Below are 72089 nucleotides of genomic sequence, written 5' to 3' on the forward strand. Positions count from 1 at the left end.
CAGAAAGGTAACGGCAATGTTTGATTCCGGGAGTAACATTTCGATTGTTGCTACCCGATACGATACGCAACAGTGGACTCAAGGGAAAACCAGTCTAAAATGTATACATGGGGATATTAAATATTATAATACAGCCAGGTGTGTAATATCAGTAGCTCATAAATTAACCAGTATGGCTATGGCTGTATTACCCGATCCCCCTTTTCCAGTCATATTAGGAAGAGATTGGAATAAAATTAACAGCGGTAATAACGTAACTGCATCTAATAAGAATTTGGGCTTAGTGATGGAGAATAATGCTCCGACTGCCTCCACGCCGTGTCCCTCAGTAGCACGGATCCATACGGGTACCCAGTGCGAAAGTTTTGATGTCCCATTGTCCTCTGCGGGAGCTGATACAGTCGACGCAGAAGACGAGAGACAGTAGCCCCTCCCATTGAACTCGAAAGAGATCCTATACAAAACTTAACGCCCCAGTTCCTATTAACTCCATCGCCATTTAAAAGAGAACAATGGAATGACGATTCATTAAAAAATGCTAGAAATGCAGTAGTATCTACTGACGGTTATACAAACCTAGATCCCATGCCACCGATGCCGTTCTTTGTAATTAAAAATGATTTATTATATAGAGTGGCAGAACACGAGGGTGAAGTGCGGGCTTTGTTGTTAATTCCACGCACTTTTCGCTAAAGGTATGTGAATTAGCACATGCCCACCTTCTAGGAGCCCATTTAGGCTCCGAAAAAACTTTGGAGAGGATAAAACTCAGATTTTATTGGCCGGGAGTTAATGAGGAGGTCAGGCGATTTTGCACTTCATGCCCGGAGTGTCAACTTCGCCAGATACCCAGAAGGTCTAAAGCTCCTCTTATTCCCCTTCCCCGATTGACATCCCGCTTGAACGAGTTGGTATTGATCTCGTTGGTCCATTAGAACCCTCGTTAAAAGGTTTTAAATATATTCTAGTTCTAGTAGATTATGCCACTCGCTTTCCAGAAGCTGTTCCGTTGCTCAGCTAATTCAAAAAATATCGCACGGGAATTAGTAGGGATATTCGCGTGTTGGGATCCCCAAGGAGGTCTTAACAGATCAAGGGACTCCTTTCACTTCAGAAACGTTCAGGGAAGTGGCCAAATTACTCAGGATAAAACATCTGAAAACATCGGTTTATCATCCCCAAACTGATGGATTGGTTGAATGTTTTAATCAGACGTTAAAACAGATGTTACGCAAGGTAGTTAACGAGGACGGAAGAAACTGGGATCAGTTGCTTCCTCTCGTTTTGTTTGCCTATCGGAAGTCCCTCAAACCTCAACAGGATTTTCTCCTTTTGAATTATTGTATGGAAGGCAACCCAGGGGCTTTTGGACATGTTAAAAGAAGGATGGGAGGAGGAGGTACTCCATACTTCAAATATTCTTGAATATATCGCGCAATTACGCGATAGACTAGAGAAGATCAGACCTATCCTAAAAGAGAATTTAGAAAAAGCGCAAGCAGCACAGTCACGTTATTATAATAGAAACACCACCATTCGAATTTGTCCCGGGTGATCGTGTTATGGTATTAGTCCCAACCTCTCATTATAAATTATTAGCTCATTGGCAAGGACCGTATGAAATTAAAGAAAGAAAGGTCTCGCCGACTATTTAGTTAAACAACCTAATCGTCGACCGACCGAAAGAGTATACCATATCAATTTGCTGAAACCGTGGAAGGAAAGGGAACCCGATCCCTCCTCCGGACAGCCTAGTTCACTTTTTATGTCCTGTGCCAAACTTAATTTTGGTTCCAATTTGACTCCAGAACAGCGACAAGATCTCGAAAAGGCTATCTTGTCTGTACCCGAGGTGGTGGATGAATTACCTGGACGTACTGCGTTGATTGCGCACGATATTATTACGGACCCTGGAGTGATTGTCAGGGAGAGACCTTACAGACTCCCGGAGGCAAAGAAAGCGGAAGTGGAATTGGAAATTAGGCGAATGCTGGATTTAGGGGTTATCAAGAAAGCTATAGCCCTTGGTCTAGTCCAATTGTTCTAGTTTCTAAGCCCGATGGGTCTTGGAGGTTCTGTAATGACTTTCGACGACTCAATCGGGTCTCCAAGTTTGATGCGTATCCGATGCCGCGAGTGGATGATCTGCTCGATCGGCTAGGAAGCGCTCAATTCCTAACTACCCTTGACATGACAAAAGGGTATTGGCAAATTCCTTTAACGGATTCTGCAAAAGAAAAAAACGCATTTAGCACTCCCAGCGGACATTGGCAATACCGGGTCCTTCCTTTTGGTTTGCACGGGGCGCCAGCTACTTTCAACGCCTGGTAGACACACTGCTACGGCCCCACAATTCCTATTGTGCCGCCTACCTAGATGACGTTGTCATCTATTCCAGCACGTGGAAGGATCATGTATGGCAGGTGAAAACGGTACTTTCCACACTGGCAGCTGCAGGACTTCGTAGAAATGTTTCTTTGGATTAAGAGAAGCCAAATATTTGGGCTACCTAGTGGGGGGGTGTCGTGAAACCACAATGTCTTAAAATTGATGCCATCATAAATTGGCCCCGTCCGATAAATAAGCGGCAAGTACAGGCATTTTTGGGATTAGCTGGTTACTATCGTCGCTTTGTGCCGCATTTCTCAGAAATTGCTGCGCCCTTATCTAATTTGACAAAGAAACGGGCACCTATAAAAGTGGTATGGGATGATACAGTAGATAATGCATTTTGTGACTTGAAATTGGCCCTTACATCAGCACCTTTATTAAAATCCCTGATTTTTCTCTTCCTTTTATTCTCCAGACCGATGCATCGGCCACAGGATTGGGTGCCGTGTTGAGCCAATGTGTCGAGGGTGCTGAACACCCCGTTATGTATCTGAGCCGGAAACTGCTGGACCGTGAGATGAAGTATGCTGCGGTGGAGCGAGAGGCCCTGGTGATTAAGTGGGCTATTACATCGCTGAGGTACTACCTATTGGGGCGGGAATTCACTCTGGTGACAGACCATGCCGCTTTACAGTGGATGTCCCTTCATCGGGAGTCGAATCCTCGTGTCACTAGGTGGTTTTTGGATCTCCAACCATATCGTTTTAGCGTTACTTATCGTAGGGGTTCCTTGCAGGCCAACGCAGATGCTCTCTCCCGGATTCACGACCTCTCGGTGCAGGTCGCCCGACCGGATGGGTCTGGGCTGAGGGGGTCATGTCACACACGTGCGAGTTGGAGGCAGTCAAAGAGCCCAAAGGTGAGTGAAATCTCGCGAGACAAGAATTTATCACGTGGTACTTACCTGAATCTCTTTCTACCTACAGAAAACTGGAAGAAAAATAAACCCATCCATTTTCAGTTCCAAAATGGCCGCGATGACATCACTTCCGGTTCCCATCCAATGACATCACTTCCGGTTCCACACTCAACTACTCCTGTCTGCTCACGATGACGTTGGTTCCGTGGTCCCGCCTCCAATCATCACTTCCTGCCAACCATTTCCTCTCCCATCATCCCATCTGTTATTTAAACGCCATTTTTTTTTACCATGTTTTCATTCATTCTGTACTGAAAAGTCATTCTGAATCAACCATTTTTTCACTTTGTCTGGACGACAATATATGGGGACGATCCCCAAATCTTTTTCTATTTTTGAAAGACTCTTTATTTATTACACAGTGCTCTAAGGGGAATGTAGAAAATTTACAAATGCGATGTCCAACACAAGCCTTGTCACAGAGTAAGTAGGAATGGCCACGTCTGCTGTTTCCTAGGGGAGATTAGTGCAGAGGTCATGATTTCCAATTTCAGGGTGGAGGGCTTCAGAGAGACTGGGGTATACTCAACCCTGAGTGATTCCTCACAAGTGACAATACTGCTTAATTTAAGAATTTAAACCTTCATTATCTTGTTAGTATGCTAAAAAATAAATTATTAAGAATGTAACATCATTAAATTAAGTAAATTAGCATGGTGATTAAGACCCTGATTAACTATAAGTTGTTAAATTGAGTTTGTTAATCTTGTAATGTTAATTAAGTAGATAGATTGTTATCAGAGCTTACATGTAACGCTTACAAACCGCAGGAATGAGTAATACTGTCTATAATTTTAAATTCAATGTACTCACATATTAGCATGTGGTGAAGTCATTGACTATACAGGGCAGATTTCTGCTTTGTTCCCATTGGTGCCAGGACTGATTTAGCACTTCACATCCCTGAAACAATACGGCAAGTGAACACAGTAATGTACAGTAAGTGAACTCCAGTGCCTCATTAATTGTACTGATTGACTGATTCACATCCGATGCATTAATTATTACAACACCTGCATTGCAAAAACATGTTTGTAACTCTACACGAACTGCATACGGTTAGTGGTTAGTTATGTAAGATTTTGCCTGTTTTCTTGTAAATAATTAGAACATTAATTATGACTGGGAAATGGTGGCAAGAATAGTTCTCAGGTATTATGATTACAGTACGGTAGAAATCTTAACTTATCACAAAAGCATACTTTAAATTAACATAAAAATTCAAAACCTTAAATGGGTCCATTTTCACGTTATAAATGATGTTTCTTTCAGTACTTTGATAATTTTCCAAGTTACTATGGTAGATTAGAATGCTTCACCCCACAGGCACACTAAAAGACACTGTACTTTAACTATTTTTTATTTTTTTAATGTAATTTTGATTGATTATTATATCAGCAAATACCTCATTAATGAGTTGAACTCTTTTTTCCCCATTGTAAGCTGTATAATTTGGAAGTGTCAGCAAGGCAGCAGTTTGTGTGTGTTTATAACTTTCTAAAGAGACAAACACAGAAACACACTCTCTGTGGAGCTACATAAAAAACCCCTTTGCATGTCTGGTACATCATCCATCTCTGTGTTATAAAAAAAAAATCTTGGGGAGGCAGACCAGGGAGACAAGATGTGATCTTCTCAGAAGACAATTTGAAGTCCCACAAGAGACCCTTTAACTTGCTCCCAGCTCTTAAAACAATGACAAGCGACAAGCAAAACACACAGCTCGCAGCAGATGATCCAACCACTTCTCCTTGCGTGCGTTCAACCACCTAACCCCCTTCACAACGCGAGCAGCAGAGACACGAAGAGGCACAAAGGACAGCGGCTGTACAGGCTTTAAAATGGTCGACGGGCAGCACAACAGCAGCTGCTCCCCCTTCACAACGCGAGCAGCATTATATGTCCTGCGGGAAAGAGACTTAACCTCGTCTGGGGCCAGAAATAAAGGACAAGTATTGTTTTTACAACGTCACGCAAGACAAGGCAGTGAGCCATCATTTAAAACAAGTCCATGGACATCTAACCTAGCAGTTGTTGGATTGCTTTTGGCAGACACGCAGAACAGGCAGGAAATAAAGGACAAGTATTGTTTTTACAAAAGTTTTTAAAGTAAAAGTGAAAATAATGCATATGTAACAATTCCCATGAAAATAATATCTTTAAATTGTATATGCGGTAAACCAAACACGGGGGTGGGCGAGCGAAGCGAGCAGGGGGCAGAGCCCCCTAGTATTTCTGAAAACAAAACCCTTTCTTTACTTAGCTTTGGACTTGAATTTTTTGGTTTATGGCCTTGAGCTCCTTTGACTTACAGTTCCCAGTTCTTGTTTTGGCTTTGGTGTTCCTCTCTGGATTTCTGACTTGCTGGTTTCAGACTTGTGCCTGTTTTCCTGACCACATAGTTATTTTTTTCTTTTTTCCTGGTCCTTTCCTATTCTGACACTAACTGCCTTGCTGTCAGCACAATAGTACAACAGACTTTAAATATTCCTAAACACTCCATATCATCTAAATCTGTTATAAAGATGTTAGTCAAAAACTGAGGAATAGTTACTGTATACTGAGAATGGGTGGCTGCTGGTTACACAATGAATGCCCGAGTTCTTAGCTGTAGGGTGTCCTGCGCCTTGAGTGAACTGTTGACTTTGCTTGTGCTTGCACTCCTAATGGACTGTAATTAAGGTTACAAGGAAAATAGGTTGGGTGTTTATTTACGAAAAAAGTATGTGTCACCATTGTGTCATTGAAAAATTAATGAGGATAATCACTGCAGTGCTTGGTCAGGAAGTAAACTGGTGTGTTTACACAAACAAAAGATAAAAAAACTCACAAGGAATCTGCACACCCCTTTCCTGTGTGTCTGCATCCTGTTATCTGGAGATTTTGTTGGGCATTGATGAACTGAGGCCAATTTTACTGAATCCTCATTGTTTTTAGTGTTTATTTACTCAGGTTTTAAATAGAAAGTGCTGGACTTTGATGACCCCATCGTGATCCTTTGTGGCCCTTTATCCATACCCGTGCTCTTTTCTAAAGCTCAAGGCAGGCGAGTAGTATGGAAAAGGCAAACATGCATCTCAGCTAATCTTATTTTCCTTAAAAAAAGATGTACCAATTTTTCCTTTTGGGCAGTTCCATGACCCATTCTAATACATTTATTTTAATAATGTGATAAATATTGCTTAAAAATATGCAGTGTTGCTTCTCATAAGCTGTCCTACCTTCCTCTCACATGCTATGGACCTGCAGTTACCTGAGTGGCCTGACTGGACTGACATGGACACTCTTTGATCCCATCCAGGGTGCTGCCTTTCTTCCCATCCCTTAAATACACAGAAAGTTCTTTATATGGAAAATAAGAAATGATGGAGATATTGTAGGCTTCAACTCTTATCTGTAAGTGTCCAAAAATGTCTTCCAGTAGAGCATTATGAAAGGATGCTCAGCTTATTAAAGGAACCACATAATCTAATTTAGAATTATTATGGCTCAAGTATACACAAGCAGGTGAATTTTATATCTTATACTGGAGTTTCTTGTGCTGTTTCTTTTAGAAGTTCAGCTTAAGAGAGGTTAGAGGCATTTGAATCAACGATGGCAGACCTGGTGTCAGACCACCATACAATTGAAAGACCCTGCACTGTAGTAAAGTGCAGAATACCTGGGTAAGAATGTTTGGTTAGACTATATTACGGGTTAATTTTTCCAGCTGCTGTATGAACTAATGGTTTGATTTTCTCACCTCCATTGTTTAATTTTTTAATTGATCTGACTTCACCAGCTTGCCACAGTCCACTCCATCTGCTCACAAAGCACAACACGGGTTCACTGGGAGAACATGGGAGAAACATAAGAGGTGCTCCAGATGCTTCAGGGCTTCCTCGGCTTTCTTTCACGGGAAGACCTGAAGTCCAGAGACCCAGGAGCCACCCATGAAGGCAGCAGAAAGTGTACATCAAAAGGCAACACCCAATGAGGTCTAAAAGGCTGCTGATGTTGGATGTGGTCAGATAATAAATATTCAGGCTGAAGTTAAGGAGGGAAGAAATCTCAAAAAGTCTGTTTACTTCCATCCTCAGAATGAGAATGAAGTCTGCCATCCTAGGCACTGTTGTCACAAAGGAAAAAAGGTCCCAAACGAGAGTCCTGCCCAAACATGACATGGGTACAAAGAAATTAATCTTTGTAAATTATTTGACACATTTATTGATTCCTTGTAACCTAGAGGGGGTAGTGTGGACTAAGGACTTTGAAACAAATTCCTGACTACATTTTTTTATTTCTTATTTTTTGTAGTAAAATCACATACCGTTTTTCCCCGAAAATAAGACAGGGTCTTATATTAATTTTTCCTCCAAAAGATGAGCTAGGGCTTATTTTCAGGGGATGTCTTGTTTTTCCATGAACAAAAATCTACATTTCTCTCTATTATAAAATAAATCTTGGAAGGTTTGGAAGGAGACAATAGGTGATTTTCTCGGAGGCACTTTAACGACCCACAAGACAAGGCAGTGAGACAAAAGGACAGCTGCTGCACAGGCTTTTAAATGATCGATACGCAGCACGACACCAGTAAGACAGCGGCTGATTCGACCGCGTCTCCTTAGCTTGCGTTCAGCCCCCCCTTCACAACGCAAGTGGCTGGTGCGCAGTGTCTTCCAGAGGGTGGGCGAGTGAAGCGAGTATTCTGGAACAAAAATCTACATTTATTCAAATACAGTCATGTCATCATCTTCTGGAACATAATCATAACTCTCCAAACCCCGAATTACTTTATGAATATCTTGTGACTCCATTTTCTTTAGAACAATTGGCCCCAATCTCTCATGTCTAGCAATAGAGCTTTCCATTAATGAGCACCTTTTGTTCATGTATCCTGCTCGTAGTGCATTCAGATATCCAACTTCTCTTTATAGAAAGCAGTAAGATTTTTGACCTGGGACTCCTCCACAAATTTCTTTCTTGTACTCAACAGAATAGCTTTCTTTTTGCACTCATTTTGTCAGGGGGTCAAAATACCAGTATTATTTCCTGTTCATCTGTGTACATACGATAGCGGTAGGCGTTTATCGCTTATCCAAAGTGGCCTGAACGGGATCGTAACTAGGGCTTATATTAGGAGCATCCTGAAAAATCAAGCTAGGGCTCATTTTCGGGGTAGGTCTTATTTTCAGGGAAACACGGTATTACAGTGGTGTGAAAAACTATTTGCCCCCTTCCTGATTTCTTATTCTTTTGCATGTTTGTCACACAAAATGTTTCTGATCATCAAACACATTTAACCATTAGTCAAATATAACACAAGTAAACACAAAATGCAGTTTTTAAATGATGGTTTTATTATTTAGGGAGAAAAAATCCAAACCTACATGGCCTTGTGTGAAAAAGTAATTGCCCCTTGTTAAAAATAACCTAACTGTGGTGTATGACACCTGAGTTCAATTTCCGTAGCCACCCCAGGCCTGATTACTGCCACACCTGTTTCAATCAAGAAATCACTTCAATAGGAGCTGCCTGACACAGAGAAGTAGACCAAAAGCACCTCAAAAGCTAGACATCATGCCAAGATCCAAAGAAATTCAGGAACAAATGAGAACAGAAGTAATTGAGATCTATCAGTCTGGTAAAGATTATAAAGCCATTTCTAAAGCTTTGTGACTCCAGCGAACCACAGTGAGAGCCATTATCCACAAATGGCAAAAACATAGAACAGTGGTGAACCTTCCCAGGAGTGGCCGGCCAACCAAAATTACCCCAAGAGCGCAGAGACGACTCATCCGAGAGGTCACAAAGACCCCAGGACAACGTCTAAAGAACTGCAGGCCTCACTTGCCTCAATTAAGGTCAGTGTTCACGACTCCACCATAAGAAAGAGACTGGGCAAAAACGGACTGCATGGCAGATATTCAAGACGCAAACCACTGTTAAGCAAAAAGAACATTAGGGCTCGTCTCAATTTTGCTAAGAAACATCTCAATGATTGCCAAGACTTTTGGGAAAATACCTTGTGGACTGATGAGACAAAAGTTGAACTTTTTGGAAGGCAAATGTCCGTTACATCTGGCGTAAAAGGAACACAGCATTTCAGAAAAAGAACATCATACCAACAGTAAAATATGGTGGTGGTAGTGTGATGGTCTGGGGTTGTTTTGCTGCTTCAGGACCTGGAAGGCTTGCTGTGATAGATGGAACCATGAATTCTACTGTCTACCAAAAAATCCTGAAGGAGAATGTCCGGCCATCTGTTCGTCAACTCAAGCTGAAGCGATCTTGGGTGCTGCAACAGGACAATGACCCAAAACACACCAGCAAATCCACGTCTGAATGGCTGAAGAAAAACAAAATGAAGACTTTGGAGTGGCCTAGTCAAAGTCCTGACCTGAATCCAATTGAGATGGTATGGCATGACCTTAAAAAGGCGGTTCATGCTAGAAAACCCTCAAATAAAGCTGAATTACAACAATTCTGCAAAGATGAGTGGGCCAAAATTCCTCCAGAGCGCTGTAAAAGACTCATTGCAAGTTATCGCAAACGCTTGATTGCAGTTATTGCTGCTAAGGGTGGCCCAACCAGTTATTAGGTTCAGGGGCAATTACTTTTTCACACAGGGCCATGTAGGTTTGGATTTTTTTTCTCCCTAAATAATAAAAACATCATTTAAAAACTGCATTTTGTGTTTACTTGTGTTATATTTGACTAATGGTTAAATGTGTTTGATGATCAGAAACATTTTGTGTGACAAACATGCAAAAGAATAAGAAATCAGGAAGGGGGCAAATAGTTTTTCACATCACTGTATGTCTGAAGGGAAAATGAAGAAAAGGTGTCCCCAAAAAAAATTAGAGAGCCAACCAGGCCACACCATTTATTGCTATTGTCCAAAAAAAAATGGAACAACAATGAGCATATGGTGGCACAACAGAAAGAATGCGCATCAGGTGGCTTCATAGCCTCTGTGACTTTTCTAAAGTTTCGTCTCTCTCTTGAGTCAGGGAGGTCCATCATGAGGGACTGTGATCCTTTGACTGAGATGGCTCTCAGATTTATATGGTCCTCTCAGGATGAGGCGGGGCTTCGATGGCAGTAGGCGGGCTCTTTTTTGATACTCTTTTAAAATAAATTCCATCCATAACCAGCATGGTGAGTTTAAAAGAGGCTTCATTTTTAGCAAATTGAAATACAAAAGTAAAAAGTAAATTCCTGCAAGTTATGCTTATAGTTTTCTGAGATGAGCGTTGTATAATCATCACTGTTAGTGTAAGAGCCATTTCGTAGTTATAAGTGCATAGTTTATGGGAGGTTCTTACAACCCCCATAAGTTAAATTGAATTGGTATATTCTAACTATTTCTAGCCTCTCTGACTATACGTTATACTCAGTTAATGTCCTGCCTTGCCATGTGTATGGCATTGAGGGCACATGGTTTTAAACCGTGCTGAAGTGGAGGTTCTGAGGCTAGGGATCTCTGCTGGCAATTGGAAGGATGCCAGTTCGAGTCCCGTAAATGCCAAAAAGGACCCTGCTCTGTTGGGCCCTTGAGCAAGACCCTTAACCTGCAATTGCTGAGTGATTTGAATAGTGAGAAAAACGCTATATAAATGCAAAGAATTATTATTATTATTATTATTATTTCCATATCAGCATCTACTACTCAGGTTTCAGGGTTACAAATTGTTTTATTTTTAGCATCAACATGATAATTGATGACCTTAGTATCGAGGGCCTAATTTTTCATATCTTTGTCTCCCATCTGACCATAATCTAAAAAAATCAGTATCATTGGTCTACTTATTAAGGCAATTTAAATATTGCTAAAACATCTGAGAGAAAAAAAAATGTAATTTCCCTAAAGGTTATTGGGTTACTAATGTGGTCCTCCAATGAACTGCTGTTTACCATCTGTTGTGACAGATTGTGAATAACTTTTAATTTGATCTGAATTTCATTTCATCATGCTGCTGCCATTTTGGTGAGGTCAAATTTCATTTTGGCGACCATCTTTGTTGTGGCTTTATTAACCATTTTTTGCCATGTGACTCTAACCATGTGATGTGTGACATCATCACTTTCAGCATATATAAAGACAGTGGTGAAGCCTCTATGTAATTTAGTTGAGATTTTTAAAACAAGCTTTTGCTGTAGTTTTTGCATTCTTGTGTTTACTTTTTAAAGGGTTTATTCTTTGGTGACTTTTGCTTAGGTTTTGATTTAGATTCTTTCTATAACTATTTAGTTTGCTGATCTTGTTAGCTTTACTGTTTTTGCGCTCTGCCTGTCCTTGACTTGTTTCTCTTTCTGCTGAACTCTTTTAATCTACTGATCACATTATTCACAATCATCCTAGCACAGATTCTTTCTGTTTCTAAACCCCAGCACCATTAATTTAATTAATATTAGCAGAAGTAGCAACCTATGAGTCTTATAAAATTTACAATCACAAATAAACCTTCAAAAATGCATAATGAATATTGAACATTGCATTTAAGAATGAGTACATTAATAAGCTGAGGTAAGCCTGGTTGGAAGTGTTTTTCAATTTTAAGTCCCTTGTTCTGTAGTATTTTAATGTGTGGGCTGGAGACAACCAAGATGTTGAAGTGGAAGCACCAAAATACTTTGGTTCCAGGGAGGAGAAAGGAGTGATGTTGTAATTTGAAGGCCTGCACTTCTATACAGTATGTACACTGCTGGCAGCGACTGAAGCTCTTGACTTGAAGCTGCTCAAAACAGCAGATTTCTTCAGTCCATCCAGTTCTGGCTTCTGGATCGCTTGTTTTGGTCCTTCTCTGGCACTCAGTTACCCTGCAGAGGAGAGTGTAGGTTTGTGCATAATATGGCCCTGCACCAAATGTTTCTGGGATATGCTTCAGCTCCCTAAGACTCTGTAGTAAATACAGTGGCATTAGATAATGAATCGATTAACTGATATTTGTACATGGTAAGTTCTACAGATCCACAAATGCATAAATCATTGCGAAATGAACCTGAAAATTACAAGTACATGAAAGAATTAAAAACAATGAATATAAATATATTCCCATTTTCTGCTAAGCTACATGTTTTTCATGGCTGCAGAATAACTTCCTCCTTTATTTAATTATACTTATCATCTCTTAGTCTGTGTCTACACTAAAAGCTGGCTCAGGTCTTCAGCTCTGAATATCCTTTGCGTATGCCAATGGTGGCTGTGGTGGTAAAGACAACAACCATCTGAAAATCTCTGGTTTAGTTGGGAGCCAAATGGGACAGTAAGCACATTTTACACTTCTTAACCAGGAACGCAGGGACCATCTTTAATTTTGGATCTCCTCTATTATAGGCAAAGCATTTCAAGAAGAAAAAAAATGAACTACGATCACCATAAATGGTGTGGTTTTTGAAAGAGGTTTAGAAAATAAAGAAAGATTGATTGACTGAAAAATATACTTACTTAAAAGGATAGATTGCAAAGATAATACAGATACATAACAGATTTTCACTGGAATTTTAAAAAAATGGAACAGGAATTTTAACATTAAAAGATAATTTATTAACAGTAAATGTTTAACAAACATATAAATATGCATTAAAAAGTCATTTATTTACAAAAGACAGTTTTTCTTAAAAATAGTGTTTTGTGCATATTTCCTTCAGTTCAAAATAAAAATTAAAATGCATAAGACACAAGGACTAATATTTAAGTCATGACTGATATAAAAAGAAGTCTACTTCTATATCACACATGAATTGCACTTAATAAAAAGTAACCAGTCCCACTACATCAGAACTGCATGGCAGCTTTCATCACAGCAAATATTTTAGTGCCATTATTTCATAAAACCCTTTTATTATTCTAGCTAAATAAAACCGCTCAAAGTCTAGCTCGAGGCATTTAACATATACATTTGACCTGTAACCATTTAAAAGAATACTTTTTGCAAATTACGAGGTGGAGAAAAGGTATTTTCAGTTCATGCCTATGTAAGGTTGTGGAAGCCGACCTTTTCCTATTTATACCAATAAGAAGCTCGCTGGCACTTTTAACCTCGGACAGTTTCAGGCCAACAGCTAACTCCAGTGGAGTGATTATATATTTTGCAGGAATATTTAGAAAAATATCTAAACCTGTAAAACACAAATTTCATCTGATGACAAAAAGTCCTATTATGCCCACGATAATCTGTTATTCTATGTGTGCTATATTTTTAAAGGTTCAATGCAAATATATATTAAGGCAGCTAGTGTTGTAAGCCCTCTCTTTATTGTTTTAAATTCTATCCTATGAAAGTCGCACACTTCAAAACAACATCCACCGTGACGTTACCTAAAAGCTCTTAACAACACTCATGTCTTGTAACTTTTTCGTGGAATGCTGATATTCTCAATGTACAATCTGTCGAGTATAATTGTAGACAATCGCTACTGGCCTATCCATTATAGTATAAGCACACTATCCTTGTACGTCTTATTCTGGTTAACCGAATCCGTTTATCAGTGCAATTCACCTTGAGGATGTTTGGCCAGCACAAGACTGTCACTGCCCTTAGCGTCAATTAATTATTTTTAGTATCCCAAAAGGTTAAGCATAATGCTTCCCTTTATATAGTATATACATATAAAAATAGCAAAAAAATAAAAGTAGAGTAAAATAGCAAAAAAATAATGCATGCATACATGCACAATAAATGCACAATAAAAAAAATAGTGTTTGATTTCATACAAAATATTATACAACATCTCAAAGTGCATTAATATTGTATACTATCCAATTTAGCAACACACATTCTTAGTTTTTTCTGTTTGTGTAGCAAGCAATATTTATATTTTTTATTTGTTATTACACTTAGGTATAGCATACTGTTGATAATTAGCTCATTCTGATGACAACCATATCTAAAAGTAAAAGAATTGTTGGTTTCACAGAGCAAAGCTGAATTACAATACAGATGCTCCCTAAATGAGACCAACTGTAGATATCAGGTCAGGTTTGTCAAAGTGAAGACTCGCACAAAGGGTCTCACCTTCTCACATGGAGAGGCTAGCCATGCACCCAGGACCTCAGAGTCAGAAGTCAGTTCTTCGCTAAAGTGAGCCTCCCTTGGTCTTCAATTAACCTAATATGCATGTGTTCCACAATGTGGAAGACAAACATTAATAGCCGAGAGAAAAACCCACACAGACATGGGGAGGACTTGGAAACACCTCTTGCACAGCAGCCTGTGATGTCCGATCCCTGCAGTAGGAGAGTTCTACAGTGATGCCAACCAACTGTTTTCAATATGTACAGAAAAGTGCCGAGAGTACTCAAACACTTATGTTGCAAAATTGCATACTTTATGGTTTTTGTTCTGATTTCAGGGCTGGGAATGTTACTGTTTTCTTGATACGGTTGCTTTTATGTGATGCTGTTTGAAACATGTTTTTCCCTTCCTTGTAATATGGATAATGCTCAGGTATATATTTATCAATGGCATTTCCTCACTTGGTTTAAAGAGTTAAAACATTGAATGATTGGTAACTGTCTTTAAAAAGTGTGATTATTTTAGTAAGTGACAGATACCGATGGAATTTAAACTCGTAAGGCCTGAATTTTAATTTGGCAAAATTAAAATAAAACAAATGTGTTATTTCAAAATGCTGCCTCAAGGGTCATTCTTAGGAGTAGAAAGGACAGCCTTTGGTAACCGTTACTTAGCAGAATTTATGGGCACAATCATGTCAAGATGGAATTTCAACTGCAAAACTAACGGCTTACTAACAAATTCCAAGGGCAGACAAACCTGCCATATTCAGTAAAACAGTTATTCACTCTAATAAAGTAGAAGCCATTGAAGGTGATGTCCCACTTGGGTCAGTTTTTCAAACCAGACATGAAAGTTGTTATAAACCTTAGGCAATAACAGTTACTGATCCTGCAGCCGCCCTCGTATCAGAGCTATGGACTCTACAGTAGTGTACGATGTTTTACGATAATCAGATGGAAGAGAGCAGCCAAATGTCTGTGGACTGATCAAAGGTTTACATAAATCAGGAATGATGTTAACTGGTAATTTTGTCTTCTAGTTGTTCATTATCTTTTGCTTTCTTTTGTTTACAACGTCTGTATTAATAAACATTAAGTGCCTGTATTAATTATTAATGTGTGTGCTTGTGTATGTAGTTTTATGGTTAAGTACATTTAAATCATTTGAGACATATAAGAATGGATTAATAGATGGATTTATATAGAGTGAGCCAACAAAGTATAACTGTTTAATTTCAGTCTGTCCTTAAAAATTAATCTGACGTATTACCCTCAACTTCAACAGAAATAAAAATGCATTTAAAGCTTATGGGTAGATATATTAAAGTTGTGCACAGATTGTATCATGGTTTAGGACAGAGTGTCCAATTGTTCTATCTACTCTAATTTTATTCACACCTTCAAATTTCATTTTTTGCATTCAGTATTCATCTATGAAAAGGCAACTAGTTTCAATGTCGCTGACACTTAACAAAAAATCACCTAAATGTTGTGCTCTCTTCACATGGAATACTTCCTAAATGTAAGGTGGGTGTTTTTAAGAAAACATAATTTTTTTAACATAACTGTCAAGGTAAATAACAGTTAATTTCATCAACAAGCATTTTTGGAAATTTGGAGGATGGGGCATATAAGAAACAAGCCTGTGTTTTCAAAAAGATATTATACCTATACTAAGTATAGGACAAGAATAAAAATGAATACTGCTAAATTGTGACAAGTAACTTTTTTCACATATCCAGTGAAAGGTACCCTTCTTTAACTGCCACTGGAATTATGATAAATAACAATGATAAAAAGTATGATAGTAACATTGATTGTCAAGGCCAACTGCTACCAGAATTCTCCCAAATAAAATCTACCAAAAGCAACAGATAAAACAGATCTAACCATCCATTTTCTAAACCCACTTATCCAAAGCAGGGTCATGAGGAAGCTGGAGCCTATCCCAGCAAGCACCATGTGCAACGCAGGAACAATTCCTGGACAGGGTGCCGTCCCATCGAAGAGATAAAACAGATCTGATCAGAAAACATAGGAAAAGTCAGAAAAAAATGAAATGTCACTATATAAATCTACAGCTTAAATGCCCTCTGGTCGTGCCTTGTAGCTGCCTCGTGACTTCAGCCTACGCTCTCGGTAGCATCTGGAAATTAAGCCAATAAACACAGACACAAATAATGCCATTATGATTATAATTACAATCGTAATAATCTTGGCATCTTGCTTATCGCAGTCCTCCTGGGAAACATTCAGGAAAGGTAATTCGTTAAGTTCAGGGTTATTTGAAAAATGACATTTGAGCACATTTATTTCAGGAATTTCAACTGTGGACTTCAGAACCATATGTATAAATTGGGAATTACTACAGCAGTCAAGTGGGTTACCACTAATATACAGCCTTTTTAGGCTTTTTTTCAAAATTGTTACTGTATGGTGTTGAATAAACGGGAGTTTATTATTCCTCAAGTCTAGAACTTCAATGGAGGATTCCTTATTCCAAGGAGACAGCTCTGTCAGCTGATTGTCTGATAAAATGACATGCTTAATGCCAGTAAGAAGAGAGATATCGACAGTCAAACTTTGAAGAGAGTTCTTATGAAGATATAAATATTTCAAAGATGAATCCAGTCCAAAAAATGATTTCTCATGTAACTGTAAATCTTTGTTGTTAGATACATCCAAGACCAGTAGAGGGGTCCCATAAAAAGCATATTGTGGTATATACTTTATGGTGTTACTTGATAAGTACAAGTAAAGCAGTGATGGAATCCCAGCTAAGAAAATGCAGTCAGTTTTATTACTAGAGCAAGATAAACCTGGAGATGTAGGGTTGTACTCGCAGATACTGACATGATTTTCCTGAAGATCAATCAATTGAATCTGAGGCAAATGGATGAACACTTGGGCTTCTAAAGTCTGCAAATTGTTGCTCTTTAAGTACAGTTTCTTCAGGAATCTAAGAGCACTTGATGCAAATGAAAGATTCTGTAGGGCATTGAAGTTCAAATCAAGGGTGTCCAGTGAATTGAGTGTGTCACTGCCAACAGTAAATGATACCAGGCAGTTATTGCTAAGATTTAGCAGCTCAAGGGATCTCATTGTGCTAAAGAATTTGTCTGAGATTGATTTAATCTCGTTATAACTCAGATCTAAATAAAGGAGTTTTGTGAGGTTGGTTTCTGTTCCAGAACCTGAAATAGTCTTATTCCAAGAACTGGTGGTTTCTGCAAACCAAGAGTAGCTAATATAGCTAGGATCATCAGTGAGTGGCCCAGCAGAAACAGTCTGTAGCAGATTCCGTGACAAATCCAGATAGATCAGCTTGTTACGTTTCGGCAACACAGGGAAGTATAATATTTTGTTTTCACTTAAGTCAAGGTAAAGTAAATTGTGTTCATTTTCAGAATCAGTTGTGTGAAAGGATTCAATGCTGTTTTTACTGAGGTTTAGTAGCTTGAGCTGAATAAGGTTAAAATCAACAATGCAGGTGATAGAATTTGTTGAAAGGTTCAGTTCAGTGAGATCAGGTAGAGAGTCAAAGGCTCCATCTTCAATTTCCAAAATAACATTATTGCTAAGATCAATGCTCTTCAGAGCAGATGCCCCACTAAAGGTGTCTTTGTCTATTTTGGTGATACTGTTTCTGCTGAGGGAAACATTCAAAAGTGCAGATGCATTGTGCAAAAAAACAGGTGGCATGCTAGAATAGAGTCCATTGCTGGAGAGGTCTAATGTTTTAACCTTTGGCAGTGGTCCAATTCCATATGTCAGCTGAGCAAACTGATCTAAATGATTCTTGGACAAATCCAGATTTTCAAGATTGGCAAAATCTTTGAAAAGACCAGGCTGTACAAAACTTACTTCGTTGTTGTATAGATTCAGTTCATGAATGGAGGTATAATAGCTTAAGAACTCGTCAGTCAAGTTCTGAAGGAAGTTGTATGACATGTCCAGTACTTGAATATCAGGTGGCAGGTCAGATGGAATGTGTTTTAAGTTCAAACTGTTGCAATACACGTAAGTTTTTTCCTGGAAAACAGAAAAAAAATATTAAGTGACAAAGTATATACCGTGTTCTGCTGCTTAGTTAAAAAAGATTAAAGATAACAACCTACCCAGATTCTATTTCTTTGACATGCAATGAACATTAAATAATTTTCATATTTAATTCATTTATTGTAAAATGATTAGTAGATAAGTACAAACTTTGTAGCTGCCCTTTTGCAGGGAAATATATTACTCATGCTTACTCATGAGACTGTCAGTTTTTATATAAAATGGAATCTTTTTTTTATTATTGCCCAATGACACCACAGGAAGGATTGGTCTAAAAAGAGGACCAAAAGCAGATATTAGAAACCAACCAAAATGAAAGAATAAATGGCATTCTTCCTGTCTCTTTGTGTGTTTTCCTCAACCTCTTAAAGTTGTGCGTGTTAGGTTAACTTGCCAAAAGGACACACCACACATCAGAGGCCCTGGTTCTTCTACATCCCTGTTGTGTAATGACTTGAATTTAAAAGCCTCTTTCAAAAAAACTTTGGAGAGCTTGGGGTTTTAAGTTAGTCACTGACGAGGGCTCAGTTGGCTGAAGGAAAAATGATAGGCCAAAGGTGTAGAGAGAAAGGTGGACAGAGAAAAGGATGTAGAGAGCTAATGGACCAACCACTGCACAGGTAGTAGATGTCCTGCACGTGTATAGGGAGGCCAGAACGCTAAGACTTTTGTCATTTTCCCCCACTTAAGTATTCTTCTCTTAATATCTGTTTTTGATAGATACCTTTGCCTTGTTTTTGTGCCTGCCTTCTTGGGGTTTGACTTCTTTATGTGTTGACTCGCCTCTTTGATTTATGGATATACAGAAAATACACCTTCTCCTTTTTCTCATACCTGTTTTAATATTAGCTTGTCCAGTGGTGCACTCCAGCTTGGGCTCACGTGCCAGTTATGTGTTTAAGGTCAATGTGCCACGTTGCAGTCCTGCATAACAACATTTCCTTCATGAAAGCCAATGGGCACCTCTGGTTGGCATTCACCTAACAAATGCTTAGCGACTGAGCAAGCTAACTATTTTTTAGGTCTTTTCTTAATTAGGCTAGATTTGAAAAAATAAACAAATCTTGCATTTTAGTGAAAATGCACCACTGCTTCTTACTCCCACTTTAATTTTAGTTTATGTCTGTAAAGCAATCTGTTTGATTATATTTTGTAGCCTGGTCACCATGATGACAATTTTTGACCCAAAATCCAATCCATCAATAGAGAGAGGGACCCTGGTCCAAAGCTCCTATACATTTCATTTGCTCAATATTAAAGAAAACAGATAAAAATGTTGGAAGGTTTGCTCAGCTCAGCACAGAAAATAAAATAATGCTGCTGGTTAAAGGCCTTCTGCGTGTTTCCTCTTGCAAAATTATCTCCGATTTGTGGTACACGCCAAAGGGCGCGCATACTGTTTTAATTATAAATGACAAAACACAATAGGCAGGTGATAATCTGAACAAGAAAGTAATTGTTGTGAATGTAATTGTTCACACAATACTTAGAGCCATACTACATGAGTGTAGTAATTACACCATGATTCAGTAAAAATAATTCTCTAATGGTTTCTTTTAAACAAAAAAACATTTGAAGACAGGAATGTAAAGAAAATACATTTTTTATTGTACTGCAATTTTTTAAAGGTCCAAGCTTTTGATGGCATGCTCAGTCAGGCATAACTGCTATATGAGGGTATTATAATTTTTTGTGTTATTAGTTTTTTTAATCAGCTCTCAAGTATAATGATTTCATGAGATTTAAACATTAATATTGTTGTCATTATTAAAGAATGATTATTCTTCAAATAATAACTAAATATAATTTACTGCATGTGTAATTGGTTTAAAACATGAATATTTAAATTACAAACACATAAAGCTTCTCAGTTGCATTTCTTTGATGGCACATAATTTTGTGCAAATGTGTGATATTAAATGCCAAGTTTTGATAAATTATTTATGTAAAATTAAAAACCACAACATTTTTATTTGAACAAGAGTAAATACTGAGGCGCACTGTAAGAATCACTCTTGATTATTCAGAGCTTTTAATAACAAAGTGCTCTATGTCTTGGAAAATTAAAGCCATAGTTAGCTAGTTCATCTGGTTAGGAATGAGAGAAGCAGAAGTAGTGAAGAGTTTTTAGGTACTGATAAATGATCACAAAAGCTTTGCCTCTCCATAATTTGCTCAGTCAAATCAAATGTTTTGTCCATCTCTTGATTCATCTACTATTGATCCTGTTTGTATGGAAAGCAGTTTACAACATATGCTTAAATGGATAGAAACACTTTTTTATTTAGATTTTAAAGTTTTTCTTTCTTGAGCAAAAATCGGTCAATTGGAAAATTGTTACGGAATTTACAGTTTATTCTTTATGTTAACATTTTCTTCACCTGCTTATCCAATTTAATGTAGCAGGGTTGAGTTAGGCGTAAGGGAAAATGTATTTAAATTGCTGGTGTTGTTTACAATCAGTAGATGTGCTCCATTTTCAATACAATACAATACAACTTATTTTTTGTATAGCACTCTTTACTGAACTTCAGTTTAACCCTCAATGGGTCCTTGTTAGAAAGTTACGTTCCAGGTCCTTGGGGTTCAAATTGCACCCCTATTCGTTGGTAAATATAATTCAATGGTACCAAGCTCAAATTCAATTAACTAAAGTTAAGATGCGTTTATTAGGTAAGTGCATGATGCATACACAGCTTATGCAGTGAAATAGTGCAGTTAATGGGGTTGCGGCAGTGGAGGGGACTGGTCATATAATGCACATTCTGTCTAGCCGACCCCTTCACTGCCGCGATGTAAGTGCCATTTTAATTCCAATGTTCTAATAAGATTGTAAAATATATATTATCACACCTTTTAGATGCAAACGTTTAAGATTTCTGCAAATGACATGTCTAAAGTTATATGCATTTGTCACAAATTACATTTGATTTATTGACAGAATGTGCTGGACAAGCAGGCCTAGAGCACTTATCACAGAATTTACGTGTCTTACTGTCAAACTCACGCGGGCACAGGTGACAACGTCCCTGTGTCTTCTTCATTTTAGCTGGTCTCTCAGTTCCTGCTTCTAGTTCTCCAGAGTCCAGCTCTAGAAGTTGGATTGCATCCATGATCGGTCTTCTGAGCTGGGCTGCATTGTCCAAACGTCTTTTAATCAGTGGCTTGACAAGAGACTATCCGAGACTCACGATGAACTGGCGACGACGTATCGCTTTGGATGACTTGTTCCAATCAGGGTTATTGCACATCCAGATCACGAAACTGGCAATGGCAGCTGTGTCAAGCATGTTAAAGAACAGGACCATTGGCCACCTGTTGATTTTTCGTTTGCAAGAGTAGATGCAGGCCAAATGATCCATGTTATCTACGCCGCTCTTAGTAGCATTATAATGAAGGATGATCTCTGGTTTTTGTTTCATACCATCAACAGCCTTGTCGTGATGCATTGTCGACAAAAGGATGACCGACTTTCCTTTTTTGGGGACATATGATACCAAAGTTTTGTTGCCATCAAATGCAAAGATCGAAGAAAATTTGTCTGTTTTTTGCTATCATGCTCAGAGGAATGTCTCGTTATTCTTGCGCATCGTTCCTACATAGGTCATACCCTGTGTAAGCAATTCTTCTGTCAGTGCAACGCTTGTAAACAGGTTATCTCCCACTACATTATGACCACTTTTGTACCAAGGTGATACCATTGCTTTCACAACACGTGCACCCTGATCATGATCTCTGACTTCATTCGGTTGCCGCCCAAGATAGACCTCTGCATTCAGTGGATAAGATGTGGCACTGTCACAGCACCACCACACCTTTATCCCATATTTGGCAGGCTTACTGGGAATGTACTGCCTAAATGGACATCGTCCTCTGAATGGGACTAGTTGTTCAACTCTGTTCAACGACGGTCGTTTATTTGAACCAGTCATCCTCCCAGTGTGAACGACTGTGGAACCGTCTGGGTAAAGTTGAAAGAACTGCATTGTAGGTCAGTGATAGATTATGTATAAGGCCACCGCCTCTGTTCAACAACAGTCGTTCATTTGAATCAGTTGTCCTCCCAATCCACCTACAATACAGTTCTTTTAACTTTGCCAACCAATCAGTTAGAATTGAGAAAGCACTCTGGATGGAAACAAAGTCCAGCATAACTCTTTTTTAGGATAACCATGACCTGGATAGCTGAGAATCTCCACAGACTTCTGTAAAAAATTAAGTTTTTTTGGGGGTGCATATTGCACCCCCGATGAAAATATGCCAGCGATAATTGACATTAACACTTTTTCTATCATTTTATGCATGACCGTATGAAAAACTAGTGCACTTACAATGTCCTAGAGGATAACTGCTGAAATTTTAATAATAACATGGTAGTAGCCATAGAAATGGGCATGGGGTGCAGAACGCACCCCAAGGAACCATTGAGTGTTAAAATACAAGTATAAAAAATACAAATTATTAAATACAGAACTGGTACATATATTCAAATTTGTTACAACACACAAAGAACAAGGTAGAAGTTGATTAAACATAAAGCAAAACCAACATTATCTGTTTATTAACTCATTGATGAACTATGGCCAATTGACCACGGTGGAGATTAAGATCCACATGGCTTTGTTTAAAAGGTGTCCACTTATGATTAATGTATGCACATTTTCCCCATATTCACAACATACAGGAAATTATGCTATATGATGAATATCAATAAGTTATATACATACATACTTGGCTGATATGAATATACATTTAAAGAGTTTATTTAAACAAATGTGTTAATGTATGACATGGAGAAATACACCAGTAAGAGAATTAATCACCATCTTGTGTAACTGTATACATTCCACAGTACATCATTAATCTACTTTATACTGTAAATAATTGTACATGTCTCTGTTGCTAGATATTCTACTGTATATACAGTCTGCAATTTATATTTCTTATTAGAAAGTTCAAGACTAAAGACTTTTCAAAAGCATAAGAATGTAAAATGTACATGCGTCACCCAGTAATCAGATTTTGTTTGTAAGCTGCACAGGAAGTCAGAGGGCGCTAGGGTTAACACATGCTTTTTATGCCTTGACTGTCATCCTGTCAAGCTTCTGCAGCTGCTATGCTGTTCTGTATTGAGAAAGTGCTTTAACAGTCAAGAAAAGGAAAGATGCAATATTCTTCACCACCTCATTCTACTTCCCATCTGGTTTTTCTCAAACACATCCCTGTCAGCTCTTGTGTCTCAGGTCAGGGTTACGCTGCACATTTACTCTTCCTCGATTAGCAAATGTGGATCAGCGTGTGTTCCAAGAAAGATCTGTTTTGGGCAGATACATTTTTATTCAGCTAATAGGTGATTTGAAAATGTTCCATTTGAGTAAATGTGTATGTGAATAAGTCCTGCAATGAACTGCAACTTTGTGGATCAGTGGATGGACTTAATGTGATCAAATCAGAGTTGTCCCAATAAGGTTTGTTTTTCCTTTTTTCCTGACAGAATATTCTGCCTGATGTAATGCACATAGGAAACATGTAAAGTCTTACACTATCCAAGAAGAAGCAAAATCGTGAAATAAAATCACCCTTTTTAATGATACAACAAAGTTTACCATATGTGTTAAGGTTAGGGTTAGAAGGCTGCTTTTAATCTTAAGAAAATATGACATAAAAAATTACTAAGCTGTAAGCAATTTTAATGTTGTCTTGCAGTTTGAGAAAACATGAATGCACAGAACTACTCACATAGACAAGAAGAATAGCATGGACTAAAAACATGATTTTTTTTTAGTAGGGCCATATGTATACTGCTCAAAAAAATTAAAGGAACACTTTTTAATCAGAGTATAGCTTCAAGTGAATGAAGCTTCTGGGATATTGATCTTGTCAGTTAAGTAGCAGAGGGAGTTGTTGATCAGTTTCAGCTGCTTTGGTGTTAATGAAATTAACAGATGCACTAGAGGGGCAACAATAACAGGACCCCCAAAACAGGAATGTTTTAACAGGTGTTTTAACATTTTTCCCTCCTCATCTTTTCTGACTGTTTTTGCACTAGTTTTGCATTTGGCTATGGTCAGTGTCACTACTGTTTAATATGTGCCATTGCCAGAAGGTTTGATGTGTCTCCCAGCACAGTCTCAAGGGCATGAAGGAGATTCCAGGAGACAGGCAGTTACTCTAGGAGAGCTGAACAGGGCCGTAGAAGGTCCTTAACCCATCAGCAGGACTGGTATTTGCTCCTTTGGGCAAGGAGGGACAGCATCAGCACTGCCAGAGCCTTACAAAATGACTTTCAGCAGGCTACTGGTGTGAATGTCTCTGACTAAACAATCCGAAACAGAATTCATGAGGATGGCCTGAGGACCCGACGTCCTCTAGTGGGCCCTTTGCTTACTGCCCGGCACCATAGAGTTCGATTGGCATTTGCCATAGAATACCAGAATTGGCAGGTTCACCACTGGCGCCCTGTACTTTTCACAGATAAGAGCAGGTTCACCCTGAGCACATGTAACAGACGTGAAAGGGTGAACCATGGAGAAGCCATGGAGAACGTTATGCTACCTGTAACATCGTTCAGCATGACCAGTTTGGTGGTGGGTTAGTGATAGTGAGGCAAATCCATGGAGGGACGCCCAGACCTCTACAGGCTAGACAACAGCACCTTGACTGCCATTAGGTATCGGGATGAAATCCTTGGACCCATTGTCAGACCCTATGCTGGTGCAGTGGGTCCTGAGTTCCGCCTGGTGCATGATAATGCCCGGCTTCATGTGGTGAGAGTATGCAGGCAGTTCCTGGAGAATGAAGGAATTGACACCATTGACTGGCACCCATGCTCACCTGACCTAAATCCAACAGAACAACTCTGGGACATTATGTTTCGATCCATCCGACGCTGCCAGGTTGCATCTCAGACTGTCGAGGAGCTCAGTGATGCCCTGGTGCAGATCTGTGAAGAGATCCCCCAGGACACCATCCGTCATCTCATTAGGAGCATGCCGCAATGTTGTCAGGCATGCATACAAGCATGTGGGGGCCCTACAAACTTCTGAGTACAATTCTGAGTTGCTGCAATGATATTTCGGCAAAATGGACTAGCCTGACGCATCTTTTTCTCTTTTTGATTTTCAGGGTGTCTTTAAATTCAGCCCTCTGTAGGTTGATAATTTTCATTTCCATCAAAGATCTGACATCCTTTCGTTCCTAACACATTACCCAGTCCATATCAGTATAGATATCCAGCATGACTTTTTTCACATTGAGACCTGATGTGTTTTCAAAGTGTTCCTTTAATTTTTCTGAGCAGTTTATTATATACTGCTTCCTTTAACAAGTAAGCAAACATTTTATGAGCATGGTTTAAACAAATACATTTAAACCCATACAATTTTTGCTTTTGACAAAGTCATATTCACGAAGAACTATGCATGTGTACTTTTCTAATCTGATTAGTTTTGAAACACTAGAAAGGCACATAACCCTAAACTACAACATTGCTTCAGCATGTTAACGTTAAGGTAGGTCATTTCAAAAATGGAGACAGCACTGGTAAATCTGACAAAGTTATCATGCCATGATGCGGTAGGAAACACTGTGAATTAAACCAAACCTGGTATTAAAAATTAGGAACATTACTGGAATATATTTTGACCTAGCTCGGTTTACTTAATGATAACATGATATTTATATAATATAACATTCTCAAACCAGTCTAATAAATTTATGGGTTAGAGGGGGCTGGGCAGCACCGAAACAGACCGTCACAGGGCTCACTCACAAACACTTCCACACTCCTACTGACACTCGGCCAGTTTGAGCAAACCAATCAACCTGACTTACAAGCTTTTGGGAATGTAGGGTTAAATCGGAATATCTGGGAAGAACTCATTGTTTACTGGGGTGGACTGGCGCCCTGCACGGGGTGTGTTTCCTGCCTTGCGCCCTGTGTTGGCTGGGATTGGCTCCAGCAGACCCCCGTGACCCTGTAGTTAGTATATAGCGGGTTGGATAATGGATGGATGGATGGATGGAACTCATTGTTAACTAAAGATGTATCAAATTCCAACTGAAATATTAAGATATTATAGACTGAAGTTTATTTGACCCTGTAAGAAGTATACAGTATGCAGAAAAGGTTCTACTATTATTATTAAGATTTTTTAAATGATTTCAACATCTTTTTTAATAAAAAATTGGGGAAATTGTAAATCTACAGACAGACAGTGATTGGGTTGGTGCATCTCATAATAGATGTGCTCCAGAGAATTCAGCATCTAAAAACAGATGCCACCAATAGGCCTCAGATTGCATTAACATTGTAACAGATTATGCATCTAAAGGAAGTGTATGAATGAATGTAAATGTGCCACAGTAGTGTAATAGAAACAACTAAAATTAGAACATACATTAATTAGAATTAAAGGAACACAGTTACAAAAATGCCAAGCAGAAATAAACTAGAAGTATAGGCAAAACTGATGAAGGAATTTACTTATTCGTCTGAGTGGGCATATGGATGATTTATAGGTATGTGTGAATCTGCCACAGCCTAATGTGACAGTGTAATATTTTAATTTGCTCAAAAACGACTTGCACCTTAATATAATGCATAATGACCACCCAAAGTAAGCATATACAATACCATTAAACCAAATTGCAGTTGATTTTCATTTATTATATATGGTTAATACAGTACAAAGAAATGAAATACAATCACATGTATCTTATTCTGTAGCCGAGGAGTTCAAATTAATACATAAAGTGCCTTTTACAGTAACCCATTTTCATGTCCTCTATAATCCAATGCATGTTACTAAGTTCAATGTACTGACATTGATTTTCTTGACTTATTCATTGACGAATTTAAGAAATTGTAATAAACCTTACATCTTTAACACTATGCCTAAGACTGTGATGTTCTGTGATTGTGCCTGCACATAAATATCTTTTGTCCTCTCACATTGTATCTTCTAGTAATTGACTATGTGAAAAATAATACCTTTTGGGAATAAAATAATGCCTATTAAAAGAACCATCCCTTTATCATTCCTTTTAGAGATGCTAAATAAATATATTTGGACAAAAGAAAAAGTACGAAAAGAGAACATTAACAAGGATATGATAATGAACATATGATAAAACAGATTACTGTGTTTACCACTTCTGCAGCCCTTCTACTTTCTCCACAAGTATGCTAATCAAAGGCACTTCAAAAAATCCTTCTTGTTTGTTTGTTTTAAATTGTATTTTTGTTATCTTGCCCCGCAATTAAACTTTTCCTGTCAGTGTGGAACTTGGAAAGCTATTTTTCTAGGCAGTCAGGAAATGAAAATTGTGCATGCGCTTTCAAAAACAGAATTACGGGAAGAGGTTTTTGTTTGCTTCCGTTCATTCAGTTTGCAAGTATTTTATTTTGATTTTCTTTTTTCAATCCAGGCTGTCAATCACTGCCTTGGGAGTGGACTGAAATATCTAATCAGAAAATATGTGATATGTCAAGTATTCTGTGCTCTCTGAAACATAAAGAGCAAATTTTTTTTGCACATTGTACATAAAGGTCAATTTTTGTTGGATGTCCACTCCTTGTCACAGCAGACTATTTTCTTATTGTAAGTGATATTCTAATCTCTTAACATGTAGTATATGCCAGTATTATTATTCCTTTGGACTTAAATACTAAATTTGTTACTGTTGGTCATAGTGTGGTACTGGGAAGGCCAAACATTGTTCATATTCATATTTATCAAATAATTTTTTTTTTTTTTATTCATTTTATTGGAATCCATACAAAGCAATCAAGTTTTTACAAAAAGAAAAGTTAAGTTAAGAACAGATCGATCCCCACCCCTGAGAGAGAGAGCAAGCTAAACGGCGTAAAATTTAAGGCTTGTAAACATACCTAAATTAATAAATTCTCTGTGCTTCATGAACTTATTTTAAAATATTACTGATCAGATCCTGCCATGTTTTGAAAAAAGTCTGTACGGATCCTCTAACTGAGTATTTGATTTTTTCCAATTTCAAATAGTATAACACATCAGTTTCCCACTGAATTAAAAGAGGAGAGTTTGGGTTCTTCCAGTTTATCAGAATAAGTCTGCGTGCCAAAAGTGTAGTGAATGCAATCACAATTTGTTTGTCCTTCTCCACTTTAAGCCCCTCTGGAAGAGCCCCAAACACAGCTGTTAATGGGTTAGGAGGGATTGTGAGTCCAAGGCTGCTGAGAGGTAATTAAAATTTTTTGTCAAGAATAATGTTAATTTGGTGCAGGCCCAGAACATGTGACCCAGTGAGGCTGGAACTTGGTTGCAACGTTTGCAGGTTGGATCATGCCCTGGAAACATTTTGGAGAGTTTTAGTCGAGACAGATGTGCTCAATATATAATTTTGAGTTGTATAATTGTATGCTTTGCGCATATGGAGCTTGAGTGAATTCTCTGCATTGCTACTTTCCACTCTTTTCTGATATATTAATTGAGAGATCTTTTTCCCAGTGTCCTCTTGGATCTTTGAAAGGGATTGATTGTAAAATTATTTTATATATTGTAGATATGGAATCTAAGTCCTTAAAATTGAGCAATATTTTTTCCAGCATAGATGAGGGTGCAAGATGAGGAAAATCTGGAAGGTTCTGTTTAAGAAAGTTCCTGATTTGAAGATAGTGAAAGAAATGTGCAGCTGGAATGTTAAATTTGGAATGTAATTGTTCATAGGATGCAAAGACGTTGTCTATATAAAGATCTCTAAGCAAGCTAATTCCAAATTTTTTCCAGATATTAAAAACTGCATATGTTTGTATAGGTTGAAAGAGGTGGTTCTCTTGCAGATGTGCCACAGATAGAAGCTTCCCCGTCTTAAAATGTTTTCTACATTGGTTCCAGATTCTAAGTGAGTGGAGCGCAATTGGGTTATTTGTATATTGCCGATTACGTGTGTTTATTGGAGCACAGAGCAAGGAATACAAAGAAGTACTGCAGGATTTTACTTCTATTGCAGTTCAACCCTGTGTATGTTATTCCATTTGTGTCCAGGTTCTTATCACCTGTATATTTGCTGCCCAGTAATAAAACTGGAAGTTAGGTAGAGCCATGCTGCCTTCTGCCTTTTGTCTTTGTAGGGTCGCTCTTTTGATGCGTGGATGTTTTGAATTCCAAATAAATGAGGTTATTGTTGAATCTAATTGACTAAAGAATGATTTATTAATGTATATTGGAATGTAAATATTATTATGAAATAATTTTTTATATATTCCCAACTCCCACCTCTCTGATGTTAGGTTTGGTAACCCTCAAGGTTTGGTGCTGGGACAAATATTTCTTTTCACATTGCCATTTAGTGAAAACACAATATTAATTGTTACTAATATGTTGAGGAAACTTAGCTATATTTTGCATTCAAGTCAAATAATACAGATTCCTTAAAATCAGTAATTGTTTTATTGACATAGTACAGTGGATGATGAATAGTTATTTGTGTTCAGAAAAAACACAGATGTTTTTTAGTGGATGGTAACCATGGAATAGAAAAGCAATCATAAATGTTCTTAACTCAACTGATTGAATTTTATTGTATTGTATTCCATTCAAAATTCATGTATAACATTACTGCAATTTTTAAACCCATCCTATATTTCAAAAATGCAGTATCTTAAATAGCCTGTTGGTTCACTTTGCTTAAGTATAAGTGATTATAATAACGGTGCTTACTACTCTACAAAACATGGCTGCAAATATCATCACTAGAACTACAATCACATAACTGAATTTCTTTAATAACTTCACTAGTTTCCAGTTAGATTTTTTTCCAGTTTTAAAACCGTTCTTTTCACATCTAAAGTTGTAAAGGGAAAATCCTCCCCTTCTTTTTATAGAACTTATTAGTGACTAGACTCTATGGCATACGTTTCAGTCTTGAGATGCGGGCTTCCTTAAAATTCTAAGGATAAATAAAATTAGGGTACAAGGTATGGACTTTAGCTCCACACCATCCAAATATGAGAGGATTTACCTACCAATATTAGGAAAACCCTTTTGCATCTAATCATTTAAATCAATGTTTTAGCATAGCTAGCATATTTTTGCTAGCACCAGTGGTCAGGTTGTTTAATATTACTCTCTTTTATTGAATTTTATTTAATTCTAGTGTGTTTTTTGTTTTACTATTTGTTTTTTTTCTTTCTCTTGTTGGTATCCATTGTGGAATTTGTGGCATGGCTGCGTCTTCATATATGATGAAGCCGACTTCTTCTATCCAAATGAACCTTTCATAATTTATCTATGCAAAGAACCCTTTTCAAAGGTGTCTAGGACAGCTGAGATTTGAATTTAAAACTCTGCATATGTGTACAAATATATTTTTTATTGTATATGATGTTTTATGTGATATGAGACAACTGTGAAAAGCATTTTCTATTAGTTCACTGTATAAAGATTTGTGTGGGCTGGCTACATGGTAATGTGTTTTGAAAGGTAATCCAATAAAGAAGAAAGACCTTCTTTGCATCCCCTATTGAATATAGATTCAAAAACAGGGTTATGTTCCATTAAAATGCTGTGGTATCATCAATCTGAGTCTATTGTACTTTAGTGTAAGATTAATGTTTTTCTGGAAATATTTGAAGGAAAACCACCCCCTACCAACTCAAGCAACCATATCCAACTATAGACCTTCTTGTAGAGCTCAAAGTGCTGTGCAGACCTTTTAAAAATACATTAAAATAAATGTTTTAGATTTTCACGTTGTCAAATATACATGATGGAAGTGAAAGCCTATCTTGGCAGAACTGGGCAAAAGGTAGGACACAATAGCAGTTAGTGGTACACAAACATACTTCACACAGATATACTCATATTGGGGCAATATTGATTGGCCAAGCAACCTAATGCCCCAAATGTAAGATAACTGGAGAAAATTCACATGATTTCCAACCACAACCTATTAGTCCTTATTTTAAAAGTAGCCCTTCTATAGTGCACAACATTCCATAGTGCTTTACAAGTAAACAGCTACAGTACGATTATTTCCATACCAGTAGCAGAGACATCCTACTAAACTTGCTAGGATCACAGAATAAGTTAGAAGCAGCAATAATTTTGTTTTAGTCCAATACCCAGGCCACTGGGCAACTATTGGAAGATTATACCAAATTCTACAAGAAAGCAAACTATCCATTCTTGGATTCAAATCCTCTGAGCAAGAAATACAATCTGCTAAGTCAAAATCATACTTCATGAATCATTTTTAGATTGTTTTCAGAGTGGATGGCGCATGAACAACCATGAGAGTTCTTAAATCATTGCTTTTTATTACTGTTGAGTCTGCTTGAACTGCAATATTGCTAATTGCTCTGCAAACCTTTTTAAGAGCTCAGTATGATAAGCAATATATAAAATAAACACTAATACTAGGGAATGGATACAAAGCAAATGCATGTTTCTATTTGCTTTTTCATGTGTTTGTCTGCAAAGCCATATTGCGTACTAGACTGAACTTGTAGGGATTTTCCTTTCATACTCAGTTTTATGATTGAAAAGTCCACGTAAACTTAACTACACAAAAAATAACATGTTCTTGGCCTTTTGATTCTTTAATTTGCATTTATACATCCCATCATCTGTTCATCTTAGCCCAGTCAAGTTCACAGAGAATTGGAGCTAGACAGGGCAGCAATAATTTTTACTAACACTAAATACAAGAAAATAAACTGAGTGCACAAACTCAGATTATCTTTTTGTACAGATATACTTTTTCACTTGAACTTTAATGACACACTTTCACTGTTGTCATCACTGGTTACTCCTTTGTCTAGTTGAGAAAGTTCTCACAACTCTCCATTAGTCTCCTTCCTCAATCATATTGGACAGAAAAGGGTTCTCTACCCCCAACACAAATGTGGATACTGCATAATCCCAATGATATGTTCATCAACGTTTCCTTCAAATAAATCTTAGCAAACATGATCAAACTGTAGTACTGAAATAGTAACACTACTGTTTTTAAAAAATGACTGAATGAGACACTTAGCCACCATGGTTTTCTAGTGTTTTCAAAAGACAACACGGATTTAATGGTTTTTTCTTGATTCCTAAATTACCATGACTCCTGTCCTCTACAAAACCCTATTTGGAAAACTTAGTCACCAAGACTCTCAAATATCTCATATATTTTATGCATGACAAGGCAAAATCTGAAATTATTCACTGACACAATATTACATTGTCTCCAAAGCATTGAAATACTGATATATAAATATACCATATATAGTAAGTTTATTTGTAACCTGGAAAAAAGACAAAGTATTCGTCATTGCCAGCAGGAACTTTTAACAAGTCATTTCAACAGAAATTGTGCTGACCAAGCCTGACTCTTCTGGGATCATGCGGAGAAAACATTCAATAAAGCCCAAGAACGACATGTTATTTATTACAGCTTTGAACTTTCCTGAAAACAAGTTTTAATTACATCTTGACTTTGCAGAAAAGTATTTTTATATTTAAGTCAGCATATTTTAAGTTTCAATGGATATAAACTTGAACTTTAATAATAATGCAATTATGTAAGTATGTACGGGGAAATTAAAAGCAGTGCCAAAAATGTGGGTTGTGAGGTTAACAAAAAGCATTCCTAATTTTTTTAAGGACACCACATCATTTTCTGAGACTTTTGTAACCTAAATTGTAAAGAAGAGAAATATGAATGATGTCATGAGAAAAAGGCTTATTAGATTATTTGTGATTTTAATTCTATACTCCTTGTTTACTATCCAGATCAGCCCATACATTAACAGCTTGTTTAAATGGCTCTTCATTTTTTTGCTGCTCTAGCCTTATAAGGTATTGACATGCTCACTGCCAAGTGCATTTCCCATCTAATCACAGAGACTTCTTTTTTTAATTCACCCCTTTTGCACTGGGTTTGAATCCTATGCTTGGTCATTGTGTCTTTGGGGTTTGCATGTGTTTGGATTCCCCTATGTCTACATGGGTTTTTCTATTGGATACTTTGGTCTTTCTCCCCTATCCCTAACAGAGGCTAATTTGACCTGTGGGTACATATTGACTCATTTCAACCATTTTCATATTTAGGGTTTTCAATTACACAGTTATGGTTAGTCCGTATCTATCTTGGCAGCATTGGCCACAAAGCATAAATAAACCTAGAATAGGGCACATTTATGCACTTACAGTCACCCTAAGCTAATTTAGATTTGCCAGTTAATCAAACATTAATGTTAGTGAAAATCATATTACCTGTACACTGTGTGCACAATTATTAGGCAAGTGAGTATTTTGACCATATCATCATTTTTAATGCGTATATTCCAACTCCAAGCTGTATTAACTTGAATGCTTATTGGATTTAAGCACGTCAGGTGATGTGTATTTGTGTAATGAGGGAGGGTGTGGCCTAAGGAGATCAACACCCTATATCAAGGTGTGCAGAATTATTAGGCAGCTAGTTTTCCTCAGGCAAAATGGGCCAAAAAAGAGATTTAACTGACTCTGAAAAGTCAAAAATTGTAAAAAGTCTTTCAGAGGGATGCAGCACTTTTGGAATTGCTAAGATATTGGTGTGTGATCACAGAACCATCAAACATTTTGTTGCAAATAGTCAACAGGGTCGCAAGAAACGTGTTGAGAACAAAAGACGCAAATTAGCTGCCAAAGATTTGAGAAGAATCAAACGTGAAGCTACCAGGAACCCATTATCCTCCAGTACTTTCATATTCCAGAGCTGCAACCTACCTGGAGTGCCCAGAAGTACAAGGTGTTCAGTGCTCAAAGACATGGCCAAGGTAAGGAGGGCTGAAACCCAACCACCACTGAAGAAGAAACATAAGTTGAAACGTCAAAACTGGGCCAAGAAATATCTGAAGACAGATTTTTTTCAAAGGTTTTATGGACCGATGAGATGAGATGGATGGACCTGTGGATCAGTAATGGGCACAGAGCTCCACTCCAACGTGGAGGTGGGGTACTGATATGAGCTGGTATTTTTAAAGATGAGCTAGTTGGACCTTTTTGCATTGAAGATGAACTCAAAATCAACTCCCAAACCTACTGCCAGTTTTTCAAGACACTTTCTTCAAACAGTGATACAGGAAAAAGACCATGATTTTTATGCAGGCCAATGCTCCATCACTTGCATCGAAGTTCTCCACTGCATGGCCAGCCAGTAAAGGCCTTAAAGATGAAGGAATAATGACATGGCCCCCCTTCCTCATCTGACCTAAACCCTATCGAGAACTTGTGGGCACTTCTTAAACGCTAGATTTACGGGGGAGAAAAACAATACACCTCTCTGAAGAGTGTCTGGGAGGCTGTAGTCACTGCTCCACAAAAAGCTGATCGTCAACAGATCAAGAAACTGACAGACTCCATGAATGGAAAGGCTTATGACTGTTATTGGAAAGAAGGGTGGCTATATTGGTCATTCATTGATTGATTTATTTTTTTTGAAATGTCAGAGATGTTTATTTGTAAATATTGAGGTGTTTGTTTATTATTCTCACTATAACAGATGAAAATAAACAAGTGAGATGGGAACATTTTCATTTATCCTTTAGTTGCATAATAAATCTGCACACTAATAGTTGCCTAATAATTGTGCTCACATATGTATTCCCCTGATGATGTTCACACTCACATTTCCGTTGTGAAACATTCAGGTTTCAGGTTTATTAACATTTTGGATTGACTGATAGCACAGTGTTTGTTCCATATTAAAATTAATCCTCAAAAATACAACTTGCCTAATAATTCTGCACTCCCTGTAGAATATTTAGTCAAATATTGAGAAAATGTTTATGTTTTGTACACTGTGAGACAGCAGAACTAACCTCTGTACCAGTACTTCTATAATTCACTTAATTATGGGACTACTACAGATACTTGGTTCCACCTCTAGCCTATTTAAGCATATCACTGTAACAGTAGTAAATACTTAAGAATTTAGTCATTTTCTGTTTTGTATTCCTAACTAAAGTAAAAGTAATTTGTGTCATTTTTTTTGTGTTTGCACATTGATGTTCACAATTTCCTTATGGCTAAGGCCTTTCTCTGTAAACAACAAGATTACTTACCCTTTGTAGTTTGTAGTGATGGCCAAGAAAAAGATACGATTTCATGTTTTAGTACTGAATGTTCTTAACATTTCTTATAGAATAAGCATCTATGAAGACCAACGCTGGACAACAGCAAACAATACCAAAAACATCCATGCAAAAATCTCACCGATTTGTGTTGCATAATCTGCATGCCAAGTCATGTAGCTCACCATATTTCAAACACATGTTTTTTTTACTATTGTTAACTAAATCACTTCCAGAAAACATTCTTGTGAATGAAAATGGAACACGGTTAAACATGAATAAGCATTTGAATTGTAAACATATTTCAAACATGTATACTTAGCTAACTGGATACATTTTTTAAAACAAATGAGTGAATAAATTTATAAAACAGCCAACATTCACAATATATTTTGAACCCTGTCTGCAAATAAAGAAATTGTTAGAAATATGATGCCTTGGTGTTCCACTGTCTTTCTTAAGCTAAATGCATCCTTTCTTTACTAATTTATTTTATTTCTTCCACTGTAGAACTGGCTACAGTTGGTATTCAGGTGCGTCTTCTCCCAAATCCTCTGAAAAATGCATGTTAGTAGGTTATTCAAAATGGGCCCAATACAAGTGAACACAGATGTATGTAAGTGTGCACTGCAATGGACTGTCCAAGGTTGTCCAAGGTTCGTTCCTTCTATTAAAGGTTCCAGTTCTCTGCAAACTTAAAAATGGAATAATCAGCAGTAAATGAAAGGAGGGTCTATAAAACCTTACTTTTTATTTTTACCTTTTTACTGTTGTAGAATGACATAAATTAACAAGTGAAGATGACATATTTTACACAATTAAATTGAAATAGTACAAATGAATGTCACTGCTAATGTACTGTACATACAGTACAAATCATGGTAAAATGTATGAAATTTTATATATAACTGCTTAACTGTGGTGTGACCTCACCTTCTGCAGAGAGAATTGTGGATATAAGGACATATCTGAACATAACGGCCTTCTTCAGCAGAATCTAATGCTAATACTTAGGATATAAAACCTATAGCGTGTGTTGGAGGTCAATGGGACCCTTGTAAGTGGTTCTTGAGGTAACCAGGAAACAAGAGGATAATTCTTAAAAGCCCCTTCCTGCCATATGGCCAAAAAGCTTGGAGTTAAAAAAGAGTATAGAGAGAAGAGAGTAATAGTTCGCCTGTTGAAAGAAAGTAAAGACAAGAGTAGGAGATGGAATGCTTTGAAAGGAAGAGAAATAAGAAGAGAGGGCAACCTGTTGTATGTGTAGAAAAATCAACCAGCCACCCCTTGTCATTGTGAGGGTCCACTATATGTACAGGAACTGTTGGTTGGGCGTTAGCTTTACATTTGTGTTTATCCTTGTACTATTTGTGTTATTCTTCCTTCGTTTTCTACCTTTTGTAATGAAACTTTTTTTTTATGTTATCCTTTGGCCTCATTGGTACTGAATTAACTCTTGACAGCTTAAGAGCACTCCCTAGGCTTCACAACATATTAGAGGTAATGGTATTTATTTTCTTGACAACTCTTCTGTAAACATCTCATAGATTTAATAAAATTATATAAGACATTTATTTGCATATGGAATTCAATTTCTCATGCAAATGTTTTCTTAAAACAGATTTGTATTTACAATACATCATACGTTAAATGTGAAAAACATGACAAAACATGTCACTATTATTCATCTTGTAGTATTTTCTGCAAGGTTTTGTTGATTGAATTCACAGCTCAGGGGAAAATCTGTTTGATCTAAGAATGATTCTACAACCTCACCCATAAGTATAACACCTGAAATAATTAAGTGATGTTTTACCACACTGTCAGACAGAAATTATAAAAGATGCATGAAACAAACATCACCCTGAAAGAAGACGTACACACAACATTATGAAAAGTGTGTGGAACATAAGAATTTGCCTTTATATTCAGCCAGGTGAATCATAAAATATGTTGTGACCTCATTTAGAAGTAGAGTCAATAAAGTAAAACCTCATAGACCACAAACACTAACATCTGCAACAATCAATCCTCTTGAATATTATTGATTTTATAATTTGTCTTTTATGATAAGTTTTTGTAACCTTTCTTCTTAAATATTTGCCTTGTTAGCTAAATAGTCATACATAAATGACCAAATAGAAAAACAAAGAAAAAAATGAAATACTTCAAAAGCTTACTTTAGCATAAATGAAGGCATGAGGCTCAAATTGCTCTAAACAGCTGTTTCCTTTTCAACTGAGTAGTGGTGGTTGGACTGCTGATGAGTGTACTCTGTATAGGGTGTGTGTTAGGATATATCGTACATTGCACACAAATACTTTATATATATATATATATATATATTGATATGAAGCCATGGTCTGGTACACTGAAAGAAATGAGAGTGAAATTCAGAAAAAGGGTTCTGCAGTTCACACATTGTAAGCTGACCTACAGGTTTCATCTGGAAGGTTGCATGTCCACATTACCTTATGTATTTATTTATTTATGCTCTCTTTCTCACACTTAAGAAATGCCTCTTTCAGGATATACTTAGTACTTAGTGTATGAATGGTGAATGGATAGTATACTCTGGGAGAGAACTGAAAAAGACTGCACAAAGTGGAGCAAAAGACTCTCCATGTTATATTCTGTAAAGAGTGCTGGTGAAACATAATCACTTTATTTGTAATAAATTGTGGGCTGGATATGTAGGAAGAAACCTATGGCATCCTGTACTGTGTCTATATACCAGAAGACCAAAAAGCACAGTGATATTTGTTTTTACAACTTTACAACTTGTATGAAAAATCTAAAAAAACTTTTGAAAACAACTGAAAGATCCTTTTTTTTTAAGTCAATGGCCTCAAATTAAAATAATCACCTTTAATATTCTTTCTCTGTGAAGGAATCTCATTTGCCCTAATAACATTTCTCTAGCATGACTGGACAACCTGTACCAAAAAAGGATAACAACTATACAGTATTTCTTGTACCCTAATAAACTGAAATGTTGGAAAACATTTGATTAATCCATCAACAAGGTAGGAAAACCTGAAGTAGTATTTGCATATAATAAAGAGGCAGGTGTACCTTGCAGTTTGTTACATATTAATAAAATGTCAGTTTTTAATGCATGATCATGTAGCCTGCATAAAGGCAAAAATATAGCCCGTGTCTTAATCAGTACTGACTTGCAGGCTGTGCCTGACCTCATTCCGTTTTGGGTACCAGGTAAGCAATTTAGCTGCCCTGGAAATTTTGGGTATCTTATTATAGACATTGCTGTAGGGATTTATACATTCCAGTTGTTCTCGTCTCTCTCATTTCTTTACATTGCATGTTTATGGGAGTATAAGATTTGCATATATGGTACAATAAAAAATAAGCAGTCCCCTTTTCTTCCTGCCTTGACAAGCTCATTTTAACATAAATCCCTAGCACAATAAACGGCAACAATTTCATGGTGAGTAAATAAAGAAATAAAGTGAAGCTGAAAAACCTGTCAAACACATGAGCTACAGCATTATACAATGGATTTCAAAAACTAAGGCCTATCAGTGCGATGGAGTCCAGTCAAATCCTAACTATACAATCAGTACATAAAGTTCTAATGGCTGTCTATGTTTCACAGCATAAGGAGCACAAGGACATGACTGAGATGTTAAAATGGGACTACATGAGATGGTTAATAGATTTGTAATTTTAATTAAATTCAAGTCTTTTTAGATGGACTGTTCGAAACAGTAACAGGAATAGATGCGGTTTTAGTGTTTAAAAAGCAAACTGTCTGTTTGTTCATAACATACACAACTTGAAAAATGGTCTGTTACTCATTATTGAGAAATTATAAAAAGTTGCAGCAGCTGGAAATAAGCAAAATGTCAGATAGAAATTCTGTTGAAAGGAGAGATTTCAACTGGGAAACCCAAGCAGCCAATCCCAATTATGTCAGATTACATACAGTACCTATCTCTGGAAACAGGGCTGGAGGTGGCAGAGTTAAAGATGCTAAGATTTGCACTGGGTGTGACGAGGATGGATAGATTTAGAAGTGAGTACATTAGAGGGTCAGCTCAAGTTGGACGGTTGGGAGACAAAGTCAGAGACTGCGAGATTGCGTTGGTTTGGACATGTGCAGAGGAGAGATGCTGGGTGTTGTGATGTAAGATTTTGCATATAACTTGATAAATGTTTTGTATGTCTTTATTTATAATTTAGGCAAAGCATTCGTGTTTGCCCACTTTACAACTAAGTCTGTTTGTAATTTTACGCCAGGATTTTGGGAGTTGTATCTTAAACCAGTTTGGAGAGTGTTTCTTTGCTAAAGTCTTTCTCTCATCCCCCACACAAAGCCAGGTTAGTTTAACATATGGTCTTTGCAGGTGTTAAGATGTACTATTATCCCCCCAACCATTGGTCTGAGGTATGGCTGTTTGGAATTGGCTTGTCTCAGAGGCTTTTAAGTACCATGATGTCCTATTGGCTGTAGGGATTGGACAGAAAACCTATAAATTTGCTTGCTCAACCACATTCTCTCTGCTAACCAACATATGATGAAGAAGCATCTCTCTTAATAACAACTGATGAAGACCATCACACCATGAACTGAAGACAACACAATTGAAGAGCACAGCTTCAGCCATATTGAACAGGCGTGAGGCCTCTTCTGAAGTTAGCTGAGCACCAATGATGCCTTAACTAGAGACATTTTAAGTAACTACAAGTCTGTGTGCCACCTGATTTACACATCACCATTTTATCAGGTTTTGTGGCTGCCAATATTCAAATGTACTTTGCATTTTGTTATTATTTATGAATATTAACAGTAATACATTATTTTGTGTGTAACTTAACTCCTGCTTGTCTTTTTACTACATCTAATTGCCTGAGGTTATAGATATAGAAGGGAAGGTGGGGATAAGGTATATACAATAATACCTTATAAACAGTGGTAAGTCTGTGAGATTAGGCATTCTAAGGCTACATATTAATAATACAAAAGGGGAAAGTAGAGCAATATATATATTACTCTACCAAGATAAAACACTGGGTATATTGGGAGAAGGATGCTAAGGACAGAGCTGCCACAGAAGAGGAAAAGAGGAAGGCCTAAGTGAAGGTTTATGAATGTGGTAAGAGGACATGCAGGTGATGGGTGTAACGGAACAAGATGCAGAGGACAGAAAGATATGGAAGAAGATGATCCGTTGTGGCAACCCCTAACGGGAGCAGCCGAAAGAAGAAGACATACAGTACCTATCTCAATAAGGCCAATAGCACTCTTTTCTAAACAGTCCATAGTCGTGAGAGTAAGTTTCAACTAGAACTGAGTGAACAATTAACAATGCATTTTTATATATTCAGCAATTTGAAAGAATATTCCTTTCGTTGTCTATAACTCCCTTACTCTGATTATGGGGCCATGGGTGGGTTATACTTTATAAATGACATTTATTAATAATTGAAAAAAATATTAGTTTTCTAATGTTTTTAAGCTGTAATATAAAAATCTGTTAATGCTTCTTAGGGTTAGAGAGTCATTATTGCCATGTGTACAGAGTACAGTTAAATTCTTACTTGCACGCGCAAGTAACATGCAAAACAAAAAAATGATTAATCCATCCAGAGAGAACTAAATGACTTCCACAAGATTTTTATGTATACATTTTGAAATAATGTAAAGACTATTTCTGAAAACAAAAGTATTTTGACATTACAATTATAGTATGCAACTGATAATAGGCATCTTCTCAGAAAGAGTAGCATGGAGAGACAGGGAAATGTCAAAGTTTTTTTTCCAAAATGTATGACTAGGTCAGAGGAAGTATATTCTCTTATGAGACTATGTTCGTTTAATATGGGTAGTAACATTCTTCACATCTTCCACAATTCTGTGATGGTGTGTGATTTTTTGAATCATTGGTGTGTTGGGCAGGTACCATCACGTCAAGAGAAGCCCACCGAATCAAAAAGCCGAATAAAAGGACAGGCTCAGTTATGAGATGCACTTTGGATCCCTTGGAGGCAGTAGCAAAGGGGAAAATTAAAACAAAACTGAGTACCATTATGAACAATGCTGCACATCCTCTCTCTGACACACTAAAGCTCAGGAATTTCAGTCAACGGAAATATTCAGCAGAAGTGTGTCAAGAAATATTACTGGAGCTCCTTTATACCAACAGCAATATGCCTGTATAATACCTCACTGTGACTGTGACTGTTAAGTCAGATGTTTTTCTTTCTTTTTAAAATGTCTTCCTTTTTATTCTAGTATGTGTTCAGCCTATAGTGTATGTGTGTATGTGTATAAATAAAAAAATATACAAGTGTGGCAGAAGTGTTGCAATCCAAGGCTCCACAATCCTCCTGTTATTTTATTTTATTGTAGAATCAATTCTCGGCAGCGGGCAGCAGGACGGCCGTGCGGCACATGCATACGGGCGCTGTTCTCATCTCTACCACCTTTACCATCACTTCCCCTACCTCTTCATATCTTAAATCATTGTACACATATATGGTGAACAAAGGTCAAGGTTCAACAGAGTATAGTCAAGGCAAGTGTATTCACTGCACGTTATCATGCAGTGCGCTGTTACTGGTCATATATATTTACTAGCTACAGTACATGTCCAGGTAATAGCAAATATTTTTTAATTATTCTGTCTCTTATCCAACACTTAACTTCAGTGCATTTCCTCTGTGTGTGCATGGACATCTGTTAACCAGTGCTCCCACTCTTGAGCATGTTCCTGTAAAGCTTGCTGTCTAATCAGAAATACAGTACTAGAGTTAAGAGGCTAGACTGTTGCTCTGTCAGTGTCACTACATACTTTAAATTATTTTTGATTAATACACCGTAGTGGGCTGGTTTGATTACCACTGTCTGAATGCAGTCTCCACATTTTCTTTCTGACTTTTCTGTTGGCCCGGTTTTGTTCCACAGACTGATATTGGCCCTGTGTGAATGAATGAGTGACCACTTTCCTGGAATGGATTACAGACCCGTATTTTGTGATCAGTACAGTTCCTGATAACCCTTTACTGAAATATGTGGGGTCAGAAAATATAGAATATTAGTGTTTACACAAAAACATTTTCACTGAGTTTTGTCTGTTTATTAAAATGAACACATTTGTTACTGTATATTGTACAATACATGTTTTTTTTTTTATTTCTTTTTGTTTAGGTCAAGAAAAAAATAATGCAAAATGTTATAGTCAAGATTAGTAAATGCCACGGAGTTGGGTGATTTCACTTTAAGACCATAGCCCTTCTGTGTTTTGTCAGTTGTTTAAAAAGATTGTCACAATGTATTTGTTTAAGCACAAAGCAGCTGGATTTGCTGGTTTGATGAATAACCGGGTGAATTCTGTTTAAAAAGAGAAAGTTATCCCATGAGAGCTGCAAGATGACACTACATCTACACCCCAAGCAAGTGTAAGCGCAGAAATGAGATGTTAGCTTTTTCTGCGCATTCCTTTGTTTATAGTGTGAACAAGCTCAAGCACAAATTAAAAGACTTGCTTCTCTTTAATGAAAATTATCCATTCATCCATTTTTAAGGCATATTTTCAAATAAAGGGCTTTGGTGAGCAAGAGTTTATACTGGCAGCAAGTCAAGATAAGCTGGAAATCCGTAATAGGACACCCCCTTCAAATTGGACCAATTTACAGCTACAGGACAAACTAACAGCTTCACTTTAAGAAGTGGCAAGAAACCCAAGTCCATGGGGGAATTCACAAAGAAGATACCAGTGCTACCAGAAGTGTGTCTGTGCTAGGCTATGACAATTAAAAACTATTTTTTTTTCACAATTAACCTGTAGGTCTATGTATTGTCTCTAAAACTATGCAGACTGCTCCTTATTGTGTTCCAATAAAACAAAGTAAATGAAAAACTATTGGGTAGCACATGACACACACAACTGTTGTGAGAATTATTACTTTATGAGAACATATTTCCATAAAATACATGATGTTGGCCACAGACTCTGAGATACTGACACAAGTGTTTCTTGATTTTGGTGCACTAGTAACAGAACCAGTTGTATGTCACTTTCAAAACTATCTATTGAACTGTACATCTCATGTACATGACTAGCAATGCAATATTGTTCTGTGAATTGCTCAGAACCGGGAGCCTATATAAACATACAGGTCAACAACTGATGTCTGCCATTCCAATAAATATAACATGTCATCTATTCAGTGGGCAAAAATGTAAAATAACTAATAAAAGCAAAGCATAATGGGGACTTCCCGCTAGTTTCATCTGACTATGTATAATACTGCTACTTTTTGCTAATGCTCCCTACTAAGGGAAATACAATGTACACAAAAAAATTATCATTTAAGTTTTAGATCAAGGAAAAATACCTGTTTTTGATTTTTTTTTGGCCAGAACATGTTGCTCATAATAGATTTGCACCTAGTCTAAAGCACTCCATTTATTTCTTCTTTCAAACCTGTGTCTTTAAAAAGCTCAGATCTTTCACAGAGTTCAAACATGAAAGGTATAACTTGCTACACTAAACAAAGCACATCTTTTAGATCACAAAGCTCTTGTAATGTAGAGAGCGTATCTCTGCGGCCTCACTGTTCTTTCTGAACAAAATGTCAGAACTTATCTGGTTAAGCGTTAACTTCAATGGCTAAATAAAAATATGACTTTTGTTAAGGAGGAAAGCCTTTAGATATCTAAAATACAAGTGGAAGCATCACCCCATTTTTATACTATCCTGTACAGATGAAGATATAACAAGACGTTTACTCTTTTAACACACTAGATGGAGGTGCTGCAGTCTTTATACTAGTGCAGTGGAAGTCACCAACTTTAAAAGTAAAAAAGGTCACATAACAAGTGCAGACATCAACCCATCTTTACACTTTTACCAGTACAGATGTTGATGCACTTACTCATACACTGTAGTGTAGGCAAAGATGTTTCTCTGTCTTTACACTGTTTACTAGCAATGCACATGTCAATCTAGATTTACTGTCTTGAACTTGAAGACAATGTTTTAAATCCACTATAAAAGGACACATATTCCATCTTGCTACATTTCTACAGATCCACTGTACATGTAATCTCATCTATACATTTTTAAGACTACAAGTGATGATGTCTCTCTAACTTTACACTCTTCAGTACAAATGGCGATGCCATTCCATACTGACACATTTACAATATAGATAAAGACATTGCCCAGTCTTCATACTTTACATAGCAGGTAATGACATTACCCTCTTTTTACACACTTACTGCACAGACTTATTTTTACATTTATTTATTTGGTTGATGCCTTTATTATTTCTGTCAACATTTTTGATATAATTGGCTACATTTATTTTGTTTTGTGTTCATAGGAAATACATATGAATGCTTTAAAACAACTACAATTTTTTTTTTTTGGTCAGGTGCTACCTGACTCGACAAAACACATACATATGATATACCATTCAACTTGTCTTGATGTCTAGTTATGCAAGACATTAAGCTTTTTGGGGTGTTCCTCCTATTTTTGACTCTCTAGACCTAACAGAAAATAATTTTAGGACATTTTTGAACCAGTAAATGACACTCTTATGATAAAAGATTAAATCAAATGGTGTCATCAGCAAAAATGATTACAAGGAATTGAATTTGTGCAACCGAACCCAGGGATTTATCCCCTAATGAGATACGATCGGTCAAAGTTACTTCTTTTCACAAAACTTCGAAAAAATATGGATTGGTAATATGTGCATGTGGAGTGATGTTTTATGCTATTTCAAGGTTGCTGATCATGAATATAATATTTTTGATATTTGATTTTGTTACCAGTGGTCCTAGCCCTCTACAAGCCACTCCCAGAAGGTTAAAATGACAAAACTCAAACATAAGCATGCTGGGTATTGTATTACATTATTTCAAGGTTAGTGATTATGTATATGATGTTTTAATTTTTGATATTTTACTAGTGATATAACCCTCTAGAAAAAGGTGAAAATGACAAATTACAATTGCAATCAAGAAAATTTAGGCTGCAGACATTTAAATTAAAGTATACATTTTAATATGTCAAATATTGGGAGCAACTATTCCTTTCATGTTATGAAGCAAATCATTACATTTCTTATGAAAACCCTGAATTAGGGCATTTTATACTAATTCAGATTTTTTAAATCTTTAAGTACAGGCAGATGAAGTGACTTGCCCATGTCAGTAGCAGGACTTGAACCCACAAATTGTGTAGTCCAAAGCCTTAACCATTACACCATCAGACAATGTAGCACTGTAGGAGCTGTCACTCCATCATCATACTTTTACTACAGGAAAAGATCCTTCCCAATATTATACACTTTTGTGCTATAAAGGAATGTGCTACCGACCCTTTTTAGTTTTCAGGGCAGCTGCAGACATGACCCTGTTTTTACATTCTTCACTACAGGTGGAGACATTAACCCATATTAATACTTTTACTAATACTCTGAATACACTACCTATTCTTTTAAACTCTTACATGAAAGGAGGACAAGTCACCAAGTCTTTATACTCATACACTGCAGGCGAGGATGTCACCCATTGTTTTAGACACTAGACATGGAGAAGACAATCAGTTTAAACCTTCTTTGACTGCAGGTCCTTTATCATTCCCTCTTCACTACAGGTAGAGATGCAGAGATGTAAAATAACAAAGTACAACTACTTTGTTACTTAAGTACATTTTTTCTGCTATTTGTACTTCACTTGATAAAATGTCATTTATGGCTGGCTATTTTTGCTTTTACCCCACTACATTTTTACATCAAACAGCTTACTTTTTACGCCATTACATTTTTTAGCAAGACCTCATTACACAGACCAAACTATTGTAAATTCATAAAAGAGACCAATCAGGTGTGTTATCAACTTGGGTTACAGTTCAGAATTGCTCAGGCACAGTCAAAAGAGTGCCTTCTACTGTGCATTTGATAGGTCGTTCCCATGGTTCATGCTCACTGATGAAACGTGGAAACTGAATGTGCACTTTCCTCATAGTCATATTTAAAAATGGCACTATAGTGCTTTAGAAGAAGCACGTAGAAGTAACTGTTATTTTTTTTTTTGTCTCTTCTGATGCTATTATATATGGAGCCCCTGAAGTCCCAAAAAAGTTGTATTTTTCAGTCTTGAGTTCACAAACTACAGTATATATTGTGCAAAAAATATCCGTATGCTGTACACACAAGATATTGCAGCAGAGTCTTAAGAGCCCAATTACTGATATGCTAGAGTAAGCCTGGCTATACAAGTCACTAGCTAACTGGAGAATACAAACTGTCCCTAATAAAAGGGGTGTCAGATAATAAAAGGGGTTTCAGTTTTCCTTCAAGCTGAGGTAAGTAGTTCTGTTGCTATCTTATGCAATTTGAGCTTAGGGAAAGCTAACAGAACACTGCTCTGCCAACCAGAATCTGCTAGAGCCATGACAAACTAAGGAAAATATAGGTGGCTTAATAAATTCATATTCTAGTTTTGTGTTTAAGAGTGAACTTTGAGTAGTGATATGTTTTGCCTAGGTGAATTATTGGATTATTACTGCTCATTTATTTTTCAGTCTTCTACTGAAGTTTAAAGTGTGTGACCTTTATTTTCTCTGAGCTGTCCTTTTTATTCATCCTCCACACGATTCACTAGAAAGCATTTAAATTTAAGAGAAATGACCCATGTCCAGAGCATTCTTCAGTATAACATTGACTCTCAGATTTGTAATGGCCATTTTATTATGTTGTATTGAAGCTGAATTACTGTAGTGTAATATTGATGCAAGTTGGCTTAATGCTTATATGAGCTGGAAAATGTTATTCTGTAGAATTTGTCTGTGGGAATGCATTAAATTATGAATATATACTTTGAGACAACAAACTGGTTGTCTAGAGAATTAACAATGTACATTGAGTTTAATTGTAGTTAATTCTGTAATTTACATGAGTGTTTGAGTGGGCAATTTAAAGATAAAATTGTGCATCAAATTTAACTGGGCTTTCTTAAAAGAAGTTGTTGTATCACAATTTCAGTGAAGTATAATAAATCCAGTCTCTTTTGATTTTCACATTTTTTTATATTGTTTATCTTTTCAAGTGATATGGTGGTGAGCTGTTAACTTATTTTTTTTTTCAGTTTTGTACTTTATTTTCTTATTCTTCTCTCTTGGGTAGGGGTGCCTCACTTACTGCTGAGGGGTATCCCAATGAGTGAGACATAGTGTAAGTCATAGCCGCACTCACTAGTACAACCCTTTAGCTCGTCAAAGTGACACTGACTGAAGGCCAGATTGCATTTGCATGATTCATTATTCTATAGTGCCTTTCAGTAGCAAAAATATTGACCGTTGATTAAAATTAAAATATATGTAATATGTTCTCCAAACAAATCCTCATACCTTCTCATTATTATAATATATACTTTTACTTTTAGTATGTGAGTAATTTTGAAAGCAGATACTTTCACTTAAGTGTTATTTTAAATGAAATACTTCTTCAGTAAAAGTAAAAATTTCATGAAGTATCATTTCGGAGTACAACACAGTAGAGATGCCTCCTCATCTTCATGTTCTTAAAGCAATGTCACTTCACCTAAGACTCATTAACCCTACTGGAGGAGATACCACTCCTTTTTCGCCCTTTTTCATTCCAGATGCCAGTCATTACAGCCGAAGGCGACACCCAGACTCTCTGCTTACACAGTTTATCTCTAGTGTATCTGGTTTTCACCTTGACTTTTTACTATATGATTGTACTGTATCGTCACACAGGCGAGTCTCAAACTGACAGCCCCCAGTTCCCCGTCCACACGAGTGTCACTTCAGGGACTACCTGAGCTGATGTAATGGGAAGCACCTGTAAGGCCGCACATTAGGTGCACTTCTCAGATGAACTGTAACCTCCGGCGCCGATGAAATATCAGATTCCACACATTTACAATGACGCCAGGAAGCAGTCCAAAAACAGGAGAGAGACAAATAAGTGTATGTTCGAAAAACCAGCACTCTTACTTAGCGGTGTGGTTGCTATGACGATTATCACACTCACTCCTGCACGCGCACGCACGCGCGCCCCCCGGCCCCACAAGAAGAGAAGGCGGCGGTCTGTGGGTCTACAGTACTTACCACTCGGCACGGGGAGAGATGTCGAGGTCGAAACGTAGCCACCACTTCATTAACTACAGCCAAAAGTAGCATCAGACGAGGTCCCATTGTGCTGGAAAAGATAATAAAATAAAAAAAAATAATAATAAGCGGGTGTGAAGTGAAAACGTCAGGACCGGCGAGAATGAGCAGGAGACGCGTAAGAGGAGACGAATGAAATGAGCCTCGGGAAGGACGGCAGCGCTTGTCACTGGTGTAAATGAGCGGGGAAATCCAAAGCCGGCTTCTGTGTGACACTGCAGAGGACTCGCAATGACCCTGAGCTATTCTGACATATTTTTGATATTGTAAACTGATAAGTGCATAAAAAGGAACGTTTTTAATAACGCGCAGAAGCCGCTTGTGATACTGAAAACCATCGGCAGCTACCGCGTTCCTGTCGCTCTGCTTGTGTGCCTTCATTCCGCTTTTTAGAAATCGGACTGTGGCTAGCAGCTGTAGTTCAAGTGTACCGTTCTGCGTAAAAACCCAAATGTGCTTTTAATTTCGATTTTGATCGGCTAACTTGACAGAAGTTTTGACTAGTGATGTTCCCCTCGAGAATAACAATCGCCAGTCATCGTGGATATGTGTAGACATGTTGCAGTTCGAGCTTGTCAAGAAGGTACTTGGACTTTCTCTTTAAAATAAATTTGGCCATTCAATAATATTGATTTTTTTTCTTCATTGTTTTACCTAAAATGATTACAAAAGTAAAAGAACTTCAGTTAGTAAGTTCAAATTGTTACCCGATTTCACAAGACTGAAATGAAAATGGTGAATTATGCTGTAATACAGGTTGAGGCATATTGGAAACAAAGAGTGAGACAATGATGGAGGCTAAAGCTTTTTTATTTTAAAGTGTGAAATACGTTTTTTGTGTCTGGTTTCCATTTTGGAGGTGGCCAATATCCAACGAATGAAAATAAATAGCCCGCTTATCAAACATTACATCTTCGGGCAGATTTTAACACCCGTCTATCATCCCACAACTGATCATCCTCTGTGTGGCGTGTTCGTATTCTCTCAGTGTCGGTTTTTATCCTGGTATGGTACACTTCATTTGTGTGAGAGTGCACTGCAGCACAGAGTCCAATGTTGTTTCCTGCGCAGTGTCCAGTTCTATCAGGATGGCTTCTAGCCATTGTGACGTTAAATTGGATTAAACAAGCTCGATAATGAATGTGTGCTTGTCTGGGCAACCCTTATGAAACACAGAAGATTATACTTGTGGTCTGTTTCAGCTAAAGGAGTTGTGTGGTTGAATTAGTGTGTGTATTACAGGAGCTGACTTTGTGAATCACTCTTTTTAAATTATATATGAAATGGGATGTACTGTATGGATGGAAAGGTGTTCGGCTGCCGTAGAGCTCCAGAGTCCAGGGTATAAATCCTGACCTGGGAACTCCCTGTGTGAAGTGTTTTACATGCTCCCCTTGACTGCATGAGGATCTTTGAGTTCTGTGGTTTTCTTCCTATTTCCCAATCTGTGTTAGGTCAATTGGCACTTCAGATATAGCCGTGTATGAGTGAGTGTGCATTGTGAATCCTTGTGCTCAGTGTGGTCTAACTTCACTCCACTGTACTTTACACATACTATGTTTTGTGATTTGTGAAATGCACTTGGTAATAATAACTAACGTTTTCTCTGAGCATGTCTTTCATTATGAAAATGGTTTATTCACTTAAAGTAGTTTTGTTAATATTGCCTTAATTAGTCTCATTGTGTGGCTTTTGTTTACTTCTGCAGAGTTCTTTTACTAAACTGCCCATTTCACTCTGTAAATAAATAATACAGTCTTCTTCTAGGAAACATTTCTTCTGAAAAAAGCTATTGGTTGTTTAATTCTTTGGGGCACTGCATTCTTGCTTTTACTGACTAAACTGACCTTTTAAAGCCCAATCAAGGGCATCTGTTAGCTATTTTATCAATAGGGCTGCCTGATTCAAAGAAAAACAAACAAACTATATACATGGTACATAATCCTTGGATCTTGAAATCCAACACATTTTCAGTATGTTTTGTTAGGATAATATCTTAGTCAGGTTACCAGTAAGATTTTTCATCAAGACCATTAAAAGCAATTGTGATAAGAACAGGCAATAGGGCAAAACTAGCCTGTCCATCCTAGTCACCTAGATTTTCCGAAATGCCAATTTAACATTTAATTTACGTTAAGTTAGGCAAAACATAGTTTTAATTATGCGTTGGACCAGGAATACAACTGTAATTTTGAGTTTGACCTTTGTAAGATAATCAAATTTTCATTCATTGGGTTGCTTAATAAGTTGTACTCTGTTCCTAACTTCTAATCGTATACTTTTAATCCTTTATATGTCATATCTGTCGTAAGATTAATTCTTTACACAAAACCCTACATGCTGGATGAAAATGATTTCCTCATGAGCTCAGTACTTTTTAAAGTTGCATACAAAGTAAACAATTTGCTTGCGCACATGAACCTGTATTTGAATTTGTAAATTTGCATTCTGACCTTTGCTGTTCCTCCGTATTGCCAGTTGCTGTACTGTTAATGCCAAGGTTTAAGGTAAACCAAAATAAATCCTTCCACTTTTATAATAAATTACATCAATATACAAGTTTCAAACAATTTAGAAGAAAGATTTTGCTATTATTCTGTGCTATTTGTGTTGTTATTTACCTTTAGGTATTACCCATTTATACTTCTACCATGCTGTTTTGTAGAACTGACTTGCTGATGGTAATACTTACATTGTGCCAAGTTCACTTTTTTCACAGTATTCAATATTGGTGTTGCTTTTTTAACCACATTTTAGAGGGGTTGATTCAAACTTTCTACCCAAGTAATGAGGTGACGAACAGACAGTAGCCTGACTTACAGTTGCAGTCCCCTTTGAATTGAGAATCTTCAAAAAGAAAAATGGATTTCAAATTACTTTCAAACCTAATGGTAATAATTGATTGTGATTATGGTATGCAATATAGTGAATTAAATGACTTACAAAACGTATTAAAGGCATTTTTTTCATACTGTGGATTGTTATAAATGATTAGCCATAAATTTCAGTCAGTAAACATTGTTAGACAATAATTGAGACTAATGTGCCTTTGTTGTAGCCAGATGTTTTCCTGCATGGATATATGTAGGATTATACTTTGTGTAAAAACAAAAAAGAAAAAAAACTGGGATTGGAAATATATTTGTTTGTGCAGAGCAGGAGCTGCTTAATACTGCTATCTCAAGTATCTAATGCCCTGGGCTCAGTGACGTTTGTTTTCCCCTGGTCTGAATGTGTTTATATCTGTATAATATCAGTTTTCCTCCGACACAACCAAAGATGTACATTTTAGATTGATTGGTAATTCTATTTTGGCCATTTGTGTGCAAGTAAACCCTGTATTGAACTGGATCTAACCTTCCCTGTTGTTCTCTGTTGGACTAAATATGTTTGAAAGCATGTGCAGTATGTACTGTATCTGTGCACAGACCTCTCCTATACCACTAGCTAGTGGTCAGAGCTTGAAAATCGGAAACACTCCATGAATCTGCCAATCCATTAATCCATCTACTTGCCCATCTATCTATTTTTCTGTACTCGCTGATTTGAATTGGATTGTTTGTTTTGTTGTTTTAATGTCTAGTAGAATACAATTCCCATGTCTGTATTACAAGGCCGCAGATGTCCTAGTCTGTTCCTGCCAGTTCCGACTATGTAAGGCAGCATGGAGGCCTGTCCTTTAACATTAGATATATTGAATATGTAGCATGTGGATATGAAAGGAAATTACAGTATTAATAAAGTAACAGTTGCCCTGCGGTGGGCTAGCTCCATGCCTAGGGTTTGTTTCCTGCCTTGTGCCCTGTGTTGGCTGGGATTGGCTCCAGCAGACCCCCGTGACCCCGTAGTTAGGATATAGCTTGTTGGATAATGGATGGATGGATGGATAAAGTAACAGTTTTCAGGATTCCCTTATTTATAATATCTGGTTGTTCAGTGCCTGTCAATGCTGATATTCTTGTGTTTGAACAGTCAGATGTAGTAAGTACTGCATGTGAAAATCATTGACTATCAAGTCATATCCAGCTTGTAGTCTTTTCATAGCAAATTGTGTACTGCATGCAAGAAAGTGTTTTTTCCCTTTTTATTCAGTAGATTACTGTTTGTTCACAATGTGTTCAACAGCTACAGGAAATTACTCCAAAGGTTTTTGTTGTCCTAAACATGTGCTTATCTCTGACTGATCAGAGCCCAAGTTACATAAATCCAAGAAGAAAAACAATGAAGAGGAGAGGCATGCATAACTTCTTATTTCTCTAAATCTTAATGAGTCTCAAGAATTCAGTCATAATTTAGATTATTTTTTAAACTCCCTGGAAGTCTTTAAATTACTGACAGTGTCTAAACACTGACCTGTTATTGCCGATAATGAGGTCCCCTACATACAACATCAGGTACTGTATTATGAATGTTAAACTTAACATCTTATTTTTATAACCATCACAGAGCACACATTAAGAGCTGAAATGCAATTTTAATGTTTGTTGTTCTATTGTACTGTTTTGGTACTTAAATGGCTTAGCTGTCAAACATATCTTCTTCCATTCAGATATTCTTCTCATTCCATATTCTTGCCAGTGTGAAATCCAATTTCTGTTCATTTCCTGGTTAACCTAAGGTCATCCTGACCTGGCCTTTATAAACTGTAATATATATAATTGAAATTTAAGAAAATGTTGTCTTCATTAAATATTAACTAGGAGTATTTTGCATAAAAGTTGATTTTTAGAGGCAGCTGTTTCATTTACTTAAGAAATACATTATAAGTATGATATAATTAGGATGCTGGATGTCTAGGTTTTTTGCAACACTTCAAATATTAGATAACTGGTGTCTTTTCTTAGGAAAGTCCTTGCCAACAATGGATACACATTATAAGTGATTGTCTGATCTCAGTCCTTTCATGCGTTTTATATTTGTAAGTTATGTTGAGCAGCATGATAAAGTTAATATTGCCTGCATATCATATGCAAGACAAGTGTCAGTATATCTAAAAAAGTGAATGAAGCTCATTTCACATATGAGCAGGAATGATTGTATTGTATCTGTCAGCATGTTAAACTTTGTCTTATCCAATACAGCCATTCACTAGAATAATGTTTACTTTTATGGATACTATTATCTGTAAACATGTGAATTAAACATCTATAAATAAAAAACATAAATTAATGTTACCTTATTAAAATGTTTTCCTGTTCAAAGCAGTGTCATTCATTTTGGTCCTCTGTTTCTCATACATCCTCTCTCAGTCACTTTCTTTCCCTCTCCCTCTCTCTCTTTCTGTCTGTGCACAGGCTGGGTCAGTTGCTGTACCTTTTCTGCTAAAGAAGGCAACTAAGACATCCTGTGGGAATATCCTGCGGAATTTATATGTTGTTCCTTATTTGGGATTGGGAAGCACACATTTTTGTGTGAGGGTGTTTTTTTCCCTGTAGATTACAGGAAATCACAGGGTCCTAATGCTTATCAAGTTACTTTTTATTTTAGTAGTACCATTTTTAGTTTATTCTTATTACAATTGTACTTGCATAGTTTAACATTTGTCTAAAAAAGATATCATCAATTATAATGTAAATATTAAAGGCTTAATAACCTGTAGCAATAAGAACTAATTACTTTGTATGCTTTATGTCATACAGTTGTATTGTTTTTTTCTGCTTTATTGATAGCAGTTTAACATACTAAACTAGTTAATGTTATCCATTCAGTATTTGTTTTCCTTATAATCCAACAACTACTAATCTTTTATTGAGGAAAAACTGACACTTCTGCAAAGCAGAACATAGTTAACAATATAGCATAACGATCAAAAATGTTAGGTTAAAGATGTTACACAAAACTTGACAATAGCATACCAGAAATAACATTTTATTTGTTTCTGTACTTTGCAATTTTTCTTGAAAATATTTTCATTTATATTTTAGCAGGTTGTGCAGTTTTTTGCTATTAGAGAAGCCCAGAATTTACATGGTGAGCACACATTATGCAGTTGAAGATCACTTACAATTTAAAGTATCATTTTATACATTGACTATGGACTTTATATTTATTTGATAATGTTAATCATCCCTTTGATTGATACTTTATCTTTATAAATGTATATTAGGCATTTTATAATAATTTCCTCTAGGAGATGATCGAACCTAGAATTATGTGTGATAAACATACCATTTTCAGGTACAGTAGTGTAGAAAATTAAATGGGTTGGTTTTGTATGTTGAGTAAAATTAGAAGTTTTTTGTAATTTTATTTCTCATCTGTAAGTACTCTGTGAATAGCAGTAATCTGACTAGGGTCAAAGATGGTTTGAAACTGAAGTAACAGTCCTATATGAAAATATGACCCCTGCTGCTCTTTGTGGAAACTTTCACTTAATTATATTTGTCTTCATTATGTTTTTCTGTGCACTAAATTTTTGTTTTTGATTTGTTTCACTTCCCTGTGGGTTTGGAGGCAGTGGTCATACTATTTATATTTTACTTGATTGAATTATTGCTATAGGTTTAGGACTGCTTTTACTATAGTAAGAAAAATTTTCTGGAAAATATATAGCTTAAATTATTGTGTGGTGAAAAGGACATTAATTAAAGTTTGGGTATCTAGTTTTTTTAATGTCACAAGTCTACAGATATGTTTTTTATTGAATATAATATTTTGTCACTTTTTTGGAGTCTGTATTTTCCGATCCTTTGAATATCACATTTAGTTTCAAAGGAAACACCTGGCAAATTGAGATAAGCTGTGTCTCCCAGTGACCCTGAATAAGCTTAACTGGTTTTGAAAATGTGTAGGTGGTTGGATGGACAGTTGATAGTTTTTTTTTGTTGTTAATATTCCATGAATAGACTCCTTTTTTGGGAAATTGTTAGTTTGTAATTTCAGAAAGGACAATGTCAGAAACTATACTGAATTATTTAACAGTAACTGCATATAAATATGTTTAACAAAATGGCATATTACATTTCCAGATACTTTTCATACTAAAAGTATATGCTCCTCCACTTTTCCATCATTTATTAATTCCATTTTATCTTATTTGGGATCATAGCAAAGAACACTGTCTATCAATTAAAGTAAAATATAGCATCTACTTTTGAATGTCTTTTGTAGCGTATCAACATAATGTGGAGGTTTTCCTTGTAAACATTTGAAGAAAAGAGCTTTATACTGTTTAAGTTAAAAGTAAACATCTCAAAGATCTGTTTATTATGCAAATAGGTGACTTTGCAATGTAACAGCTAGGCTGGTTGTGTGTGTGATGGACTGATGGTCTGCCCAGGGATGATCTCTGCATTATTCCCTATGCTTGGTATTTTATGCACCTAATAAGTATAATATAGACAGAAGGAGATAATGTATTCATCTGTTTTAAAATATCTAGAAGTTTAAGAAGGTCTTACACTTTATTATTTCTATAGAAACAAATATGTGTGTTCATGCTGTTTAGAATTTAATTTAAGCATAAAGGGCATTTGGAACAATGTCTATTTTTTTTACCCAACCATTTAATTTACTGTGAAATGTGCTTGGCTTATTTAAATCATATTCTATTCAATATAGAGCAGATTAGTCTCATCTTGTATCACAGTTTTCCAGGTTAATTTAAAAAATGTAAAACATCTTAGAAACAGCATTGCACAAAATTAAAAATATCATACTTACATTTAGTCCAGAGCCTGTTTGTTTTATTTAAGGCATCCATATGACAGTTGTAAGTGACTTTGTCAGTGCCTGTCTCAGCTCCCTTTCTCCTCCCAGTCATGAGGAATCCGTTTGTTAGTGTGAATACGCCAGCATCTGAAGCCAGTGCTCTGATTCTGCACAGCTCATTCAGGCATTGTGCTCTTATCATAAAAGGAGTTTCACTCTGTATATGTATAGATCTGAGATATTTTATTTTTTACACAATAATACACCAACTGGAAATCAGATTTTCTTATTTTACTTTTTGTTTTCAGTTGACTTTTTAAAGGCTTATTCAGTCCATTCTCCTGCAACAGGGAGATCCCTGTGGTATTTCTAGGAAGGGGTGTAATTGCTTTGTAATTAATAGTTTTAGTAAATGCTTTTCTGTATTGTAAATTTACTTTACAAGCTAGTTGGTATTGTATTTGAAAATATGTGTCATCTTTCACTCTAACACCTTTTTTTTGTTTTAAGCATACTGTATAGTCCTCTGAAATATAAAAGTATTAATTTAATTAACATTTTATTTTATTTTTTTGCTATTGTGTGAATGCCTTTATTATGTAACAGAATCTTAACATTAGTGAGAATGTTAAATGCTCTTAAAACCTCAGAAATACAGACTTATTAATTGACACTTGACACAGAATTCTATGTACAGTATATGTGTGTGTATAGGTAAAAGGCAGCACAATGTAGCAGTGGTCAGCATTGGTGCCTAAAGTTACAACACCGGCTCGTGACCATTTTGCAGTTTGCACATTCTCCCTGCGTTCACATGAGTTTTTCTCCAGATACTGCAGCTTTCCTCCCATATCTTAAAGATGAATCTGTAGTCTTAAATTGAGTAAGTTAATGCAAAAAGTTCAAGCCCCCCCATATATATATATATATATATATATATATATATATATATATATATATATATATATATATATATAGTCACGTGCATGGGAGGCAGCTAAAGGGCTCGAGTGAAGGCAGTTCTGAGTCATGCTGGGATGTGGCAGAGTGCACTAACTCTCTTTCTCACTTCCCTGTAGACCAAACCCGGGAGGCTCCACCTGGCTCTCTTGACATCACTTCTGGGACCGAACCAATGGAAACAGACCATACCAGCTCCGGCCCCCCTGATGTCACATCCGGGCCTGATCCAATGAATAATGAACACGTGCCCGATCCTTATGACCTCACTTCCTGTCTTCCCCTTTAAAAGCCTACCCTTTTCCCTTCTCCCACAGTCTGGTTTTGGACTCCATTGTATGCACTTCAGTGCTCGTTGCTTTAAAAAAACGACTTTGCAGCCAGGATACCAAATTATATGGGTGGCTGCCCCAAACCTTTATCTGTCTTTGTCTCGTTTTGTGACTATATATATATATATATATATATATATATATATATATATATATATATAAAACACGGGGGCTTTGCCCCTTGCACGCTTCACTTGCCAGTCCCCCTGGTCTGCGCTATGCACCAGCCACTTCACGTTACTGCTGCTCTTGTATGTGGATTTCACTTTCACCAAACAACAAATTTTTTCATTCTTGCGGATATACCTCCTCATTGGGAGGAAACACTACTTTTTCCTGATGGCACACAAATTAGACAATCTACAAGTTGAAAGGAGGGACAAATTAAAGTTAACAAAGTTTATCAGAGTGTGGCCACACACATCAGAAAGGTTGTTTTGGGCTGAGGTGTGCCCCCGTCTGTTGAGTAGGCTGACAGAGAAGTTCTTGAAATGTACTGAACAGTAATGTACTACAAGTTAGTATTAGTGAATCAAAAGGGAATTAATTATAAGTGGATTCGCTTTAAATGAAACACAACCTGGTGTGAATTTTGAAAAAATAGGATTAAGGGTTAGATTTATAATAAAATACCATTTGTTTTGCTGAATGTTTACACAGCACATATATATATTTTTTCCACATTTCGTGTTTTAAAGACAAAGTAATTCCAACTTAGTTTCATTGTTTGTGCCATAAGGAAATGAGAAAGACCTCTGTGTTCATGTTCAGAATTTTATTTTATCATTTCAGCAAAATACTAAAGTATATGGTTAACATCTATCTATATTTTGTTTTTTGATTAAAATAAATAATAACTACTTCTGTATATAATAAAACTCTTTTAAGGTAAAGAATGTCCATGAAAGGGATATGGGCAAAGCTAATGCCTAGGTCCAATTTTTGTAATAGATTTTTACTGTCACTGCCACCTTCTTCCAATGACCAGTATCCCTAAAACCATCTCTGCTACATCAACAACTCTTAACACATCAACTGGAATGGCCAGTGTCAAGTCCACATCTGACCATCTGTATGTGATGTCCATAACTGAAGACCAAATAAGGAGACAGCTGAGGAAGCTACACACAGGAAAAGCCGTAGTACCAGATGGAGTCAGTCCTCAGGTTCTTAAGGCCGGTGCTGACCAACTTTGTGGTGTGCACTGTTACCTGTTCAGTCTGTCCCTAAGGCTCCTAAAATGCCAATGCTGTGGAAATGTCTTACATTGTTCCTGTTAAAAGGAAGGCAGGCACCTCTTCACCAAATGAGTACAGACGAATGGAACTTGCATCACATATCATGAAGACCTTTGAGAGTCTGGTCCTGCACTATATGAATTCTCTTGTATTCGACTACTTTGACCCAATGCAATGTGAAGTTATCTGTCTACTCCACAAGGCTTATTCTCATTTGGGCAGCACTGTGAGGATTATGTTTTTTGATTTCTTCAGTGCCTTTAGTACCATCCAGTCATCCCTGTTAAGGGTTAAGTGCAGAGCTTTGTAGGTACTGAGCCTATTGTGTTTTGGATGATGGACTATCTGTTGGGCAGACGACAGTTTGAGGTTTAAGGAATGTGCTTCTGATACAGATGTGACCAACACTGGAGCACCACAAGGTACACTACTGTCTCCTTTTCTCTTCAGTCTGTACACTTCAGACTACAAATATAACACCAGGTCATGTCACTTGCAGAAAATTTCAGAAGATTCTGCATTTATGGTGCATATTGATAAAGGGGATTAGACAGAGTACAGGAGTCAGGTGGGGAACTTTGTTTTTTGGTGGAAAGAGAATTGTCTGCAAAGTAGCAGAAGCAAGGAGCTGGTTATTGACTTTCGCAGCACCAAAGAGCCTCTGTGTCTGTGACTATTCAAGGGGTCGATGTAGTGTTGGTCCACTCCTTCAAGTACTTGTTGGTCCACATCAATGATAGGTTAGACTGGTCTTGTAACACAGAAAAATTATATAAGAATGGGCAGAGCAGGCTATTTTTTCTTAAGAGTTTACATTCATTTAATATGAGTTGTGACGTCTTCTACAACTCTGTGATGGCCAGTGTGATTTTCTGTACTGTGATGTGCTGGACTGGGAACATCACTTCAAGAGAGGCCCACCTAGTTAACAAACAAATTAAAAGGCAAGCTCAGTTTTAGGATGCACTCTGGACCCCATGAAGGTAGTAGCAAAGGAGGCAATGAAAATAAAACGGTTTGCCATTATAACAATGTTGCACATCGTCTCTCTGACACACTAACACTGGGGGCTTTCAGCCAATGAATTATTCAGCACAAGTGTGTCAGTAAACACTACTGGGACTCCTTTATACCAACAGGAATGTGTCTGCATAATGCCTCACTGAGGCAAGTGTTTTGAACTAATGCACAGAGAAGCACGACTTTGACTATATTCCTGTCATATGCAAGATGCTGGGAGTGGAAATCAATCAGAAGGCACGAGTTGACAGTGGACTTGTTGAAAGGAGCCAAGAAATGCAATTACTTGTTCTGGAAACCTTTAGAAAAGCATAAGCACTTATGGCAACTTCAGCACTTAAATACTCCATTTTATGTCATTTGGAAGTTAGATACACTTGAAAGACTAACTGGGAACCCAGAGCTCTTTAAAAAATACAGAAAATAACACAGGAACCAGGTTCTAACTGACTTAAGTGTGACTCCACTTGTGCGGCCACAAGTTAAGTATGCTGTGTCTTAATGAAACTGGAAAAATCATAGACAGATATTTGAGCAGCTGTGTACTGTAGGTATGGACTAACAGTAACAATTTATTAAGAAAATAGAAGGAAACGACAAGTAGTCAGTAAATTCTTCCTATAGTTTTAGAGTGTAGTGAGGCCCTACGCCAAGAAGACCAGCTAAGTTATCATCCCGTCTTAACCCATTTTATTGGAGTTGTGTGCTACAAAGACAAAGTGTTCCAAGTAAAACAAGTCACGATATCAAATGTTTTCATTTATTTATCAAGACTTTTGAATTAAAGTTTGTCACTTAGCTAACTGATTTCAAGTGCTGTGTAACTACATTTATAAACGTCTTATGCTGGTAACACATGGAAAATGCCATTCTCAAATCAAAGAGTACACACTGACACGACCTTTCTGGCACACCCATCGGTTGTGTTAATTGCCGCGTCGACTTTTGAGGGCTCCTTTCCTTAAGATCTGTAAAGTCTGGTTTATGAACAGGATTTCTTGTTTTTTCTGCATTGCTCTCACGACTGGTAGTATGCCTGTTTTTTTACCTTTTGCTGAATGTGTGTTTCACACTAGAACAAAATGAAACACAGTGTACCTAGAAACTTTCTGCCAGCTTCTCCTGACAATATTTGCTTCTACTAAATGTGAAGCAGGGTGTCTTATTTTGATACTTTTTCATGCACCTCCCTTTATGTATCCACATGTAGAGTTTACTGCAAATTTGTGCTTTTCAAACATAATATAACATTATTAGCATGGCTTACTTGCACACACGACCACACTGATATTCCATCAGAGCTAATTTGGAATCATTAATTAACTTAATATGCATTACTTTGAGGACTCATGAGAAAAACTCACACCAACCCAGAAAAGTAGGCAAACTTCACATAGACAATGACCAAGCCAGGTTTTAAACCCCAGATTTATCCCCGTTTCCTTCTTTGAAAATGAAATATATATTTTGCCTCAATATATTGATGTATTTTCTTTAGCCTACTTTGCCAATCATGTTAGATAATACTAAATGATCATTTTGTTATGTCTGTCTGCACTCCCCATATAGATGGTGCCATTTGAACAGACAATGCTTGTTAAGTTAGAAAGATAGAAATCCCAGCAGATCCCAAGTGCGCAGCTGAAGCGGAATTGACTAAACGAAAGATTTAAATGACATGGTAATGGTTGCAAGAAGTGGCAATATAAGTGTGTCAGGAATAGAAATTCCTCAGGGCTTTTCCAATTAATGGCTTTTATGTGGTGAGAAAACAGACCATTAATTTAAGGGTAATGAAGGAGCCTGATTTGACTTGTTCAGGGTAAGATGGTATTAGCCTACCAAAGCATGAGTGGTGTAGAACACGTCACTATGTATAACTCCTATTTCGTCATGGATTAAGTGTTGCAACAGGTGATTTCACCAAGATTCACTCCTATCAACAGACAAAAAAATAACATTTTCAGAGAGCTAAGGAACCCTGGACATTGAAGGACTGCAAAAGCATTACCTGGTTTGATGAATCACTGTTCCTGCTGATTCACACCATTGAGAGTAGTAGGAAGTAGTAAAAAGCAACTAGAGTTTATGAAGTCATCACTAGTGGCAGCAGTGTAATGGCGTGAAGTGAATTTATGTGACAATCACTGGGCTCTTTGATACATGCAATCACATCCAGATGCCACCAGATAGCTGAGTGTCATTATCAAGCAAGTCCTTATCTTTATAGTAGCTATTTACACCTGCACCAGTGACCCTTTTTAGCAGCATTATCCTCTATGCCTCAAGGCTGTAGTATTATATAATATATAAAAAAGACCTGTGTGTGTGTGTTTGTATATGGAGCAGTCCACTCTGCTCACGCTCAATCACAGCTGCTAGATGGAGCATGCTTGCACTTGTAAATTTTTTCGGCACTTGCATGCACCTCACTATAAAAGACCAGTGTGAAGCAAACGCTGCCGCGCAACAACGACGTTAAGCTAATGACACAGATGAAGAGACACAACATCAAAACAAAGCGACAGCGGCTCAGCAACATGCAAGTGAAACACCTCAGCAATGGAGAGCAAGGCTTGAAGTTTTCACCAGAAACACTGTCTTTCTGGAGGTATTTTCTCGAGATAAGGATTAATAGGACCCCGGATACAGATAAGATATGGTATTGCCAGTGCCTTCTTACGAAAGCCAGTGGGGCAGCAAGCACAGGTGGGTCCACGTCCTCTGCACTGGGTAATTCTTAAGAGTTAGCTGACACCTCTCCATGTTCACGAATATAGTAAAACTGCTAGGGTGTCTTCGGGGTGTTTTTTGTCCTGAAGACTACACAGCTAGTTTTATATATTTATATAAAAATTCTATAAATATGTATCCATTATGTTATAGTTTTATATGGTCTTATCATTGTTTTTGTATAGTATTTCATTTGAATGTTGTTTTGTTTCTTTCTGTATTGTTCTCTTTTGAGTTTTTATTTAGTTGTTTGTTTTAACTGTTAGTTATGTAGTCTTTGTTCTTCATTTATACTTTAGTTAATTCTTCACTGTGTTTTGTCAATAATATAAAATTGTTAAGGTAAGGAGTGACCCCCAATTAAATAGTGGCTTCCAGGTGTAACAATCAGTTTTGATCCTGGTGCCTGAGGTTATAAAAGCTCAAGGTAGCCGCCACCTCAGTGCAGTGACATTTGCTCCTTGCTTTCTTCCTTATGGTATGTTGCGATCTCTGTTGGTTTTTCCTAGGTCATGTATATTTTGCAGTTTTTAGATAAAGGATTTTGGATTGTTAAATTAATGGCAAGTCCTCATTTTTGGTTTGCTTTTGTTTGATTCTTTGAATTTCAAATGTAGTATTTCATATTGTTATACTCTTGTTTTTGAGTTTTCTTAATTATTTAATGACCTAACTTTAAAATTTTGAGTGGCCAGTTTATTCTAATGGTTTGCCTCCACACTTATGGTAAAGCCTATGCTCATTCATTTTTATAATTAATATAAGTAAACAGAAGCCTTCGGTTGTATGAAGTATCATTTTCATGTAGTGGTACAGTGCTTAGGCTTCCTCACAGATCCAATCTTTTGGCTTCATGTCCCAACCAGAACAGTTTTATGAGTTATTTGAAATGAAAAAAGAAGCTACAGGTTTATCAAAATAAAAAAATCCTTGACTCTTTTGACTAGCAAATAGCTTTTTGTAACTTGTCAAAACTAGGCTCATTTTATTCAGCACCTTTCAGAGGGGGCACCATGGGGTAAAACTATTTACAAACTATCAGTGAGAAAAAAGCAGAAATGTTGGAAAATAATAATAATAATTCTTTACATTTAAATAGCGCTTTTCTCAATACTCAAAGTGCTCTCCATGCAGGGTGTTGGGGGAAAAAAACATCAAGGAAAAGGTGAGATAGCCAAAAAGCAGCATGAAGTTTACAAAAAGACAAATAAGCACACCTTACTGATTTTGTCTGATCACATAATCATAGGCTATGTAGGGCTTGGGATCAAGCTGTGACACTGAAAAAAATATTCTGTAATGTAAGCAGCTTCATCGTAACATCTCATTGGTTTAAGATGTGGACTATTTTCCAAAAAGCTTTAAGGGCTTTTATGTGTAACTTGGCTCTTAGAATGTGTCCTTCATTGATTTGTCATTCTGTATCATTCCTCCAGTTATGTAACAATTGCATAATGGTTAGTGCTTCTGTGTCACTAAATCAGTGTCACAGATTTGAATGTCTCACCCAGTCGTTATCAGTTTGGAGTTTTCTTGTTCTCCCTGTGTCTCTGTAGGTGTTCCTTAGGATACTCCAGTTTTACATACACATCTCAAAGACATGCATGTTAGGTAAATTGGAGACTATAATGTGCCCCTTTATTGGTTGACATGTGTAAGAGGACCCAATTTTTAACTAATACTCTCTAATGGGTTGGTTCTTGCCATGCACCCAGTGGTGTATGAATTGGGTTTAACTGACAGTGAAGATAAAGTGGATAAGTGAGTTGGGAATTTTGTGTGTTTGTCTGTTAATGTGTGTTTTCTTATCTTTGAACACTCTTCTGCGTATACAGTTATTTTTTTTTATTTTTTTTGTAGAACAGCAGCAATTCTTATGTGATAATGTGAAATACATTTTTTGCTTTGGTAATCAGACAGAAAACACCAGCGTGCTCTGCAGAGAGACTGGCCTGACCTTTTTTTTGGTTTCCTTGAAGATGCTGCCTCCCAGTGGTCAAGCTAAAAACAGCATCATTTAACTCCAGTGTTAAAAGTGCTGGGGTGTTGTGCCAGGTTAGCCATTATGGATGTAACGAGCTTGGCTTCTCATTACTTCAGTGTTAATGAAAGAAAAAGTTACACAAGTGAATAAAGGTGTTAGTGTATAAAATGTAGGTGTTCTAAGTAAATGTGATCATAAATGGCATCTAGTTTTCAAACATGCTTTGTTTTGTTTTAATTGTTATAGAGTGGTAAAGAAGATGAGATGCAACCCAGCACTGTCAGGTGGAAGACAAATGATTAAAGAACACGCACACACATACACACATACACACACACACTTGCTCCACTGGGTTCAGCACCTTTATTAGTTCCGACCTGTTTGAATGCACTTTTGTTTGGTATTAAATTTGAGAAATGACTAAAACAAGAATGAATCCAATAAACCACCTGCATACCTTTAACTGACTAGCACATGCAGGTAGGAATTTTACTGTACTCTGTATATGTGACACTAGAGACCATCTAATCCTACCAACCCTTCACTGGTACAAGTGAAATTTATGGCAATTAATAAAATTATACTGCCTATATTTTAGTATTCCTCCCACATTTCCAGTGCATTGTTCATTTTTGGGCTGACTGCTCTCCTGCAATGTTTTGTTTGGTGGCAAAACTACATCATGAAAGAATTGCTGAAGGATTCACACCAGTGCTCATTTATAACTTGAACTTTTGGTGTATTAATTCCATCAGTGGTGTATTAATGGTGTATTAGTGTATTAATTCCATCTATCCATCTTTTCTTAACCTGCTTTCTTAATTTCAGGGATGTGTGGAGCTGGAGCTTCAGAAGAATATGCTGTAAGACCCTGGAAGAAACAGCAGAACACGAGAGGAAATATACACACACCCACCTCATCTTGACAGGTGCCACTTAATCCGTCATGTTAACTAACTGCCAAAAACTACTGTTTTTATACATACTGGACATGCTTTTTATAAACGTAGGCATTCATTCTGAAATCCACTTAATCCTATTTAGGAGCACAGAGACCAGAGAATGTCACTGCTGTACTGGGCACAAGGTAGGAAAACAATCGTAGACAGGGTGTCAGTCCATCACATGCCTGCCTCACACACAATCACATAGTGCCCAGTGTGGACTTGCCAGTTTAGTTTTAGAAATGTGAGAGGAAGTTTATGCAGGGGCAGGAAGAGGCACAGGGAGAATGTGCAAGCTCCACTCAGATAACAACGAGGTGCAGGAAAACAATATACAGCAGGGCACTGGAGCCATGAGTGCTAACTACTATGCCACTTTGACACTTCACTATGTATGCTCCTAATCACACCAACAGTCTTGTGGACCACCATAACCAGGTAACAACATTACAACTGACATGTCAACTGTGACTGTTTTAATGCTACTAACACACTCAGGACTTAAAAGGACTTCATTAGTAGTTAAGATGGATGACCTTTTTTTGCCTTATATAATCCTTCTTTCTTTACAGTCCTATATTTTGCATTCATTTAAAGGAGAATCATAAAAAGGTGGCCTAGTTGGCAAAAAACAAAGTGAGACAGTTGTGTGTGTGGACACCACCAGGAGGTGCTCATGCTTTGGAAACCTGTGCATACAAACAGATAAGGTAAGGCTGGGACTTCAAGGCCACATGCAGAAGGAGTCTTTTAGCATTTTGTCTGCCTGATAGTTTTGAAAGAAGACACTTAGCTGAGCATAGCAATTACCAGTAAGTAGCCATATGGGTCTGGATTTACAATATGGAACTTGTGGATTCTACCGTTGTTTTAAGTGTATGCTTTCAAACAGCTTACTCAGTGTGGTATGCAACCATCATTCTGTAGTAGTGCATAGGATTTCTGTCATTATTCTGTTTGATTTAAGGGCGTGGATAATTAATAATAATAATAATAATGTTATTGTTGTTATTATTGTAACAGTCTCCAACCAATTTAATTAAATTCAGGGCTGAAGAGTGGAGCCTAATCTGGCAACATTGGGTAGAAGAACAGAACTAACAAAAAGCCTAATCAGGCCCAATGAGGTAGAAACTCTTTTGGCATATTTGGTTTTTACCTTAATTTTTCCTCATTTGAATGAATTAATACCAGATTGTAATACAGTAGGATTTCATCTGACCCTTTCCTTCACTGTAGGTTAAGGTGAGCCTTAGATGCCCCTGTTGCATACAGCTCACACACACACACTAGAGCTATGCAGTACAGACTGTGCATACAACATATCTCTCCTTCTCACCTACAGGTCTGCAGGGATCCCAGTAGCATTGAGCACAAGTCCTTCACATGGCACACTTATACAATTATACCAAGCCTTCTTTAGAGACAGCAACTAATCTAACATGCCTGTCTTTGGCATGAGAGAATAAACAAAAATTCCCATGATAGCAAAAAGGGAAAATGCAGATTTGACACAGATGGTGACCTTGCTACTTCCTGTCACAGTAACGCACCAGTATCACATGTTCTCATTTTAACACGCATACAGTATATAATAATGGATGTCCACCATCTCTGGGGCACAATGGTGGAAACAGCTGGTAACACTGTCATCTAACAACATTGGATTGGTTTGACTATAGTGTGGAAACTGAAGTGTGCCTCCAAAGAAGACCTGGCAAAGGCAAATGTATAAAAAATGAGAAGGATTTTGTAACAGCAAGGTAAAAACAGAATAAAGAAAACACGAAGAACACAAAGGAGAAAACAAATAAACACCTAATACCCCATAGTGCCTACCTGTCCAAGCAGCAATCACCAAGTACTACCTGTATGTAGGATGGCAGGTCCACTTACCCACAGTACCTCACTGTCACTCCTTGCTCATGTTCCACTTGTATGCTCTTTCTCCACACACTGGAGACATCTGCTTCTTCTGCCAGTAGACTTTTTGCCAAATGCTCACCTACTGAGTGAAATCTTAGCTGACTTAAGGCCAGAAGGGGCTTTTAAGTCGTGTGCATTGACTACTTCCAAGGTGCAAGCTGGGAATAAATTACATGGATCTAGAAAGTGTTTAGAAATCCTAGGGTTGTATGTACTGTTAGCGCTATCCCTAGCAGTCCTAAGTGCTCATCCACTTCCATACCACAAAATAAGGCAACAGATGGAGCCCAGACATGCTATGTCCCCCAGTACCTCAAGTGAGCCCAGACACAATGCAGTCCCATACTGTCCTCTTTAGAGAAGTTGAACTCCTAACATGCTAAAGGACATTCCCCACTGCTTTTGCCTAATTACTTCAGGGGTTTGTATGGCATGTTGCTGGCGTGGCTATAGATGGCTTAACTATGTTTTCATGAGATTCCATCCATACGTTAAAGACCTGATATAATGACTGTTAGAAACTTTTCCACAAAATTTCCAGTTTGCTTCACAGATACCTTGCCATTCTTAAGTAGCTCTTGGCTTTGGTTGTTTTTTCACATGGTCATTGGTTTATACTTCTTGGGAAAGACTTCCGCTCTTCTGCCATGATCTTAAAGAAGATCTGCATACTCAGAAAATCATTTATTGGAAAATCTCATAAGTCGGTAAACTTCTTTAGATTTTTTATTAGACACTTTTACAAAGTCCTCAGCAGTTTATTTTCTTCTATTTATCTGTTCTAGAACTGCCCTTTAGTGATAGGCCAGGTTTATACTTCATGTGACGTGCTACACAAGCATTTTATTGCTTATACTTGCGCGCATACTTTACGCAAATCCACCAGGTGGCAATGTGAGATATCATCATGGTGAGAAAACGTTCGGCTTTGCTGTGTTGTGAATTGCCTGAAACACCCATTAATATCTCTGAAAAGGATGTTTAATGATTAAATCAGTCAATCCAGAGATGCACCCATTCCAGCTAGCATTGGGCACGAGGCAGAAACAATCCCTAGACGGGTCATCTGCTCATCGTAAGGTGAATACAAGCACTCACATACACTAGCGTCACCAAATTCCCCAAAGCTGCATATCTTTGGAAGGAAACCGGATCACACTGTGGAAACCCAGCAGAAAACACATGAACCCCAGGCAGGGAACACCAGTGACGTGACTCCATGCGAGGTAGCAGTGCTACCCCTCCACCACCGTGTCACCCCATGTGTGTAATTATTAACACTATTCATTATTTAAATGAAATTGGTGATTTATCTGTAAAATGTAACATACATACTTTAATGCACTTCATCATGAAAGTAATATCAAGTATAAATCTGAGTATTCTAAATGTTTAGAGAGTTGGAATTTCATACAACTAATGTGTTCTGTGTGGTGCTGTATTGCTGCTTGGCACTGCTGTCAGGTCAGAAGGAAGCCCCAGAAGCACATAGCGATTAACAACTGGGTCGGTTTTAAGATGATGTTTACGACGTATTACGTTAATGATAAACTTCAAGATTAAAGTGGACATTTTGAGATTAATGCTGAAATTTCCACTTTAATCACAAAATATACCTTTTCACTGTGTCCTTAATTTTATCTCTGTGGCTCAAATACAGCACTGTACATTCTGTTGCTGTTGTGAAGGTGCAAAAAAAAAAAAGCACAGAAGATAGTATGTGAGACTTTTAAAATATATCACATCATTACAATGAGGAATATGCAACGCTTGAATATAAAAGCACCACCAATGCATTTGTATGTCAGCATTTTGCTTCACCACATCGAACCATTCAAACATCGAAGCGCGCAAATTGATCCCGTAGGATCCTGAAAGCAGCTTTCTGTCAAATGTAGATACTAAGCAGAGCCTCTGATGCCACTTTCCGACTTTTATCAAACTACTCAACTTTTTGCTGGGATTGCAACTCACGCACACGGACCTGAGGACCTGCTCAGAGGACGCGTCAAATGAATGCTGGGAACGCGTGGCAGCCATCATGTGTGCAAGTACGCTTTCTGAGCGTGAAGTATAAACAACCCTTTAGTGCTGTTGCTTATAGCCCTAGAGACCTGAGTTCAAATTGCAGAGCTGTGTATGTACGGAGTTCCTCTGAATGTTCTGCATGTTGTGTTTTCTGGGAATTCTAAATCAGCCCATTTTGAATGAACAGTCGATCTAGGATTGACTTATCTCTTTGAGCTTGTGATAAGCTCTAATTCCCTGAATCCATATAACAAAGAAAACTGACTGGGTAAATGGAAAATTACAAACAAATTCCCCTAAGCATCTGTTTTTATATTGATACTGTTCACTTGAATTGCCTAGGAAATACATACAAATTCCATTCAGCAATCTAAATCAGGCCTGTTTTTTGAGAAGAGCCCATCTGGCTTTTTCAGAGCTACAAAAATAGAAAGCTCTGCTGTTTTTTACTCTTCTCCACAGGCGATAGAGCTTTGATGTGCTGCATTCGCAAGTGTTTTCATTATTGCAACTAGATAAAGGAATTCATGAACTAAAATGTTAGTATGGCTGACATAAACTGAGTGTTGCACTACCAATTACTGAGATAAATTGATACAAACCTTTGAAAGTCTGGCTTTAGAATAAAGGTTAATATATCTCCTAGAATCAATTATTTTACATATCTGGTGAGTTTAGCAAGCAAGATATCACTTTGCAAACTAAAACAAATCCAAGCAGCCCCAACGTCCGTTCTCGGGTAAGTTCAACTGCCAAGGATGCCTGTGTGTTAGGACTGCTTTTATAACTGAGTGCAATTTTCTGTGAGGGAGTGCTGAGCCAAAGCACCCATCAAGTTTTAAATGTAGACCTCCATATAGTATCTTTTGGAGGAGCTAAAGGAACATTCAACTAGCTCCAAAGACAAAATAAAGCTGGTGTTTTTGGAAGCAAATTATCAAAAGAGCGTGAAGTAGAGTGCCTTGCGCTATCCTGGGCACTCGACCGATCTGGTATGAAAATCTGTATTGTTGTCCGCATATTGATCTGGCAAAATTTTACAACAGATGCCCTTCCCGATGTAACCCTCCCCATTTATCTGGGCTTGGGACCACCAAGAAGAAACACACTGGTTTGCACATAGGCTGGGTTTTAAGGGGTCTTTGCAGGAATGTGGAAATATGACATTTGGTAAAGGAGAAATGTAATGAATATTCAGTGTGAATGTCCACTTCATGTTTCTAGAATGCAGTTAAAACTAAAACCCTGAAAAGTTATTGAAATGTATTGAAGTGCCTGCTGCTCACTGAATGTGCTCTTCTGTTATTACTTCTTATAATACAGCATACTATTCAAAGCAGCATAATGTCATGTCTTTTAGGCTACTGAAAACCCTTCAAACTGCAATCCACATGTTATTCCTGCAGTGCTGTTTTAAAATTGAGATAAACCAAACAGAACAAATAATGAACAATATTTGAATTCACTCTTACTTATATTCAGCATCATTTGCACCGATGAGGTGGTGATGGTAACAAACTGAGTAGTGTATGGGAGATTTCCCCTTCTGCACAGTTGATTCCAACTCCACACAGGATACTGCATTCACAGACATTGCTGGGCCAGTCACTTGATGTAATCCTCCAGTGTTTCCTTTTGTTTGCCCGCAATGTTCTCCAAGCGGTTTGTGCTGGATGTACTCTGAAGGCAAAAGCAATCAACTACATTTAACATTCTTGTAGAGGCCTAGGCCATCTTAGTGACAACATAAGTAGTAATTCTGATCTCATGTTCTCCCAGCTTGCCAAAACTCCATAAGAAAACTCATCTCCCACTTGTACTCATGATGTTAACCTTTTGGGCATCTCTGGTTATGAACCCTCAAGATTTATTTTACTCTTTGTATCTAGTAGGGAGCAATTAGCTCCACAAATGGACCAGGTTCACTGTTTGAAAATTTACTGTGGAATTGTAGTTCAGCTTACAGTACCCCCTCAAAGCCATAACGGCATCAAAAAACTACAGCACAAAACATACGCATGTACAAAGTAATCATTCAACTGACAATCCCCATCAGGCTTTGCTAGGAAAACCCCTTTGGAATTCTCTCTTTGCTCCTCTGTAATGCGAGGTGTGCTGAGGACCTTATCTTCTCCAGGTCCTGTCATAGTTTTCAGAAGTTTGGAGGGTTGAAGGTTACAGGGGCCCACAATTCACATGTCCAATGATTCTGCAGGTCAATGCGGCTCCAGTGTGAAGTTGTGGAGTTCTTAGGTGCAGAGGTATGAGGAAACATTACTTTACATTTTTATGTTTAACTGGAAGGCTAATCCAGCTTTGTTTGAGATCTGTGGAAACAAATAACTTTCTTGGTGCTTCTCCCAGCAAGACATACATTTTTGTCAGAGACAGCATAATAGTGAAAACAAAAAGCAATAATGTTAATATATAAAAACTAAAAAAATAAATCAAACAATGTAATAAATAATAATGAGCACAAACAACATATATATTTTATATCAAAGAATAATATTTCTTAATGAGGTTATGTAAATGAGTGCAAAACTTTTTAAATACATAGACCACAGTCACCAACCGTATTGAATATTGATTGAACTTCATTGCTACCTACACTGTAGAACTGGAGAACATTGTAAGGATAAACA

At 37.2% G+C, this 72089-nt stretch overlaps 1 protein-coding gene across 1 annotated transcript; it reads right to left on the bottom strand.

Moving 5' to 3' along the window:
• Positions 1–12816: 12816 nt before the first annotated feature.
• Positions 12817–53968, bottom strand: lrrc32 (leucine rich repeat containing 32). The gene is made up of 3 exons (XM_039745434.1): positions 53805–53968; positions 48570–48660; positions 12817–18344 (listed from the first exon to the last, which is right to left on the bottom strand). Exons 2-3 carry the CDS (start codon positions 48654–48656, stop codon positions 16395–16397), a joined length of 2037 nt encoding a protein of 678 aa, XP_039601368.1. The 5' UTR covers positions 48657–48660; positions 53805–53968; the 3' UTR covers positions 12817–16394.
• Positions 53969–72089: the final 18121 nt, after the last annotated feature.

This window comes from Polypterus senegalus, chromosome 2 (assembly GCF_016835505.1).
Source record: "Polypterus senegalus isolate Bchr_013 chromosome 2, ASM1683550v1, whole genome shotgun sequence".
Taxonomy (NCBI): domain Eukaryota; kingdom Metazoa; phylum Chordata; class Cladistia; order Polypteriformes; family Polypteridae; genus Polypterus; species Polypterus senegalus.

Coding starts and splice junctions, on each gene's coding strand:
- lrrc32 (XM_039745434.1), bottom strand. CDS start 48,656: ATGGGACCTCGTCTGATGCTACTTTTGGCTGTAGTTAATGAAGTGGTG. Junction 18,345..48,569: donor ATCTCTCCCCGTGCCGAGTG/GTAAGTACTGTA, acceptor TCTGTTTTCCAG/GAAAAAACTTACGTGTATTG.